The 72,089-nt window shown below is 40.3% G+C and overlaps 1 long non-coding RNA gene across 1 annotated transcript; it reads right to left on the reverse strand.

Annotated features, from left to right (window-relative positions):
• Positions 1-23,213: 23,213 nt before the first annotated feature.
• On the reverse strand, positions 23,214-37,521 carry LOC147173667 (uncharacterized). The gene is made up of 5 exons (XR_015094912.1): positions 37,457-37,521; positions 31,447-31,541; positions 23,892-23,973; positions 23,723-23,804; positions 23,214-23,349 (listed from the first exon to the last, which is right to left on the reverse strand). It is a non-coding gene; the product is annotated as an uncharacterized LOC147173667 (long non-coding RNA).
• Positions 37,522-72,089: the final 34,568 nt, after the last annotated feature.

Here is a 72,089-nt window from a genome sequence, read left to right on the forward strand (position 1 = left end):
GATAGAGTTTTACGATAGCTAGCGTTTTTGACCTTGGCCTCCATAGGGCATCTAAAATATGAAACTGGAGCTCGGCTGAATCGAATTTTACTACGGCTCAAGAGGGTTATGCAGTAGCCTATGTATCAGCGCTGTAAAAAAACAATATGCTGGATAGCTTATGGGACACTAAGTACAGTGTGTATGCCGGAGTGTACTCAGTGAGCGATGTGTGTTTGCAAGCTTTATATTGAGGATGGTGTATGAGGTGCAAAGCTGCCTATAATAACATTAAGCACAAGTTCCAATGACCCCTAAAAGCTTGTGTAAGGTCGTAATATTTGGACAGCCAAGTCCAATTTAGCCAGTCGGATCTCCATCTGCTTGGCCGGTGTATTTACCTCGAGCTGGAATTGAAAACCGAGACAGGCCAGCTGTATGCATTTAGAAGAACTCTCGCTCCCTCAGCATTGCCGCCATTCCAGTTTGTTGTATGCACCAAATAATGTGCCTCCAATGTCTTAAGTATCTACAAACATCTGTAAATCAACTCACTCATTCATTCTAAGCTGAATTTCCTATGAGATACATAGAATACTAGTTTGATTGACCAATATGTTTTTTTTAAAGGCCGATACCAATACCGATTATTAGTAGTCAAGCAGACCGATAACTGATATTTCAAGCTGATATTTATTTGCAGTAATAAAGATTTTTTTGCGTCAAAATTGTAAAACTATATTTTTTCTTTTAATTTTAAAGATATGAAGAATTGACAGCCTTGTTTAAAAATTCTAACAAAAATTGCACGGAGCTTCCAGGGTTATCAGCATGTGTTAAGCTAAATTAAAAAACTATGCACTATTCTCTATTATCAGTTTCCCCAGCACCTTGCAGAGTAGACATGAGTTGTTCTCTGGGTGACAAACAAGCCCTGTGAACAATGATGTACGACTTTTGTTACACAGGCACTTTGTTGGTCAGTTCCTCAAATTAAACATTTAAATTATGCGGCACAATAAAAGCAAGTTCAATCTGCTGCTGCTGCATTTTGCCGCGGGCAGCAATCACAGAGATGTACCTGTCATAGCCACAGCCAATAAAACCCAAATTATGTGCAAGACACACTGAAGTGGAGGGAGACATTAGTTTTTGGGGGGCAGGTAAACTGACCATTAAATATGTTTTTATGCTCCTTGCAGCAAGATTCTTCTCACCACGCTCATCAAGGCCCAACGCTATTTTCTCGCTATAATTGCTCGTTATTGACTCATCATACAACCAAAAACATGCTTTTAGTGGTAATTACTTGCAGGAGTTATGTTGTGAACGTCGCATATTTTCTGCACACGCTGTTTATTTTACTTAGTGTTTGTTTGGAGCTCGTTTTTTTTTTCGCATTCCATTCGGAGCGCAGAAGGTCAGCCACTCAAAATGATTACAGAACAAGTTGGCAGAGGTGGCATCAAATCCCCAGGAAAGGTGTGTTTACATAGTTGTGAAATACGTGACACATTTTGAGCTGCTGTGAGCACACAAGTGTCACACACAATATACAGCATGTTCGGAGTTACAACAACAGGGCAAGCCTGTTGACGCCAATGTTGCCGAATCGAGCATTTTACCCCAAAGCATAACAACATAAAAATAAATGTGCCTCTGCTCATGTCAGATTGTGTGTGCAAAAGAAGGAATAGAAACGGAGAACAGTACATGATGGAAGAAAAAAAAGTGAGTGCTGTGCCATTTTCCGGAGGCCGTGTGACATTTCTGCTGAGCGCTGGTCACAAATGGCGTTCGCACGTGTGACAGCCACGCTGACCCCGTCGGTCAATCTAAGCGCCGTCCCTGCTGACGCCTCACTTTCAAAGCAGGTTACCGTGCAAATTCAAGGCTGACATCACCACATACTCGATATCATCGTGTACGGCATATACTCCACCAGCCTAAAAGTCACGACTTCACCCGTTGCTTCTATATGCCATGAATTGCATTGCAATAACAAAAATGTAATATATATATATATATATATATATATATATATATATATATTTATATATATAATGCCCTCACATGTAGGCAAGGAGAGCCACACTTACCGATGCACTTTCAGCTGTTTTTTTAAACGGGACAATCAGTCAAACGTACAAAAACAAAGTGATCAAGGAGCTGCTGTCTCAGTCAACCCGACACCAGCTCCTAATGTCACTCGCAAGACCACACCCCTTAAAGACATATATTCGACACCTGAATACAGTAATTGCTGGATACTTTTCGAAAAGTTGATTTCATAGGACTGTCAAAAGTTAAGGCGCAAAATTTGGAGATGAATCTAAATTAAAGCATTTTAAAAATGTACTCACTTGACTCAGTTGTATTTGCTTATATTGAGTCACTGGTTGAACATGGAGAAAACACGAACAATAGGTAGTTTAACTTTCAATTTTACTTGCTTGACTCTTGTTGGAGAAATCTTAAGTGAACTTATAGCCAAACTAAAATACTTTACGTCTTTGCCGCATCTTTTCAAAGTAAAACCCCTTACTCAAATTAACAAGTCAAGATTAGTCAAAATTTGATTAATCACGATTAAATACATAGTATTGTGCAATAATAATTATTATTTTTTTAAATAATTGCTACAGTTTTTACACAATACAGTACTATTTGTCTTTATTAAAAACATATAAGAAAAAATGGTGGTGTTTTGTTTTTTGGGTGGGGGAGGGGTAGTACAGATTAATGGCATTTCAGTTCATTTTAATGGGAGAATTGATTTAATGTACAAGTAAATTGAGTTACGAGCTTGGTCACAGAACAAATTAAAATCGTGCATCAAACGTTAATATACTAGAAACGATTCCAAAACAATAGAAATCAATAATAGATGGATGATTTAAAAAAAAAAAAAACTGCAACGGAAGTGTGTGTACAGTATATGTCGCCTTTGCAACACATAAAAAGAAGAAATGTCAAGCCATAACGGGACCCGCTTTGTGTGCTCGCTTGAACTTTTTTTTAATAGCCACTTAGCAGTACAAAAACAAATGCATGCTGTGAAGTCTCTCCGTAACTTCCTATTGTCATGAATAGCCGAATTAATGATTATCAAACTGCAGTAGGGGTTCACAGTACATCAAATTATCGTTATGCACAGATTTTCATAGCACGATAAAGCAGATTTGACACGGTGCATGACTAAACAGTCGGAAAGAACAGATTAAAAATGAGAATATCACAATGTCTAAAATATTGGCATGAATGAATTCTTTTGGCAAAAGGTGCACATTTCTCCTTGAACATAATATGAAAAATATTTGAGAAATATTACTTCTATTTTGTTGTTGACTAGACAAAAACAAACTATTGCACATTTACTGTATATAAAGCAGCTTTGAGCTTGTGTTTGCAAAGTCAAGCAGAGGGGAGAATGTAAATTCTTGCGTACCCTCCACCCGGTGCTGAATATGAATCAGTCGATGTTCCCAGTAACAACCTGGCATCCAAGCCAAACAGATGATGGATGAAGGACCAACTGGCTATTGCTCTCCTCTCATCCCTCCTTTTCACCAATGTATTTGATTTAACGATTCCTCCTGCTATAGCCAAACCTTCGCTCTATCAACGCCTCTTCTTTCTATAGACAGTAGAATTTGATTCATTTAATTTGCTACCTGTTTTCTATTAAATGTCTGAATGAAAACTCATCTTTCTCATCATAAGAGGCCTTTCTGTTTTTTCATGTCCCGACTCTCTGAAGTTGTACTTGATTAAAAATGGCATCCTAACTGAAGAGGAAAGACCGCTTCATCCAAAAACTCTACCACTAAAGAATTGGAACTGCTGTTCATTAATAACTGCATTCCGCTCTGAATGGGATCACTCGTCACCCGCATCGCCATCGGACCTCAGTTGCTAATTGAAAGACTTGAAAACGTTTCATTGTGAGGACTTGGAGGCCACGTTGTTACGTTCATGCCTCAAGATCCCCAAAAGCAGCATTACACGTGTATTTTTTAAGACGTTTCCACTATGTTTCAACCGCCTCGCCCTGGCCTGGGCCACAGAGTCACTGTGCCAAAGACGGAATTAAATCCCTTAAATCTATTCTCCCCCTTGAGTACTTCTGCTAGAAATAACACTCTTTGCCGTAATCCAATTTTAGTACAGTCATATGTCATTTTCTTACTCACACAGACAATCAAGAAGTAGGAGGATTCCTTCGGGGTAAACGTAAGGTAAAGAAATTAAAGTCACGAAGGCAAAAGTTATTCACATGGACCATATGAACTCGCAATGTGCACCTGAAGCAATTATTTCACAACTGTTGGCTTTCAATTAACATGTCATATTTAAAGTAAGCTTATCGCCCCTGGCAAACATTAGAAATTGGCAGAAGAGATATCAGATCTTTTTCTTTCAAAGATGAGATGAAAAAGAAAATTAGCTCAGGTGTCAGATGCTATTTGTTTTCCTTTTATCCATCCCTGAATTGCTCCACCAAACGTGATTATTTTCCCAAGCTTTGATAAGTGACCGCTGGGCAAAAGAGTGGGAGAAAACAAAGAATAAAAAGGGAGAAAATGATACCCATCAGAGTCGTTTATGGCTCTGACCTTCCATTGCACAGCTCGCACACTTTATTATCCCTCTTTGCGAGTGAGAACTCATTAGGATGAGAGTTTACTGTGGCATGTAGAATTCTTCATACGCATCCTTGTGAGCCCGGACGCACATTTCAGGCTTGGTGGCCGTCGTTAGTTTGGATACCGGGAGCGGGGTATGACATCATGAGTCGGGCAGCGGTAAACACCCTTGATTGGTGGACAGTTGACACTGCCAAGTGTGTGGGTGTCAGTGTTGGTGGTCCACAATGTCCTGCTTAGTCCCTGCCCGATAGCAAGCCAACGGAACAAGTACACCTCAGTCTCTGCTTAAGTCTAACAAGCTTGTTTTAGAGTGCTGGACTGATTAGGGCATTTGGGGATGTTGTGTTTGTTTGAACTGAGGCCACTCACATCCTCCTGCTATGGCCACCCTGGTTTTAGGCTGAAGATGACGTTGCAGCTGGTTAAAAAAGATTCACTCTGCGAGCAAGCTTGTACTCAATTTCCTCGTATAAATAAAGTTGAGTTGTGTGTATCAGGTCAATTTTCCCCAATAAAACGAACTGAAATATAATGAACTCGTACCAGCCCCCCAAAAACATCAAAGAAATAAAATGTTCACCAAATTGAAATCACATACCTATCTCAGTTTTCTCAGCCGTGAAAGATTTCAACATAAGTCGCCACTACAACACCAATCTTGAAGACGAAGTCAACCATAAACATGTTTTGGCAATAATATGTTATATTTGACCTCACTAGTCCATCCATCCATCCATCCATTTTCTTAACCGCTTGTCCTCACAAGGGTCGCGGGGGTGCTGGAGCCTATCCCAGCTGGCTTCGGGCAGTAGGCGGGGCACACCCTGAACTGGTTGCCAGCCAATCGCAGGGCGACCTCACTAGTCTAAACATGATATTCTGATTAATATTACATTTGTGAAATATAAGTTATGCAGCAAAAAATCCAGAGGGCGGCCATTTTGCCACTTGCTGTCGACTGAAGATGACATCACAATTGCTCGGGGCTCGGGCAACGACCAATCACAGCTCACCTGTTTACTCAAGCTGAGCTGTGATTGGTTGTTACCTGAAACCTGAGCAACTGTGATGTCATTATCACTGGCCCTCGATCAGCAGGTAGGTGAGCCAGCCTATTCATTTGGGGATTCTGAACGCTAACCAACACCGCCATTCCTCCAATTACCAAAAATCTATTTTAGTCCATAGCTTGCCAAACAAGTGTAGAGTATCTGCATTGACTTTGTCTTAAGGCCCCAGCCAGGTTAGTTCAGCAGTTGCCTGCTTGTGTTGCTGTGTGTTGTGTTATACTTGCATTTACATGGGCGTGTAATTGTTGAATTTAGCAGTGTGTTCATTCATTACTGACTGCTTACCTCTATGGTCTCTCTCCTCATCTCTCTACATTAGCTCTGACAGTAATGACTTGCCAGGCCTAACCTCTTAACTGGCCTGATGCATGCCTGTGGCAAACCCACTCAGGCCACGCGGCTAAAATGGAAACATGCTACTTAACTCTTTTTCCCCTCCGGCTCCCTTGTGACCTTCTCCCTCGGACATTTCTGGCGGTCGGAATAGTCAGAATTTCAACAGGATATTGAAATGCGATTTGCATAACGCAAAAATTACCCATGAGGCAAAATCTTTCATAATGTGGAAAGTTTAAAAAAAAATAGCCTGTTTATCTGTAGAAGTATTGGCAAGTGTTACATACCGGTATCTATTCAGTGGTGCATTCTTGTCCATTTATTTGTACATAAACACAGTCCTTGACCTAAACAAATAAGAGTACAGTCACAATTCCAATCAACACACTCAAAAACAAGATATGCAGCATGTTATTAGTTCTATTCCCAATAAACAAATCTGTTTAAACAGAAACAATGTTGTATATTTGTGTCCAAAGCACAGTGGATTATATTTTTACGTTATCACACATACGCTGCAGATTTGTGGGACATATTCACAAAGGACTTTTTTCGCCTCTCGAGCCCCTTTACCCTCAGTCTGTCCAGAGGGTGGAAAAGATACACAAGTACAGCTATGTGATTCCTGACTGGACTGCAGAGATAAGCGAGCCCAAATAAATCTGCGCCCCTCCAAATGGGTTCCAGTGACAGTCCAAATAAAGAGGTTTTGGTTGGCCAGCCAGATGACTGACGTCTTGGTGCGGCTCCCGCCTCACTGAGCAGCGGATAAACCCCGGCTTAGACGACGCTATAATGGACTCTGGTGTGTGTACATACTGCTTGCATGCTCACAATAAACATGCATAAAGCCACACTACAAGCATCTATACAAATACAGCGTTATATAAATTAGGGATGGACAACTGGCAGCCCGCGGACCGCATGTGGCCACACTCTGAGTGGCACCTTGATTAATTAAAAAAATATATATATACATTTTTATATGTATGTTATTACATTTTAGGGGAATTTCCTCTACTGCAGTGGACCCCTTCAGACTCGAGGTTTGGCACCCGCAGATACTAATGCATGTTAAATGGCCATCAATTATATGTATATGCAAATTTTTGCTTTTTCGCGGGCTGATCCGGTCTCTTTCCCACGCAAATAGTGGGGTTCCACAGTATAGTTTTAATTGTAATATCAACATTCTCCACTAGATGGCAGACATGGCATAGCAGTGCTTGCTATAGCGTGTGTAGGCCTAATCATTTTTAAGTGGTTTTAGAATGACATGCAGGACAAACATAGTACCTGAATAATATAAAAATTTTGAGTGAGTTGATTTTTGTGAGTGAAAAAAAATGCACAAATTGAGTTTAATGGTGGTTTGTTGTTCATCAGATTTTTGCCGTCCTTGAATGGAATATGGTTATTTTTTGAATGTTCCAATGCTTTGTTATCGAAGGATTCATAAATGTTTTGAGAAATCAATCAAATGAAAATGAAATGAAAAATAAGACTACTATCTATTAGGACACTATGATGTAAGCCTACATTGGTTCAATAAAAAACTGACACGAACATACAGTATTTTGTCCATATGTAAAATGGTGTTTATCATTCATCTGTTCGGAAGTGTGTGGTCCTACGTGGATATAACGTTGTTTGAAATTTATTTTGAAAACCGGAGCAGTCTCAAAAGGAAGTAAAATGTATTCATAATTTGTTACCAAATTTAAAATTATTTTTTAATAAATTACAGTGGAACCCCCTCCCCCCCAAAACTCAGAGAATTAACTGAACAGATAACAAAAGGAAACATACAGTAACATGACTAGAGTTACTGGACACACGACAACAACATCAAGACTGAGAGAAAGGGAACTAAATGCAGTACAAGTAACAAGGTACACCTGGAAAAGACACATGTGGCTGGAGGGAGCTGATTGGTCGACACAAGGGAACAGGGCTGACGTGAACAGGACATGAAACAAAACTAAATCTAATCCAAACAAAGTCAACAAACATCATGAGAGACTAATCAACTAGTCTATACAAGCCCTACCTGCCAATAAGAGACACCAGGCCCAGTGACACGACCGTGATCCCCGACTACCCTCCCATCTGCTGGCCTGGCCAATCTTATACACTGGAAACCACAAGCAAACTGACATTGGCACTGTCTATCTGTGATTGAACCTCATTCACTGCGGTAGCTGGCAACCACTCTGCCCCCTTGACCACCTGTTCACCCCTGACAACATTATTCATCACAATCTGCTAAAACGCACGGGTAAGGCCGGAGCAAAAGGAGTGAAAGGAACAAGAAAGGGAAAGATGAAGGAATTTGCTATGGGTTGAGAGTGGAGCGATGTTATCGGATATCAAAGATTCCATCTGAGCTTGCAGACCTCTGTGCCTTGTAAAATCCGAGCACCCCGACTTGAAATCATTCCAATCCATCACTGGCCGCAAAGAAAAGGCATCCAAAAAGGCGCCAAAGTCATTAAACGACCTCGGAAGGTTTGCCATGTGCGAAAGTGGCACACAAGTTGTGTGGATGGTGTTAAATGCGACAAGAGACTGGGCAGTGCGACGTTTGGCGTAAGACATATCGGGGAAAGGCACGGGGAAAATTAAACTCCTGTTTCAATGTCAGAGTTGTATTGAGCAGAATAATGCTCCTCCGAGGAGTTGCCATTGCGTGGATGTAGCTTATAACTCCCCATAGTTAACGAGTTGTCGTCCTTAAAAAGCAAACTAGCTTAGAATGAATCAACAGTGTCTGGCAAAAGTAGTAAACACCATATTTGGGCTCTGACACAATTTAACAATTGTATAACACTTGATGATACAATTAAACAAGTAATATGGCCATCCTTAGTAGAATCATAGCTAAATACAGGAAAAATATGTGTTAAAAACACAGAATAAAATGTTTGTATAAATTATCTCAAGTTTACTAATCTCTGCGGGAAAGGCATCAGCAAGAAAACGAGTGCGGTCAATCACTGGCTGAGAACTTTTAAACTCTACTTGCAATGCCCTCCTTAAATGCCATCATTTTGACAGACTCGGCCATCGAAGCAGTCTTAACTGAAGGCACGCCATTAGAGCAGCAGACATCAAACATTTAAACGGCTCCTATTTCCTCCAAATGAGAGGCTTGCTGAAGGACCTATGGGGTGGCTGCGCACGCAAACTACACGTGTAACGTAAACACGTGCGCCCGAGAGGTCCGCTCTTCATTAATGTGGTTGTTCTAATCAAATTAGCCGTGCACACTGCTGAGCTAGTGGCTGCTCGGGTCATTCCCCTTGTTACTTTTCTACTTCTTGTGCACGTTTATGACTAATTGGTCATGGTCTGCAAGCGTGGGACGTTCCGTTAGAGTCGCTGAAACTGCAGTGCTGCCTCTCGAGCAGTTGTGTAACGTGTTTAGCATTTTAAAAAATACTGCATGATGGTTGACATCTGCACTTCCGAGATTATGCACAGATAGATAGATAGCTAGATAACTAGATAGCTAGATAGATAGATAGACAGATAGATAGATAGACAGATAGCTAGATAGCTAGATAGCTAGATAGCTAGATAGCTAGATAGCTAGATAGCTAGATAGCTAGATAGATAGATAGATAGATAGATAGATAGATAGATAGATAGATAGATAGATAGATAGATAGATAGCAGCTTGATGTTCTTTTGACGGACACAAAATGGGCATATGATCTTTCTTTTTTTAAATAAATCTACAGCAGAAATAGATGAAAACTAGAAGGAGATGTCCAACTATACTGCACGTCAACCATTGGGTTAAAACACAAGCGAGAGAATTTCAAATTGTCGTCACTGACTCAACAGAAAGCTCTTTCGTTACTCTTGCAAATATTGTCGTATTCCAGCAGACTGTTAATTACCTCTTGAGTATAATGTGGTCTGCACCCCAAAAACAACCCTAATCCAGCTGTTTGGTAATTGCTCACAAGGGTGCCTCGCAGCAGCGTTTGTTTTTGTTTAGGTTTTGTTTTTGGTGAGGAGAGGCAGTAATGTGTGGCGCGTGCTGCGGAACTCTGAGAGGCAACCCTGGTCAATAGAAGCAATACTTGCTCCTCCGGGGAGAGGGGAGGCTTTCATTTGTTTTCATCACCCAAAAGGATTTTGTGGGCGGTTGAGAGCAGCATTCATTTGTTTGCTCTGATTTCTGCCCATCAAGCAGCCGGGCCATTCTGCGATACTTTGGAAGTAGATTGCCTGGGAGCACAACAAGGGAGTCATGTTGGGAAATGAATGAGCTATCTAATGCCTTTTGGCACACATAATTAGTGGCTAAAGTGTGTATATATATATTTATTATATTATATATACTTTATATACTATCAAAGTATAGTAGTAGGCAGGAATTAAAAGTTGAAAATTAGTCTGGGGAAAAAAGTGGAATCGGTTATCAAACATCCCTAATGTATGGTAACATAGCATGATAGGTTTACACAATTAACATGAAATAATTTATAAGTTTGTGTATACAGTAAAGTTTATATATATATATATATATATATATATATATATATATATATATATATATATATATATATATATATATATATATATATATATATATATATATATATATATATATATATATATATTAGGCTGAGTCTAATTTCAATTCAAGAATACTCTACATAGTCTTACACCATGAAATCGCTGCTGGCATTTGTCTTATAAAACTTTGTTCCTATTATTTTTAATTTAACAATAATTACTTGTGGTCAAAGACTTTAGCCGTTTTTTGCATAATTTCCAGCCAGAAAACGCAGATTCTCCAAATAAAAATTCACTTCAACAAATATTTTCAGGGGCTGAATAATTGCTGGCTTTCAAGCCGTAGTAGTCTACTGCACCGTGCTCTGTGTATTCTGCCTAAACACATAACCATACAGTATGTAATACGTTAAAATCACCTTGCATCATGTGCCCGTGGCTCAGTTTTCAAACAGGATTTGCAAAACCATTCATTCTTGAGGTGTTTCTGCAATGAAATGTATTATTCTAGACTGGCCGTCTAATCGCAAGGTGTGCGTCCTTAAACACTAAACAGTCTTGGGAGGGAAGCACAGTTTTGATGGATGATATTGTGGCTTTGTGGCTGAAATAAGCGGCCACGTCTCCATTTTCTACCTGCTTTTGTGAAGGATTGTCCATCCGGTCGACTTGAAGGCGCTGATCCATCCTTGTCCGGAAACCGTGTTCCACATCAAACCTAAATGTCACTTTAACTTTGAGCCGGCACATGTCACTTATGGGCGAGCCTTTGCAAGCTTGCAAGCGGCCTCCATTGCACATTAAGAGGCTGTTCTCATGTTACAACTTACTCCTGTGGTCAGGTGTGTGCGTGCGTGCGTGCGTGCGAGACTGTGTGTGCGTGTCCTCTCAAGAAATGCTCACAATGAATCACTACTGTGGTCAGGTGCATCCACCAACACACACTGGTAGGTAAGGCTGTGCTACTCTATGTGGCTCTCCTCCCTTCCCTATTGTACTTTTGCGTGGTCCTGTCTGTGAAATGACTAAAGACTAGGGGTGTGCCAAAAACGCTTCTCATAAGAACCGCGATTCTCATTTAGTACTATTCAGACTCAATTTTAAATGTCCCAAAATCCATTATTTTTAAATTATTTTATACTGTCTTGCCCTTGTTTGTATGTGCCTTTATTGGGAGCGCTGTTCATGTTGTACACGATTCGGCCACTTAGGGGAAGTGTGGTTCCGCGCGTTCTGATACACTGTTAAGTTGTATTTACATTAGAGAGTAGAATTAAGGAAAAAATCACAATCAATTTCCAATAAAGGTTGTTTTTTTGCAGCGTAGGAAGAGCATATGCCGGTGAGTAATGTTAAGATGCTTCTCTGTATACATTCCTGAAGCGTTTTGTATGAATAGCCGCTCTTTTGAGTGATAAAAGTGCCGCGAGTAGCGTGCCAATTAGCATTAGCGAATCAGACTGGAATAGATCATGACGATTCTTTGCACAGCTAATAAATTAAAGCAGAAATCATTGTCAATCAAATCATTTTGAAACAAAAATGGTTCTGAATCGAAAATTGATTGTGAATTGAATCGCAGACCCAAAAATTTAAATTGAATCGACTCGTGAGACAGTCAAAGATTCCCATCCCTACTGAAGACCCAAAAAAAAGGGGAAAAAAAGAAAAGGCTTGAAATGGCCATTTGCTGACTGAAATGGCGATCGCGTCTCTGATCATAGTGATGAATGGCTGCCACTTTTCAAAGCAGACAGGAATCCTAGAATGTAGAGGATTATTCATATTAGTAAAGAACGACATCCATCATTTCATTTTCGCTAAGGACTTTCAATGAGCCAAGGTACATATTTACATCATAAAAATCTCACAAGTGCACCACTTGACAAAAATGTCACATCGCAAACTCTTAAGTACACCGAAATAATGATGATCTTGTCTCACTGATAAATGCACTTACTCGTGTGAAATCTTTTTGTTGAACACAAAAGTATTATTCTGTAGATGAACAAAGACATAATTTGGTTTTATTAATAAATACGGTAGTCAAATAAGTTCACCAAAGTTCGAGCATAATATTAAACACATTGTTAATTCAATACCTCTCTAACAGTTTTCTAAGGGCTGAATTGTTGCTATAGCTCTTCTAGTGACTCTCATAAGATTGTGCTGGAATGCAGACAGCATAATTTGGCAACAGTCCATTCCACAATAAATAAATACGTAGATGTACATACATAATACACTTTCAGCACAAGAGAAGTTTCTCCTTTACGCTAAAAAATGCCTTTGGCAGCTTTATGAGCATTCTTATGAGTTAATAAAATAAAGTAGAGAAGATATGACACAAACATATTCTCTGACCCTCGATGGATGTTCCCACTTCCCACTCAGTGCCCTTAAACACACACTTTGAGCCTGGCGGTCCCCACCTCAATCTGTGCGGCATATTGCAACATATGGCCGTTTTTTACGACGACTGTCCAGTTGCTGCCACTAGCCAATATCGGCCAGTTTAGAAGCGAGTATGCGCCATCTGTCAAAAAAAAAAAAAAAAAGGATTGTGGCTGTACTTCAATGTGATTTGGGGACATATCGGAGGAAAAGCACTGCTCATAAAACTAGATAAAAGCTGGTAAATCATGCAGGCTTGGATAAATAGATCAAAAAGAAAAGTTTTCACTGAGGAAATCTGTTTAGGATAAACATGTGTGCTTGTTGAGTTAGATGAAAAAAGAGAATAAAATGGAACCTCTTAAGTGGAATGCCACTGTGATTGTACAATTGGCAATTGAATCAGAAAATATTATTCTAAAGTTGCAAACATCCCCACAAAACCAGTAGCCAAAACTTGGCCATGCACTCGTGAAATCTTGTGGAAGAACCCCCGCACATCCGTAAGTCAAATTTTGGCTGACTCACAAAATTGTCAATTTTCATAGTAGCTTCAGAATTCCAGTCATCCTAATTCAAGCGCCAATGCGTGTTTCAACATCATTTTCTTCCGTTGAGTCGACAGCAATGAGGCCAAGCGTGAAAACGCCCAGAAGCTCAGAGCTGTGAAAACCACCAAAATGAGGCTGAGCAGCTAACTTTATGGACAAGAATGATTCCTCCATCTGTGCTGGTATTTATAATTATTTGTAAACCGGTGAGAGAGGGGGAGGGATATAGCTAATCCAACAAAGGCTGCATTAAATGGAGTAAATTGGCCAAGCATGGTGAGAGGAGGTGTAGGGGGGTTAAACAATGGGAAAATATTCACACTGTCTATGATAATTATCTTATTCTTTGGAGAACATGCTGAATTGTTGACACAAGCATAAACAATGAGAGTAAATCATGTTAAATCAACGTAAGACATTGTTTTGATGATAGTTGCACAGCGCTAATGGGTATTATCACAAAGCGCTCTGATTGCGACACCATCTTGTCAAGATGATGCTGTAGCCTCCGCTGGTTCAATTCGATTGGTAATATTTGGTTGGTAGAGAAAGAGTAGTAGTAGTGAGAAAGAAGACAGAATGCGACAGGAGATTTGAACCATTCATTCCATTGATCATTATGGGGAATACGAGATTACTCGCCAACATAAAGTCTGTTATAAAACTGTAGTTTATTTACATTCAACCATCAACTGCTGCAGGTTGATGATGTCTTGTGTGCATTGATCACGAGAATACAATTTCATCCGGCGCACTTATACTGATCAGCGGAGACTTCATGTTCCTCTCTCCGGTCTATTAGAACTTCATACAAAGTGGACCGTGCAACGAGAGAGAATACAACTGTGAAACTCCGTCCTCTCAGGAAATTTGACCACAACTTCTTAAGATCACCAACAGGTCGCTGGCGGACAGTTTGAAACAACTAAAGTTTGAAAGACCTAAAGATGTCACCAACTGTCACCACTTTTTTCCAAGAATTGATTTATTTTCTTTATTTTAATGGATATTTCACTTTATTGATCATCATTTTATTATCTTTATATATATATATATATATATATATATATATATTAATTTTTTTATTTTGCAATATTTTTTTTATTTTTGGAGCCAATCCTCATTTTCACCATCGTTTTTATGCTTATTGGAAGTTTATCCTCGTTTTTTTTTCTTCAATAATTTTTGGGGGATTGAAAAAAATAATAATTCTCAATGCTTTTATAATATATATATATATATATATATATATATATATATATATATATATATATATATATATATTTACACATACTTTATTCATGTAGGCTACAGCATTTAGTTTCAGAAGCATTTTTTATTTATTTTTTAAACTTTTTTGGCTCTATAAATACAGTTGAATTGAGGAAGTGAAGGTCTTGTGGGGTGGCTTGGCAGACATAGAGCTCTACAGTGATCCAGTTTAACAAGTATCTTGAGGGTTTCCGAACACTTGCAAAACTTTTAGTGGCTGGCGGTTTTATTGCTGACACTTGAAAGTCTCAAAATGAAAGACGTTAAAAAAGTTTTTATCTGTTTGTTTGTTGACGGAATGAAATGACTGATGCGGACAAACATTTAGCACAGAGCTTTCATGATTATTTAGACCATTTTCAAGCTCCAATTCAAATACTTTCAAGATCCATAAATTTAAGCTTGTACACATAGCCTGGAATATGTGTTCATAAATATTTGTTTATCCATATAGGTGGCACGGTTACGCCTGTCTCACATTTTGAGGTTTAGGGTTAAAATTTGGAGTTCACTTGTTTGCCCAGTGTTTGCATGGGTTTTCTTCAGCCACTCAGGCTTCTTCCCACATTCCCAATCCAAAATATGCATATTAGGTTCATCAGACTCTAGTCCATAGTCCATAGGTGTGAAAAATTGTCTTTGCTGTATGTACAACGCCTCTTGATTGAAGTCAATGGGGACAAGTAATATGTTTCTCCATCTATGTATCAATATTTTTTCCTTTTTTTTTGCATTTATTGTGCTCATTTTTTAAATTCCTTTCTGTTTTTGTTATTGCCGGTCTGTGGTTAAAATGATTGGAATTGTTTCATAGTTTCAAAGAATTATCACACAGCTGGTCAATTTACATTTTCATTGTTCATGATAACCACAGACTATGCTAAACCGCTAATGACTTAAAGGCCCACCCAACATTCGAGGTGGTCCTCTGACTGAATATAATAAATGAATCAAGTTCAAAAGACACCATTGTTAAAGTGAGTGACATTTAACCAAGCCACAACAATGCTCTATCTGCTTCATTGTAAAGGAAATGTGGAGGAGACATGCTGCTTGATGACTAGCATTAGCTTTGCATGCTAATATTTGTTTATATTAATATTATTCTATATGTGTTCATTAGTTTGTTAGCTTTATTGTTATGTGTTTCCGCATTTCCAAAAGACACAATTGTAACAATAAGTAACACTCAGCTATCCGCTTAACCAAACATTTTGGGGTTAACATTGCATAAGTTTAGCTAACATTAAATGCAGGGAAGGGAGGGAGGATGGTCTTAAGAATGGATGAACGGACAGACAGACCAAGTTGTATTATTTTTATTTTATTATCAAACACCGACAGTGCTAAACCAAAAATGGCTCCCGGGCCCCACAAGAAACCCCCAATGGCACTCCTCAGAATGCCTGACTGAATATAATAAAAATCAAATTACAAAATGTAAAACTGTAACTAGAAAACTTCCGTATGCTTGAAACTGAAAAGTAGGCAAACAGGCTTTTAACCCCCAGCTCCGTTTTCTTTTAATCTAGGAGAAAGGAACTTCGTTTATTTAATATACAGTACGTGAATAAGTTCTGCCACACAGTGCTCCACATAAACTCGTATTTCTTCTCCGAGAATCCCAATGATGCTGTGACCTGACCTACATGAGTTAAAGCTATTCTTGGAGTTCTATTTGTATGCATGATGCTGCACCTACAGGGAGGCCAGGTAGTTGTTCTCTACGAAGACAGGACCTCACCGACAGAAAAATCCTAATTACCATGAACAGAGTCAGGTCATATGTGTCCTGCCAGGGTGAATAGTTAGTCTCGCAGTTTGCATTACGCAGCATGTCCGTCGGCACCTCATTACGCACGCATCGTTCATTGTCAAAGCAGAGGAAGTCGTGCAATAGGCACAGCTAATCTCGCGTAAACTTGATATGCTCTGTGCACACAAATGACCGGGACCAGGAAACCCCCCCACCCAGCTCTCCCGCATCATCTGCATACATGTGGTCAACCCACAGTGGTTCACCTTTACATATCTGGCATTTAAAAATACATAAAGTTAATAGCTGAAAATGCTCTATCGCAAAAAGACTGCAAAATATGTTGTTTCCTGAAACTGGTTGTGTTCTACCACATAATCAAACCTGTTGGACTGCGTTCAACCTCAAGTTGAACCCAAAATGTTGAAAAAAATGAATCATTCCGCCGCAAAAAAATATATATATACAGTCCATAACAAAAAAGGTTTCCTCTAAGGAAAAACACAGCAGTAATGAAGACACAGAGCAACTGGTGTTTTCTTCAGCTTGCATGGTATTAAATCAATCGGCAATAGAACATAACATTCCTCTGTGCATCCATGTCCGTTCCAAGTACAAATTGTCCAAAAAAAATCCATAAATCCAAGCAAAACATTATGCATTTCTCCCACTCAAGGGTACATTCAACATTTCCTATTCCAAGTAACAATAAAGTACACAATAGAAACCTAACAACCAAAGTTACAATTGGACAAATCATTTCAATGTGCACACTAAATACTTTATTTATAAACCAGTTTCCCAACCTTTATTGTGCCAAGGCACATATTTCACATGAGAAAAATCTCACAGCAGACCACCAGACAGACATATTTTTTAAAACTGAAGTAATTATAATCTAGTCTCAAATTGCTCAGAAAATCTACTTAGAGTGTGTGCTTCCTGACCCATTATTATGAATGGCAACAGGTAGTTACACAGGTTAATTGTACCTCCTGCCATCCGGCAAATGAGAATGTTAATTGTTCTACCTGTCATTATACATTGATGGCACATTATTTGACATACATAGTCATTTTTAGACCAATTGAATGAAATTGAATAATTTGTTGTTGGGAATCGGTGATACATACAACAACCGTATATTAACACTACATTTAACTTAAAGATGTACTGTCTTGAAAACAATAAAACATACAGGGAACATACATACACATGGGATCAAACATTTCTACATTTCTCTAACGTTTGGGGTAAAATAAACACGTAACGTAGCCAAGCCTCATTTGTCTCTTCAAGATAATATTGAGGTATGACTAAACTCTTTCAATAGCTAATACAATCCTAGCTTGGTCAGCGTATACTGTATGCCTGCTAGTAATGTGATTGCCATGGATCCCAAGCAAGTTTTCAAAATTGTCCCCCCCCCCAAAAATTGGAAGCCCTGAACCTCACCAGGGTCCCGTGCATGCTGTAGCCTATCCCAGCTTTTGGGTAAGAGGCAGGATACACCCATTGAAATGACATGAATCCATTCTAGAGCCAAAAGCCATGCATCATTTGTGAAAAAATTATCACAGCTTTGAGTTAAAAAAAAATAAAAATACATCCCATGCAATGCCTTTGTTATTATTGACTTTCTATTTTGAATTGCAGCCAGATTCATAAAAACGAATGGGTTGCAGATGTAGTAAAATCCATTGCAACCCGGCATTCTCTTCCTTATGAGATGGTTTAATTGATCCACTGTGATCAAACGGGTCATTAAACAGTTAGATAAATAATATGTTTTGTTTGATTGCAATCGCTGTATCTGCGTATGCGTTTGCGTGTTACCACTTTATTGCTTTTGTACATAAAGGAATGCAAGAATTGGCCTTTTTTTCCCCCCTGCTAAGAAATAGGAGCATATGAGACATTTTTCTTCCACATCATCAATGATGAGTAGCTCTGTTAATAATTCACAGGGAATTTTACATGCTGAAAAGTGAGTTATTGTGTTTTTGTAGACCCATTCATCTTCATATTGAATAATGGCCCCTGTAGCATAATGGCACCGTGTTTTGTGGGTGGAATGGGACATTTTCCTCAGATTTAAATCTACCCCAATGTCATACACCACTGATCCCCTTCAAATGTTCAATTTCTCTCAAATTTGGATCCAATAGAAGCTGCCTGTAAGAGTGAGTTAACACAGGTGCTCTGAGTGGGCAACCCTCCCCCTCCCACTATTTATCTGCTGTAAGTAAGCTACAAGTAAGCTGTTATTTATGATGAGACTCGAGAGAATTATGCGATCTAAGTAGCTTTTTGCTCATTATTGCCATAATGCGCATTAAAGTGATAAAGCCAGCTGCGCAAAGGCCCCCGGTGGGTTCGCTCATCCATATTCACGAGGATGAGAGAGTCAGAACTGCTTGGCTGTCAGTACATTAATACCTGATATGTCTCACTCTGTGTCTCCTGTGAGAGATTAGAGCGCTCATATGTGAGGTGGGCTATTAAACCTAGCTATATACTGTACTTTGCTGTACTGTATGGCTAATCTCTCTGGAAACAATTACACCAGATACTAACTTGTCTGATCATGTACAAGTACTTTTCCTTGTGCGCAAGTTACATTACACTGTTGAAATCGAGCAGCAACACTTAAAGGGGGGGATTGCCGTGTTAAAGCTGCTTGCATTTGAATGTAGCCTCAGCTAGCGTTAGCACTATAAAAAAGCCGATATTAGACACTACATTGGGGTGTTAGAAAAAATCGATTCGGCAATATATCGCCATATTACAGCGCGCAATTCTCGAATCGATTCAATATGCGGCCGAATCGATTTTTTAACAAAACGTCTTACTTAGGGTTAGGATTCACACATTAAGTATGGAAGAATGTTATATTAATGGAACATTGAGCCTTAATATTTTATTTCAGTGCTGTTCAAACATGAAACAGACTGCAACCTGTTTGTTAAATGCTTGTAACTGAGCCACAGTTACAAGCCTGAATTTTCAGATAAATAAATAAATTTTCATACAAATCTTACAGTGTACATGTACAAGTTTACTGATTAGTATTTTCTAAATTCACAAATAATCCATTTATAGATTCGTATCGAGGTTAATCTGTAACGAATCGAATCGTGACCTATGAATCGTGATACGAATCGAATCGCTAGGCAATTCACACCCCTAGTTGATAGTAAGAGTAATTCATAATAGAGTGTTACAATACCACAAAATGTTATTGGTTTTTGGATGTGCATTCGATCAAAAACTAAAAAGATGGTCTGTCAAACTGAAATATTGCTAAGAAATGTCACTTTTGAAACCGCTGAGCTGCCTGAAGTTCTTTCGCTCTTCTTCTGTTTTGCTATACTCATGCTCAGCTATTGGCAAAAAAGGGATGGGTATTTTATTCATTTATTTTCCAGATGTGGAAATTCCGCCATGTTTCAAGGAAAGCTCCTGAAGCCCAAGGTAACAGGTCAGCGCGAGTGTGCCAGCAAGTGCCTTTTGCATTATATTCAAACTTTAGTCTCGTAATGTTATGACTTCAATCATTTTCTCATAAAATTATGAATGAAAATCATGACTTGAAGGTCCAGGACGTAAATCTGTGCCTGTTTAGGATAGATGTTAAGCCCAACAAAGCCTCAGTGTAGATTTGGCAAACGGTGCATGAAGTACTTAAAAGCAAACGAGTTTGATATATAAGTGTGTCAACGAGAACTGTAATAGTTTGTTGCAGATCAATGAAGCACACAGTTATGAGGAACAAGCAGACCATAATTGGACAATGACAAACAAAGCCTCGACTCCCATCATTAACAGTGTTACTGAATTAGAACTGAAACTGAAATGTGGGACGTTATTAAGCAGATGTGGGCTTAAGGAATAGCCACAATGGTCTGGGGTAAAAAATAAGGAAGACTATTAATTGTATGATGCATATAAAAGCACTATTTATACACAGAAAAACTAGACTTTTGCATGAAGTAATGTCTCACCTGCCGCCATCTAATTTTCCTCTTCCTTCCCATCTGTCCTCCTGCTGACGTAAATACAATAAAGTGTGACTTCTCCACATCTCACTCTGAAGTTCCTCCCTCAGCAGATGCTGTCTCAAATACTTTATTGAGTTATCAAACAGAGACTATTTATGACGAAGGCGTCGGTCTCCATCCTTACCCAACACAGTGTTTACATTCAGTGTATAAATCTGTTAGCAGCACCTAATGTATGTGGAGAGCAGTAACTTGCTTTTGATGACTTCAGGTGTTCATCAACAAATTTGAGTAGTTGTGTGCAAAAATATATATATATATACAACACCTCCCATCCTTTTTCTGTGACTCACAATGTATGCAGCTTTAGTCTTTGCACACCAAAAGGGTGAACACATCTGTCGGAGTCATTAAGTGCCTCAGCCTCCCTCAAGGCTATGTGTCAGCACTATTCAACTGGACCCCCCCCCCCCCCTCTGCCTATTCTTGGGGAGCAAAAGGAGGATAGTCGGGGGGTCTACAAAAAAAAGTCAAATATCTTCATGAGTGCTACTAAAGAGCAAAGAAATATTAAGTACAGGAACATATTTTGTTTTTTTGTGTTTTTGTACAAAGTCAACTCACTCAAAATTTATTTTTATATTACTGGAGGTACCATGTTTGTCCTGAATGTCCTTCCAAGCCCTCAGAAAATTATTAGGGTTTACTCATGCTGTAGTATAAGGGAGTATAAAGTCCAATGCGAACTTCGCCATGTCTGACATCTGGTGGTAAATGGTGGTATTATAACTTAAAACTATACATGCTATTTGTGGCGGCCTAGTCTGCGAATAGCGAAAATTAATGTATAATTGATTCCCTTTAAAATGAATTGGGTAAAAATGAATTACATTTCGTAAACCACAAAAAAAATCAACAAAGAACGCTGATCAACCTCCAATATATATTTTCCATTAAAAATGGGAGTTTGCCCACCCAGCTAAAAAATAAATAAATAGATTAATGAATCCCCCCCCCCCCCAAAAAAAAATAACAAATAAATATATAAATTGTTTGAAAAACAATCAAGGGGCCACTCAGTGTGACCTCCAGTTGCCCATTCCTAAAACCCGGCAAATAGCTAAAAACCACAAGCACTTGACACCAGCACTAAAATTGTTCCTAATTACCTATATCAATAATTTAAACCGTAAATAAACCACAAACTACCAGAACACTTATATGAAAGCAAATCAAACTCATTTTACATTACCCATAATTGTATGTAAACATCCGTTTGGAAAGTATGTCTAACTAACTGAATTGCTTATATTATTCTGAGCAGCCACACCCTTTTTCCTATGTCCAATCCCAGTTCCAATTCTGGAGTTCCAGAGCCCCCAAAAAGCAACACACACTTGTGTAGCTAATCTTCCAGAACAGGCGTGCTCAAGTCCGGTCCTTGACAGCCCCTTATCCAGCCTGTTTTCCCATGTTTCCAACCTGCAGCACAGCTGAATCTAATCATCAGCTAATCAGCAAGCTTTGCAGAAGCCTGATGACGATCCTGATCATGAATCAGGTGTGCTAGTGGAGAGAAACATGGAAAACAGGCCGGATAGGGGCTCTCAAGGACCGGACTTGAGCACCCCTGCTCTAGACACTCGGGTGACATCACAAATGATGATGGGTTTATCTGACTTTTGAAGCATACTTTCCCCAAAACTTTAGGTTTTTTAATCGACCCAGACAGTAAGAAAGTACTGTACTGTATTCTTGGCATATAGCCTACCTAAGTGTGTTTTATTCTATATATAAAAATGCCCCTGACTGTCCATGTCTCTCAGTTGTTCTGTGTTGTTCAGTGAAGTCACAAGCACTGAACCTTTTAGTCCCAGAGAGCCTCATTAGCTGTTGCCATTTCAGCTCTTCTCCTCTTGTTAATCACCTCAGTCGATCACCTCTGTCCAATCAGTAGCACGTTGGTGATTAAAAGCAAAAAGATGCATCTTCCGAGCACTTGCACGTGCAGGCATTTAGTCAGGTGTGTCAATGCAGGGCAGCAAGTGGGGCAAGAATGTTACGTTTGAGAAACTTACGGGAGTTTTGACTGAAATCTTAAGACACCTAAAAGTCTTGTTCGGGCTGTGAAAAGATGCAAATTGCACAATGTGTTGTTTTTTTGGGGAAAGTTTAGTGCACAAAGTTATGAGGATTATCTGAAAAATAGTTATAATGACCATAAGGTGAAAAGGTAGCATTAATTCCACCGTGACATTCCTTCTAAATATTTCAGACTCACTCCTACTGTAATAATAAAATACCACATACTGAAAAAAAATAAAAAATTAAAAATTAAAAAATACAGTATACTCTTCATGCTTGTTTTCTAGCCGTGCTGAAATACTTTTGAGTCAAATGAACTTGATCACCCCACACCCCCTCTAACACAGGGCTAAAGCAAAGTACATTGGTATAAAGTGGTATACCCACAAACAAACAACATAATCTAAAAAGCCTTTCCTTTAACCTTGTTTTCCATCTAAAAAGTGGATGATGGGCTCTGTTCCCGTATCTAAATTGAATTTGCTCTCTTAATCAAACATGTATGCTTCTTCTTTTTTTTTTATCTGCCCATGTAAACACCCCCACTTTGGAGTACCACCACCCAGTTAACGATTATGCATGGCCACATGGCGTCTCGGTCAAGGGCAGTTCACTCACCTTATCCTTGATCACGGAGCTTCCCCTTGGCGGGCGGCGCCGACCCTCAGTGAGAATGCAGACGAGCGTGCAGCCGATGCCAAGTCCAGATCACGACCTTTGCTCCCACTGGTTCAACAACGTAAGAGATTATTTTTGCCGTTCTTTTCTCATATCCTCTTCTTTCCTCAAGATACATTTATAAGAGGTTTTGAAACTCATACATCTTGTTTCGGCAACCTGTCCACTGGATACAACACTTCACATGTACTAATATCTTTGGTAATAGAAATAATCTGTTTTAAAGTCATCATAAAAAAATCTTATGGAAAGTACAGACTACAGACCATGATTTAAGTAACATTTCAATTGTCATAAAATGTATAATAAGTATCAAAGTTATTCTGTCTCATACAACGACTCCGCCAAGTGAGAGGACATATGTGTAAAAAGATTTTTTACAGCTAACAGCTGTATATTAAAACGTAACTTTTGTACTTACCAAGCAGCACGGTGGCGTGAAGGTAAAGAGATCCGGGATCAAATCTCTGTGTGAAGTTTACATGTTACTCCATCTTGCTCACCTATTTTTTTAAAACATGTATATAAAGTTCAGCGAAGAATGTAAATAGTCTGTATGAAAGTGAGTGTAAATGGTTGTCTGTCTATACCTGCGCTGTGATTGGCTGATCAGTCCAGGGTTTTTCCCGCCTCTCACAAAGTCAGCTGGAAGAGACTCCCCTTACCCCAACCCTAAAAGAGGACAAGGGGATTTAGGAGTGCAGCACAGTGACAACAGGTTCAGCATTTGGCCTTGTGTGTGTGGGGTTGTGTGTGGGGGGGGATAAATCACACATTTATTAAAAAAAATTCTTTCCTCCATGTGCTTGCCTTCCGTCCGCCCACTTGTACTCTGAAGTGATACGCACGTTCTCCTTTAATTTGGCAGAGACTAACCTTTCACAGTGCAATGTGATAATGATGAGTTTAATGTCATGGTGTTGTACACTGAGGGCCGATAAGGCAATCCGCTGGGAATCGGATACAAGATTAGGTGAAATAATTACGCCTTGTACAATTATGAGTAACACCCACATTGACGAAATCCATATCCATCTTATTTGAGAGCGTCACACGCTCGTGTTTGATTAAGGGCCTCAAGTGATGGGTGCGAGGAGTGTTTTGTACAAATACAGGATAAATACGTTGTCGCATGGGTCAGTTACCAACATAACGTTTTTTTGTTTTTTGTTTGGGGGGGTATTTGTTTTTTTTATTAATTGTTTTACGTATGTTTATGGTCTACGAGTGTTTTTCCTAAAAATATTTATTGTCATGATTATACGACAGCATATATTACAGTTTGGTTCATTCCGACTTCAGATTGGTGGTGGATGGTAGTGCTCCGTTGTAAACCGAGTACCCACTATACCAAGCAAAAGTGACTTTGTATTGAATGCTTGAAACCATTTTATTCCCAAAAATATTTAGATAACTATAGAAATCTAGATATCAGGAAATCAAACTTATTCCAACAGGACAGCGAAATGAGAGGATTTCTCCATCCTGAATGCTCAGTTCAATATGGAACAATATGTCTCCATCTATAATAACATTAGTAGAGAATTTTATTTGTGTTGTGATCATTTGTGAAGAGTTCAAAGGGAATTCAACCCAAAGATTTTCTTTATGTGCCCCCACTAGTGTAAACACAGCATTCTGATTAATATTGTGCTTGTAGAATATGAGTTGAGCCTAAAAATCCACCTGTTTTTCCCCCATCTCAGGGGGCGGCAATTTTGCTACATGCTGTTGACTGAAAATGCGACTATGAATAACTAATGACCAATTAGCAAGGCCTCTCGATTGTGAAGCATACATGCTAACCACTACTGTGACACGCTAATCACTATCTCAGCATTCTGTCTGTTTGACCGTTATTTTGTCATGTCGTTTAGTATTTGTAAAACTACTATTAGCTTAATACTTGTCAAATAAAATAATTAGAAGATTTTATGTGAGGTTCCTTCAAAAACCCAGCAAGTGATTCTGTGATAATGGTTGATGTCTCAAGCTTTAATCAATTTTAAGAATTAAGCAGTCATAGATTTAAGCTTTCGCTTCATTATAACAGCATGGAGAATGGAGAATGGATGGAGCAGATTGACTGACATGTCAGGTGATTTTGTGTGCTACACTTTTGCTCAGCCTACAGAAAACATTTAAGATTTGAAAAACAGAAACCAGAAGAAAAAAGGGCACGAGTGTGGTTCAGCAGTCCTAATCAGAATTTGCATTTGGGTCCATGGACGGTATACCTCTCTCTAGTTGTAGTCTAGATGTTCTGATTGTAAACTTTAAATTTGATTCTTTAACTGTATTGTTTGTGTATGCAGCAGTGGGTTGCTGTTGGAAAGTCCATCAAAGAGCACGAGAGTGTTCTTGAAAATTTTATGTTTTCTCTGCTGGCTCTTAGGAACGATAGAAAAGAGGGCTGAATAACTTAAGCCTGGCCTGCTATACACAAAAAGAAGAGTTGAATGAGGAGAAGACGTGTGGAAAATGTGTCTGCCAGAGCGTAAAATTAGCAATTACATTGGGTGTCATCAGTAATGACAATTTCAGCCCAGATAGAGCGGGTTAATGTCCAACGCTCAGACTGTAATTCGGCCGTTCCACCTGTGTTCAGTCAGTGAGGCAGTGTGCAGCGCAAGTTGACTGGAAAAATAACACCACACACAGATAAGCCAAGATGGCCGCCATCTGCTGGGAAAGCTTACAGGGGCAATTTATTTTTTAAGGCCCGTGTTGACCTTGATTGTGACACAACACATTTGTAGTCTTGTGACTGCGCCTCAGTATGTCTGAGGTATATTGTTTTGTTTTTTTCCTTTTGCACTTCTTTTTTTAACCTCTGTTTGAACACTAAAACACATGAGCTGGTTTTATTTAATTACTGGACAGAGTTGATCATTTTCAATTAGCAAAATGTTCATATTAGTAAAATGACATGGAAAAATGAATTGGTTAACATTACACATTGTACTGAAATACAGTCACAGCGAACCCTGCGCTAGTCGGTCAACTTCCGGATAGCGGCAGCGGCATAGATTAGCAATGGTACTGACAAATTCCATCACAGCGAACAATGTGTGAGCCAGTCAAATGCGGCTAACGTAAGGCGGCTTACATTAGCAATGGCACAAAAATATCACTCACAGCAAATGACATGCGAGTTAGTCACCCTGGGGCTGGCCTGAGTGGCTGACATTAGTAATGGCAAGAAATAGCAACGTAGTAAGCAGTCAACCAGAGCTAACATTAGCATTAGCACAGCATTTTTTTTTTCTACTCATAATCCCTCAAGGAGAAATTCAACTCATACTCTGCTGTATATTTGTATTGTGCCTAAAAACACAATCATGTATAAACATTGTTTTTAGTGTTGGGGGGAAACAATAATTTTACAGCAAGGAAAACCATAAAAGATTTAGTCAACTATGTAACATTTTCTCCGAATGTGATGATACATGTAGGAAAGAAACGATGACGCCAACTTTGCGGGAACTCATCTTTGCTACGTCTTTACAATTTACACGAGCAGCTTCTTGTCAACCAAAACAGCCCCATTCATTGGGTTTAATTATCCTGCAGCTCCCATAAAAAATAAAAATAACCATCTGTCCTTCCTTTCAGAAGAAGCTCTTTTTAAAATCCCCACGCCTTCATTCATCAGCACAATGTCACATCCATCCCCATGGCGACAAGAATGCAAATGAGGTGGATGCGCACTCAGTGGCCCGTTGTAAATAATTTACTGTTTTGTTTTATTGGAAAGTGAGACACAACATTATTTCCTGCGAGCGCTCCCCTTGGTCAAGGTCTGCAGACACATTCATTCTGGAAGCTCCCAGCAAACCCTTGACTTTTATTCCATGTTCCCGCTTAACCACTATGGAGGTCTCTCGCATGGCCCGGGCACTGGAGTGTTTTTTAGTGTGATGACATGATGCATTGCAACGCCTCAAAGCCATATGGCAAAAGCCTGTAAATATGATGTATTAGTTATGTTCTGCTGACCACATTTGGACTTGTTCTGATCCTCTTTTTCTTTTTCTTTTTTGTAGCAGTGACAAATTACACGTTACCCAGAAGGCACAGGAACATTGGCAAAAAAACACAACCCAAAGACAAAAGATCCATATGCTTATGTGCACCGAACTCCCTCACTGGCTCCATCATGCGCTCCTGCCACATAACGTAAGTCATTCTAGTTTTGTTCAAGGCTTTAATAAAAATAAAAATAAATTACCTTTAAACTTGACAGCCACTCATATCCATGTTGGAGGTTGCCGAATAAAAGTGGTATTCTTGTCAAGAAGATTCTAAATATGGATTATCTATATCAGTTGTACAAATGAATCAAACAGCTCAAAGTATGGGGTATTTCCAAATCATAAGCAGTCAGTGTTACTGTATTCCAGTGGACCCATCTAGTTATTTTACACTATTTATTTTACATGATCCAAATAAATGTGTGAATCTAGGTCCAAGTGCCCTTTGACTGGCCAGGGGGTATCCTACCCCTCGCCATGACCCTATTGAGGACAAGCGCCATAGAAAATGGATGAATGGAATAATAGAATAAAAATCATTTCAGAGCTGTGACGGGCACCTTGAAGTCAATCCATTTTATTTAAATAGCACTTTCCATGCAAAATATGCAACTTAAAGTGCTTTAAATGAGTTAAAAACAATATAACTTGGGCCATTATTTCAAAAGGGGGACGATATGAGAATTTGGTTTTGTCTCAGTTCAGCATTGAAAGCGCACAAGAGTAAAGTGTAAAGTGTTGCTTAAGACTAATCCTGGGCTGATGGAAAAGTACAGTTACAGGGTTTGGGGGCACATACCGGTATACTTGACTCTGTGCGAGGACAATAATAAATAAAGTAAAAATGAGAAGTAGCAGGAACATATGTTTTTGCATTTAACCCAATAAAGCCAAACGTATCATAATAAATACAAGACATTTTGAGCCCTCTATTTCATGAGTAGAATATTTTTCTCCCATTAAAACCCTGACGTGTATGATCTGACACATGCATTGCATGGAAAATCCATTAGAGGGCAGTATCACCCAGCTGATGGCTTTTCCAGCGACCTTGCAAGATCGCCCCAATTCAGAAAAGGAGAGACACCTATACTTATTAATAGTGGGAATTGTTCTTTCAGATTTTTTGAAACACTAATACGTTTGGTATGTCTGTTTATTGTTATATTTTTGACAGTTATAAATGTACACATTTAAAGCATTCTGACCGGATGTATCAAATATGACACAAATCAAAAGTCATATGTGGAAGTTGATTTTCACTTTTTTGTTTGTTTGTTTGTTTGTTTGTTCAAAAGGACAAATAAATACTCTATTTACAAAGAATCCGAATTTTCTCTCTTATATTTCATGGTTTAGGCTTTATAGAGTTAAAATGGCAATACATGACATTGGCTGTTTATTTTTTCCCGGTGACATTTAGTCTAATTGCATTGTACATAAAATGGATGATGATGACCATGATTGTTATTATTACCATTATCATTATGTGACATGTATATTTAATTGAAGTTTTGCTGAAAGGTATTCTAGTCTATTGCATTGCATGGATGATGTTTTTTTTTTTATTTTTTTTTTTTTATGACATTCATGACTTTTTTGTGGCCCATGAGTGCGTTTGTATCACATTCACAAAAACAGATTTTTAGAATCTTGGATTAATGTGTTACTTCATTGCTTCATCACTTCTGCAACTAACTCTTCTGTCATAGCTCTTTCGTTCATTTTCTAAAGGGTTAGCTGTACATCTCCTAGTTGTACCGCAGAACATGATGAATCACAAAATTGTTTATAATCCAGAGCCTGGAAAAACTATATTCACTGAGATGATGATGATGATGATGATGATGATGATGATGATGATGATGTGCCTGTGGGCGGCCAGCATTATTGCTAAGTGACATGTGGAGGACGATCAGATCTACGCTTGGTGTGTCTCTCTGAAGCCTCTTTATGACAGACGACATCCATTGTTGTTAATGATCATGACGAGCGTAATGGGAGAAAAGTAGAATCGGAATTCTCACAAGGACATTTTGGCTCAACTTGAATGTGCTCAGGCCGCTCAGCAATCAAGCAATGTGACACATCGTTTTGTGTGTGTGTGTGTGTTGCGTGTAGAAACATTGCGGCTAATGCCATTTTCCTGCAATAGAATATTGATGATAATTATAGAGATGTCATGGAGGGGACGTCTGATACGACATGCATCAACTACATGGAGACGATGGGCCGAATTAGTGTTTTCGCCGCGTGTGGTCGCGGATAATTCGGAGAAGGCATGCAGAATTATAGCTTTAAAAACTCCGATAATATCCGATTTGACAAATGGAGCGTGGCAGGCACAATGTGACATTGGCATCCGCGCCGTTAAGACGTCGTCTCACATCTTAAGCCGTGCTCTAAATATGAAGTCTTAACTAAATCTCTCATCTTATCTGATAGCAGACACTTTAGGGAAAGTGCCGCGACTATGAGTTTTCCATCCAGACGGTCGCCGATTCGCTAGGGCCACCTTCTCGCAACTTCTTATTCCCGCCATCTGCAGCTTCTCTCCATCCATATTACTATGGTCCACTGCCCCCCATCTCCTGTGGGGATTAGCTGGCTAAACGTAGGGAGGCGCTCAGTAGCATATGAGAGACGGTTCCTCCCCGGATCATAAATTCGCCCGTGATTGAGGAGAGCGACGCAGGGCCCCTACTGAGCAAACAGACGCGCCGAGGCGCCGCGGCGAGCTAAGTGACCTCAAAGTGACATTTAAGTGACCTTGAAAGGGGACTTAGTGTGACAGAGCTCTTGCTGGAACAAGATGATAAGGCTCCAGATTAACTGATGCGACAGCCGAGGATAACACCGTCTCCGTTGGAGATACGGGAAATAATCGAAGGCACGAGCTCTCATTCGCATTCATGTTGAATGTGTTGAAGAGGCAGGCCTGGTGGGGTGGCGTCTGACGTTGGTGAGTCTCTATGCGAGGCGCTGGGCGTGAGCTCTGGCCCGAAGCGGCTCCTCCATGAGTGTGCTCATTGTGTTTTGCTGTTTCAGAGTAAATCCAGACAGACAGATAAATATGTTAAAACTAAAACTAAAAAGTTATCAGAGGGACGCGCTACATTCTAGTCACCATTAATGGGCAGTTAAGGTGAAGGACGAAGGTAGAACTTAAGATGGCTTCATCATGCCTAATGGAGAAAGACTATGAAGGTTCTGTATTTATTTCACCTGATGCCGGAGATCGAAGTGTATATTTTTGGCTCAGTGGTAGAGTGGTCGTCTCCTATCTGTGAGGTTGTGGGTTCAATCCTCACCCCTGGTGACCATGTCCAAATTTCCTTGAGCAAGACACTAAACACCGATTTGCTCTCACTGGACCTGGCAGCGCCCTCTTGTATGAATGGATGAATGTGTAAAGCGCTTTTGGCACTATAGATTAAAAAAAAAAAAAAAAGTACTATATAAATAAATAGCAGTCCATTCCATTTCATTTTTATCATTAACAACACATGGAAGATCATCAAAACCAAGCCAAGGGTGGACAGTACTGCTTCACAGGGGAGGGAACTCAACTGGTAGAACCCTGACAAAATCATGACCTTTGACCACAGCTACCACAAGGTCTCGTTCAAGAAAAAGACAATCCATTGAGGAGTGTTGTAGATTGAATGGTGATATCCTGAACAAGCCCTGACCCTATCTGTGTACTACTTTGACCTTAACAATCTTGTCCTTTGAATCAATCAATTTAATCATTGCTTTGTCACAAAATAATCCTCACAACTTGAGGTTGGGGGAAAAAACGGTTGAAACTTGCACATTGCAGCCTATGCCAATGAACAAATACAAAGCGATCAACGCTATCAGCCATCAACAATTTCTTACAGTCAAAGACAAACATCTAACAGTAAAGTTTTATTCTAGACATGATGCTTTAATAATAAAAAATAATAAAAAAAACACACCGACTGTACACTAACAGCTTGGACCGATGCCAGACATTGTAACATCATCCAGGGAAGCCGCACAATTCTGTGGTTTCTCTCATGTCCTTTGTGCCTTTTCATCCTCTGCGACGCTCAATACACACGGAGACTTGGTCTCTTTAACTTACGTGGTTTGACTCGGCCCAGCGGCTGCAATCCGGTCTGTGAGATGTGACACCGATCGAACAGGACTTCAGAAGAACACAGATGCAGCACGTCTGGCCTTGAAAATAAAACAAGCAGACTGTTAAAAAATAAAAATAAATAAAAAGTTGTGCATCTTAATCAATAGCATGATTACACTTCATGGAAAACATGACGTCCTGTATGGCAATAATCTAACTGTGGTGCATTGTAATCACTGATAGAACAGCTCAATCTCATCTCTAAATTGGACCAGAGATTGAGTAAAGATTAAAAAAGTGGGTGGTGGGTGATCTCATATAGCAAACATATTGTTTACATTATTCTTTACGTGATCACAAGGCAAACATGACGATACTAATGTCACAACCTAACTGCTATGTTCCTCGATGACCGTAAATGCAATCCTAGCTAAGTACTTCATTGTACTGCCTTATTCCGCCGCAAACATAGGATGCCCGGACAAGTTAAGGTTTCAGGGCTCGTCTGTATTATGGCTGTGCACAAATTGGAGGAACCGGCGAATGATACTTTTAATCATGTAAAGCACATTGAGTTGCCTTGTATATGAAATGCGGTGTAAAAATAACCCTGCCTTGCGTTCTGTGTAAAAAGCAGAGGCAAATAAATACTGTATTTTCTACTCTTTTGGGACGATCATGTGATGACCTTCTCCTTAAAAAGGGGAAATCAACCCAAAATTCTTGAGCATAATATGTTCTATGCAGTCCCACTAGTCTAACTACGGTATTCTAGTTAATATCGTGTTAGTGGAATATGAGTTAAGCAGCAAAATCCAGCAGTTTTCATCAATATCAGAAGGCGGCCATTTTGCCGCACTGTTGAGTGAAAATGACATCACAGTTGCTCAGCTCAGCTCACAACTTAGCTTCAGAAAACAGATGAGCTGTGATTGGTTGGTGCCTGAGCCCTGAGCAACTGTGACGTCATCTTCAGTCGACAACAAGTGGCAAAATGGCCGCTCCCAGAGATGGATAGAAATTACTGGATTTTGATGTATAACTCTTATTCTACACATGTAATATTAACTCATTCGCTGCCATTGACGGCTATAGACGTCAAAAATTCATTTGAACTATTTAAAAAAAAAAAAATTTAAATCAATTTTTGTTAAGAGTATGAAAACCTAGGAAAAAAATTGGGGGTACATTTAGAGCAGATGGAAAATTTTTGATTAATCGTGAGTTAACTAGAGAAGTCATGCGATTAATTACGATTACAAATTTTAATCGCCTGATGCCCCTAATTTACGGGAAAAAAATTTATATATTTTTTTTTAAGATTTTTTTTTTTAAGATTTTTTTTTTTTCGTAAATCGTAATTTATCGCATGACTTCACTAGTTAACTCACGATTAAGCCCTATTTTTATATCTGTTCTAATACAATAAAAAAAATCTAGGTTTTCAAACTCTTGTTAACAAAAGTGGGAAAAAATGTTTTACTGATAAAAATTGTTCAAATGAATTTTTGACGTCTATGGCAGTGAGTTAATCAGAATGTCATGCTGAGCATAGTGAGGTCACATATAACATTATTTTCAAGAAATGTTTAAGGGTGACTTCCCTTTTACGCAACTCAAGGCCCACCTTATACCGTAACCCGGTCAAATGTTTTTTCTGCCTCCTTTCCTATCTGTTAACATCTTAGAAGATGCCAACAAATTGTCGTCCGCAAAAATTTTCAACTTCGTCATGATCAATTTCACAAGCATATCCGTCCTTCTCCGGACTGAGCAAGCAAGTTGCAGCTGTTGCCTCAACAAAATGATTGTCTCAGCCGGACCTGCTGACCAGATGCTAGTTCTTTTTTTTTTTTTTTTACGTCTGATGAAGATGAATAGCGCCCATTTTACAAGTGATGCAACAGATATGAGACTCAGCTACAAGCTGTCAGCAAGATGTGAGATGTTGCAGTGATTAGCAAACACGCAGGGAGAACAACAAGCCTTCTCCACACAGAGCCAATGGGATTTGAGCAAATGTAATTTTTTTTGTGCGCGCATAATGACTTAGGGGTATGGGAATGAAAAAGCAGCAATATAAAGTGCTCTGTGCAGCTTTAGCATCACCGCACATCAATAAACTACAGCGCTGGGAAACAAAGAGCAAAGTCCCCGGGCAAATCTATAAGCAAATGTACAATTACGTATTCAAAACACACTTGTATTTTTGAAATGCGGAAAGAATACTACATTCAGGCGAGGACGTCTTTTCCCGCATACAATGAGCACCATTTGTTTTCGTGTGACAGCGTTCACAAGCAGTAACACTGCCAGGCAACATTTACTAGTCCTCATTAAAGATTGTTCCTTTTACGTTGGGCTTTTATTGTCGCAGCCAAGCTAAAAAAGATGCCCAAGTGAGTTCTCATCGCTCCCTCGCTCGCTCGTTGTTGGCACCAACGGCGAGCGCCAATTCCTTCAAGGGTACTCGACAACAAAATATTTTTAAACCAAGTTTTCCTCACGAAATACAAAGAGGCGCCCTCTTCACCTGTCAGTGTGAATACGCGGCCCAGTGTTTTTCAAATGAATGCGGACTGGTGGTCCGACTTTCCCACATGATGCTGTGGGAAGTCTTAAGAAGACGGACAAAAGAGGCCTACAAATCCCGCATGGATTACCTCATGCCTTTGGTCTCTGAAGTGGCAGTTAGCCTCTCTTCAAAACAAGGAGGAAGTAAAAGGAAGAAGAAGAGGAAAGCATCCGAAAGACAAGAAGGGCAAAGTGTTGAGTGGATGCCACCATAAAAGGTGTGTCGAAGAAAATGCTGTTGCTCAATTGAGGCAAAAAAAAAAGAAGAAAAATAAGACTGACACTGTTTAGTATTCATTTGTGTTTTTAGCATTAAGATAAGTAGGGCAACTAATCCAGATGAATGATGGCGATTTAACAGGTCTTGAGTCAAAATCCTCCGCAGCTGATATATTCATGAAGCTGATCAACAACTATCGTGATGATTTTTTTTAAAGCAATTTTATAGATTTGTGCTGCGTTGAATTTATTAGCAAATCTGAATGATTCTCTTAACTGTCGTCCAAAAAGACAAAGAAAAGTACAGTGGCTCTTCAGAACTCAACCGCTCAGTGGTCAAAAAACCGATCAGTTGATATACGTCTCCTTCCAAAGTCTTTTTGCATGTATTGTATTTTATACACTTTTACAATGTTACGAGTGATGACAAAGATACAAGAGACACGCACACAAAAAACGGAACTCTTTGACTGTCACAGCAGTCTGTTCATTGGTAAGCGTATCTGCATGCAGACACTGGAGATCTCTGTTGAGTAAGGAAAGGCACCTGTCCATAGAAAACGGGTGTTGGGAACATGAGAAAAGTGAACTAGTAGGAAACTTGAACATTGGTAAAATGTTACTTATACCTACAATAATAGAGTTTAGTAGGGGGGGGGGTCATTTGTTGGTATGGTACTGGGAGCAGCACATAAGAGTTATTCCCTTCCATACATTATTTATGCCTTATTTCAATCTTGGTATCTTGAATCAACCTAAAAAAAAAAATTTATGTGGGAGCCGAGTCTGAGGTGGGTTGGGTGCCTTGCTCATGGGCACTTCTACATTGGTTAAAGAGCATTAGAGCAGGATGATGATGGAGAAAGAGTAGGGGTGTATCTGGGCTGCATCAAGTATTCCAAAAATAAAACTAAATCAATCTTCTCAATCTTTGTAAATAACATTTCAGAACACTAACAGTTTTTTTCAGAAGGTGACGGGTGACCTGGTCCACTCTCTCAGCATGTCTCGGTGAGAGATGACGTCAGATTTTTTTTAGCCCAACTTTCTCTGTGCATTCAAGACATGTTGAGGATACCCTTTGTTCAAATAAAAAAAAAAATCCGGTTTTTTTTGGGGAGGGGGGGGGGGGACTTTGCTGACTTTGGAATGTGGGGGAAATATTCATATTGTATTCGGCCCAATTAATGGTGTGCAATGCACTTTAGTACCCAGCTAAGAGCAACCTTGGGAATTGAGTATCTTTTTTTGCATGGCTGCGAAGCGGACATCGTGTGAATCTCACTGTGAATACACTTTTGTTTTACACTATTAATTAATACAAGCAAGGAGCAAAAACAGGTATTTTTCAAAAATGCATAACGTGTGTGTGTGGCATAATTTGTACTGTTAATAGCACTCTGCAATAATAAGAATTGAAAAATGTTTACCAACTGTTGCAGATAATTATTTCGTAATGGCTTCGTTCTGAAATAATTTATTTATTTTTGTATCACAGCATGCATGTTTACCATCTATAATTGTACCGTTACATTTTTAGACCTCCATTAGTGAATATACATCACACGCATCCATTACTTAGTTTACATACATGATAAAAGCAGAACAAATTGCATTTAGGAATGTGTCAATATTTCTGTGTTAGGACTGCAACATAACAGCTAATTAGACTTAATGAGATGGAAAAGTAAATATTGCTCATCTAGTAGTGCAAAAATTAATTCAGTCATACACTTTTGTTACAGAACAACATTTCTCTGCAAATGTATTACAAATGTGAATGCCCACCTATCCATGGTTCGCTATTCATGACTTTAGCTTCTTGCGTATTTTCTGTGGATCTTATATTCACTGGAAAAACTCGCCTATACGTAATTTTAATTTGTATTTATTATACTGTATACATATGATTTATTTGACCATTTAATGCTTAGCTTACTTTCTGTAAGGCCCTAAGATGCCACAAGATGGCGCCACAGCCCAAGTTAATGAGAAAATTAACTACCAATGATGTATCACAGCGAAGAGTCGGATTAATATACAATTTCAAGAAACACAAATCATCATGTTATTCATTGTCCATATTCACATAGAAGTCATTTATCACCTTGCAAGTTTTTCCATATGAAAATTATAGCTAGCTCTTTATGTCTTCTGAATAAACCAGGGACTTTTAAGCAGACAGTAAACCGTATGGTCTGGAAATGTAAACGTGTTGCAGACTTTTGACACCAGGTTGCATCCATATTATCCTTGATAATGGCACGAAAGATCCCAATAAACCAACAATTTGTAGACCAATTGCTTCAACAACAACAACAACTGTTACAGCAGCGTTTAGCAAGGTACAACCAGCGTGCGTGCGTGCGTGCGTGCGTGCGTGCGTGCGTGCGTGCGTGCGTGTGTGTGTGTGGACGTTACTCATCAGTTCAGTGAGGACCGTGAGGTCCATCCTCCGTGGCATCTGCCACCATGCATGACTGCGGAGAAAAATGACTCAATGTGCAGACCAGTGCACAAAAATGCCTCCCTCTCCTCCAAATTGATTCACATGCTCCTAACACTGTGACTGACGGAGCCAATCAGCCTATCGTGGCCCCCGCAGATGGACAGACGCTCATTTACAGGTGCGCTGTGGGAAGGCGGATGGATTTGATTGATTGACAAGCTGTCACCGAGCCACTGGGGCATTACAAAAACATCCCCTCGCATTACTGTAGGCCAGCAACATCCCGTTTGTGAGCATGCGTGCGTGTTTGCTGCGGCGTGTGTGCGCTATGTGAAGGCGGGCGGTCAGGCTCGTGCAGATTACACATCCGGTGGGGTGACAGCTCAAGAATCAGGCTGTCAGGTGGGCCTGCCTCCCTTGTTCAAAGGCAGACAGAATTAAACAGCCCATCGGGTGATGTCTGACAGGCCTGCATCATATGCTGCACTGATAGTACCGATGTACATTCATGTATCTCTAACTTGCTTCACTCAAGAACATACCACCCTCAAACTATCACAGCCATTACCCACGCATAAATTATCACAGCTGCATTCCAAAATATTGGCTGTTAGATGCACTATTTTTTTAATCATCACATTACAAACAGACTCATTGTTGGGAAAAAAAACAAAAGAAACAACATTAGAGAGAAAAACAAAACGCCTGCTCAGCACATCAGTTAAGTCAATTCCTAAACATTAAACAGCTTCATTCTCTCACATGACCCACCTGCTTAAAAGCGTCTGTCATTTTTGTCACGCTTCTTCTTTCTTCTTCTTCTTCATTGTTCTGACGGCACAGGTACTCCTCATGGCACTCGTGTTACTTGGCAGCTACTGTCCCCATGTGGCCAAGATGGGAACAACAAGAGCATAGAAAAGTCATTCGTAAAATCCCTCATTCTGTATTCACGGCATCAGCAACCTCATTAGCTTCAACAATGCAAGTCTTCTTGGCGTGTGAACAACAGCCGTAAAATATTGAATTTAACATTCATCAAGTATAACACGCAAGAAGCTATAAAAGGAGCCATAGGTGAAACATGTAACAAATTGAATGTCTAATAAGAGCAAAGGGGAATTGGCCTGCATTTCTTTTTGTTGAGAGACTGATGAGGGAACTCCAACGTTGCATCTCTTTTCTCATGTGGTCAAAGCGCTGATGAGTGCTCAAAGGGTGGCATAAAGATCACTTCCGGTTGCGGGGTTGTGTTGAACACTGAATTCAGACTCAACTATATTGTCGTAGAGTTTAATTTAACCCTTTGATGCCCACATTTACATAATGTCCTGAGACACATTAGTGACATTTATTGCCGCTTAAAGTTGTCTGTGGCATGCTTTGGTCAATATATTGCAAATCAAGGATCAAGAATTACAGCATACTTACCAACGTCTTATCTTTGAGTTTGAGATTAAGCAAAAGCTAGCGAAAGCATATTTTAAATTATTATTAATTTAGCTAATGTAAAAGTATGCGCAGAGTGAGCATTTATGGGACAGTGTGTAGGATCTAGTGGTTAATTAACTAGTAGATCTATGTAATATATTTAGAGATCACTAAATATAAAAAAAATATATATATATACATTGATGTGATAGAGTTTTTTCTTCATTTTATTGAAATTAATAGTGGGTTTTATAAATGAATTATTATTAGTTCACCACTAGATGGCACTAAATCATACACACATTAAGATAGCACTATAGAGGAACATTTAAAAAAAGATTAAATTCAAATGTATAGCACATAAAAAATAAAAATAAAAAGTCAAATAAAAATGTATCTAGATTAATTCAAAAATAAAAAATAAAGTTAAGTATAATTAAACTGAATTTAGTGTTCTTTCCACCCACCCAGACATTTTAGTGCAATCCTGTACATTCAAAACGCCCTTGACCACGGGGCTATGCTACCAATAAAATATGGCAACGGCAAACTTTACAGACAAGCATTTGCATGTTGCACACCTGAGTGCGCTCGGGCTGGGTGGCCTGGTTCAAGTTACATAAGGGAAAAGGAAGCATGAGGTATGACAGCTTCCTGCGTGCGGACCCGACAGCGTGGTGACGGAGTGCGTCTGTTACTGATGTGCTGTTAACATGTTTCCACAAGGGTGGTCACGGCCCGGTGCAACCTGCTGCTTCACACCTGTTGTTTCATGTCAAATAAATACGCCACACAACACAGGAAGCGTTCCAGGCTGTGTGGCTGATTACAATGTTCCTTTATAAAGTCAAGTACTGCTGACCAGAAGCTGGATGTCAAGCGGGGACACAATTGATTAGTTGTGAAAAGCAAAGGCCGGGCCAACGTCTGCACGGCGCAGAACACTGAGCCGCCATGTCTGCTGGCACACGCCGCCAGCACATATGTTCTCGCTCTTCTGTTATTTGTCATGTCCGACCCTTTTGCAGGCCCGTCTCATTTTGATTATTTTGGAAGGCAAGCTGTTTTATCACGTGTGCAACTCCCCAAATGAGTTTCCCACCTTTGCTTTGGCAGGCAGTGCTTTCCCCCTAAGATGCTAATGGCCTGACTGCCAGCACTTTGCTGTTTCAGCTAATAAATTGTCTGCCATACATGTGTGTGTGGGGGGGGGGGGGGGGGGGGGTAAAAAAAACAAAATAAATAAAATAAAGATAAAAGGTGGAAAATCGTTTCTGCAAAAGTTACACTGGGGATATATTGTATCTGTAACTTCTAATTTGTCCACTAGATGGTAGTAATGCAAATTTTAACTGAGTGTGATTTTTAAAAACAAACATTTTCTGTGTTTCGATTAGGAAAAAAAAGTAATCTATGAGATCAGCATTGAAACGGGGTTCACATAACTGATAAAAGAACTGGCGGCAAAGTATGACATCATAGGTTATGGCTTCTAAGAGGTTTTGGGTTGCTACAGCTCCTCTTTGATTCCGGGATGTTTTGCCTTTTGATATAACCTCCAGATGCCATAAGTGAACGAATCAGATCGTTGTAAGTTTTTCTAGCTGTACACATTTAGACTAGCAAGTAGTTACCAGTAGGTTTAGGTAGAGCACCCTTGCGACTCTTGAATCGTGTGCACAGTAGTACATTTAGATTGTACAATGGCGACTTTGTCACTAGAGGGAGACAAAGTCTAAATTGATACCCTTTTCAAAGCTGCACGGTGATTATTAGTCAGGGACACTTAAAATAGATCCGTGGGCTTCATTAGAGAGGGTATTTTCATTACTGTTAACTATATAATTGGCCATTTGCTGAAATTCACTAAATGACGAGGAGAAGAACAGGTAGAGACTGCTTTTCAACAAAATATTGTACTAATTGGGGGGGCTGCTTTACTCGAGAAGCCTTAGCCCCCGCTTAACTTCTGACCAATATTATTATAAGGGGAACTAGTAGGAGGAGGAGAAAAGAGATACTAATGTTGTTGTGTGTTAGAGAAGTAACCTTGTTAAAGTACCACTGATTGTTATGCCCATCTAAGTGGAGTGAAACTCATTCTCCACATTTGACCCATCCAGTGAGGGAGCGGTGCACAGCAGGGTAAACGGGTCCCAGGTTTATAGTCTTCGGTATGACCCAGCCAGGGATTGAACCCACAACCTCCCACACTCAGGGAAGACACTCTACCACTGAGCTGTAGTAGCAGTAGTGGTGGCGGGTGGTAGTTGTAATTGCATACGTGAGGGTCCTACAGCAATATCGAGCCATCATGTGCAAGAAACAATCCCTCTATTGAGTCAGCATTCTCATTTCTGCAATAAATGTACAATTCTTTCTTCTACAAATAAATGTAGGATTCCAATATTTCATGTAGTGGTTGTTACCTGCAGCTAGCAAGGGCTTACATATCGTGAGCATGAGCGCTACACTGCCCAATGCAATTAAATGTGCAGTATTAATTATTTAGTAAGCTTTTGATGTTACTTTACTGTACAGTATTCACCCTGGGGGAGTCATAAAGCATGTGTTTATCTGCATGGGATCATTTTCCTCAGGTGATACACTGTACATGTGCCTGTTACTTTCCAAGAAATATGACACCATACTAAGAATTTGTTTTAATCGTTATTTTAGCAAAGTTGTCACCTATGTCACAAACTCTTCTGATTTCAATGTGTGTGTTTTTTTCATGCTGCCTGTAATAAATCAAATACTGTAAACCTCTTGTTCAGTGTCAAGTTATTTTGTGTGATTTCGCCTTAAACAGATTAGTCAATTCTGCCACCCAAATGAAATTCATAATACATATATAGTAATAAAATCAGTACTGTATTTTGTTTAGCTTTTTTGTGTTTTTTTGAAAAAAATGGGGGGAGGGGGGAAAGTACTTGGGCCATTATTTTATGGTGACGATATGTTAGAATGACTCACATGAGATGCTGCATTGTATACTGATAGTTAATTGACTTTCCTACGTAGCCCCTTGCTAAGAAAAAAGCGAGCTGAAGAGTAGCGTTCAGGTCACTCAATCAAAATAATGATATCAAGAAGTCAATATATCTCGTTCAAAACGATCTTATAATTTTTTAAGCAGAATTTTGTATCCCTTATCTTTTTTTAAGTAGAATATTTTACACAGCTCGTTAATAATCAGATAGAGTTCATTGCGAGCACAATTAAGTAAACGAGAAGCCTTTTGCATTTCTCTGCAGCTTTACTTCTTAGCAAAGGCTTAGTCTCCTAATTAAATCTGCACTTCTCTGCAATATTGCAAGATGCAGGAAGTGTCAGCTGATGCACAGGAAAACCCATGCCTCGCCACGCCCACGGTTTTGGCAGCCGACCATAAATCGACACTTCATCTTTAAGGAAGGGTGGGGGGTTCTGGGAAAATGTGTGACAACGGCAAAGCATTTTGGATAATCGCCGGTGGTGTTTCTGTGGACATCTTTACTAGAATAGGCTGGTCCGATGTGTCCTGACCAATCACAGCGAGGCGCATAATCGCGCTGAATTCCTGGAAGCGTGCAGGGCAGCAGCACCATCTCTGGATGCGGAGGGATGCTCTGAGATCACTTTCCCATGAAATCAATCACTGCATCACTACGATGACATTCTATTTTTAGCAAAAGTGACTTGATTGTGCATTTTAAATACTCAGAATACAAATGTCAGAACTGCCGTCGTCTCCTTTTGCTGGCAATTATTATCTTCTAGTGTGTTTCAGTTGAATTCTAATCTAACAGGCTTTTAAACCTGCTCTTAGGGAAGCACTTACGCTTACTGGAAAATGGAATTGCCTGCAGCTGACTCACACGACACGTGAAGGAAAGAGAGAGTTGCTGTGCTTTGGCCAGCAGGGGGCCACAGAGGATAATAATAAATTACAAGTCGATTTTTCTGGAACATGACTCAACATCACGCCATTGAACTGACTCTTTACACTAGTGACCGTTTCTATTACGTCAGCATTTAGGTACAATCCAACGCGAATGTGATTGTTAGATAGATAGATAGATAGATAGATAGATAGATAGATAGATAGATAGATAGATAGATAGATAGATAGATAGATAGATAGATAGATAGATAGATAGATAGATAGATAGATAGATAGATAGATAGATAGATAGATAGAGAGAGAGAGAGAGAGAGAGAGAGAGAGAGAGAGAGAGAGAGAGAGAGAGAGAGAGAGGGGATGGACGGATGATATATATGATTAGGTTTAGATTAGGTTATGATTAGGTTTAGCCAACGTTGTTCACTGTTGATGTTTACCTTAATGTGAAATACAGTGAGTCATTCACCGATCAATAAATGATCTCATGTTGCACAAGTGGCCGCATGCCTTTTCGCAAAAATAAAAATGCTCTGCATAGCCAGGTCGGAGGTGAACACGAGGCCAGATGAATTTATCTTGTCACAAGCAGTCACATGCAAAAAAAGAACACAGGCTGCTGATGCACTGTGTTCTGTGGCCGCATACTTGAGAGCAGGAGGGGAGCCTTATGATGAGTGTCATGAGGTGTCGGCATGCAGTGGAACGCCGGCGCCCTCCAACCGTTTGCAGCGACGTCACCGCTGCGGGCTTGCGGCCCATGTTTGGAACTGATGGTGTTAGTTGCCTGTAAAAAGCCGCAAATGTCGCATCTCTCAGGATCTTCAGGGAAGTATCTACATGCAATATTAAAGAACAGTTGAAAGATGGGGTGGGGAAGGGGGGGGGGTGTTATTATGTAATAGGTTGTATCCAGTGACAGTACAATGTGTGAAGGGCTGGCTTGTCCACAATCTTCTTCTTCTTGTGAGCAAAACAAAACATTCTCCTCTTTGTGCATGTCCGCATGTACTGTGAGTGGGTGAGAATTACCCAACGCTTACTTGGTTTTACATAAGACAAATAGCTAACTAAAGCACTGTGAGTTATTTTTGGGCTTGACACATTTGGGATTCGGCATGAAAAATCCAATGCTGCTCAAAGAAAAGAGAAAGCTAACATTGTGAAATTGTGCTGGGAACAGCAGGCGTAGGGGTCAAAAAGGCCTTTTCAGCTCACGCGCACATTCAACGCTCGGGGAGGGGAGGTTGCACGTTTTACACGCTTCACTCTCAATCCAAGTGTAACTTGTCAAATAGAGTTCGTTGATGTCTCCATGCTAAATTTGATGTGATGCTTGATGCTGCACAGAACAGAACAGTGATTTCCGTACATTGTGTCTGTGGCGCATTAGCGTGCTTGAGCCGCCCTAAAATAGGCCAAACGGCACCATTCAATAGCAATATGTAAGCTGATCATACGAGAGGACCATGTTCACAAATTGGACGTTGTCGCTAAAGTGGATGGAACTTCATTTTGTTCCTGAAACTGAATTGCATTTATTCTCCACAGAAAACATATCAATATTTTAATTTATTTTGTCTTTGCATAGTTAGAATAGTTTGTTGTTAGTTAGTAGTCCGAGTCCCCATTACTCATGTTCCCCCACATTTTTGACAGCTACATTCCAATTATGCCCCCCCCCCCCCCCCCACACACACACACTTTTATTTTTAATCTCAAAAGTAAATTTTTGTACAAACCATGGGCTAATAAAAAATAGATGGCAGGCCGCAAATGGCCCCATTGACTTAATTTAATTATTTATACTTTTATTTATTTATCTATAGATATCTTTGTCTCATCTATCTATGCCAGCGACATTTAGTGACAGGCAGAACAATGACGTAAATAGTCTTAGTCCAGTCTACTGCCGGTTGACATTATTTCAGTGTAGAGTGTACTTTGGTGACATTTATGTATGTACTGTATGTAAAACATACAGTGGGTAAACACTGCGTTTTAATAACAAATATCTGACAGCTCTCTTTTCTTCAACAGGTACAAGATGTGCTCCACAGTTTGCCAATTTTCATTCATGGTACAGTCCAGCAGTCGTATTAAGTGTAGCATGATTGATTTTGACAAGGCCAAAAGCACACAGTGCGGGTCAAAGATTGAGAAGATTTGTGCGTAAATCAATTATACAATTGCGTCATACAAAAATATTAAATGATAGTTGGTGGCTTCTAGGGAAAATCACATGCTCTCGTTTCGTAAGCAAATGTTCCAATCTCTCATTCCTGGGAAGGATTATTTATCATTATTTGCCGCAACTTCGCGCTTACTTTTGCCTGCAGAAATACTCGTTTGGATTTGCGTGCGATGCCCTCCCACTCTTTTCACCTCAGTTGCACCGTCTTGCGCTGGTGACGCACGACTTCTGAGGCAAAAGCAATCGCCAAGGCTAGCGAGAAAAATACTCAGTCAGCTTCTGAAATGATCTTATTTGGTAGCCCTGAGTTGGCCTCTGAGGACTTGACTCGGGACCAAAATCCTGTTCTCCACCCTCAATCGGCCAAAATAGAGTTAACCATTGTCTGTTGCGTACAACTGGGGTTTGTATATCTGACAGCCTTTTGAGTTTTAATCTCAGCTCCAGCCTTCTTGTATCTAATTTGTCTGTCCATGTGTTTTTCTGCAGGTACTCCGTCTTCCTCCCACATTGCAAAAACATGCACATGCACAACGGCCAGGCCTGGACTGAGTAATCTGGAGGATTCTCGCTAGGCTGTACTGCACTACTCCAGCCGACCCGTTCATTCTTTTTGTTATCACTAAATAAAGAGAGTCCATAACATTCAAATCTGAGTATCTCAATATCATACAGATTTAATGCAAGTGCATCCTATATTGGCCATTATATAATATATATAATATATATATATATATATATATATATATATATATATATATATATATATATACATATATATCACTGACTGTCTACCTTTAGATTCATATGATATGCCCATTAAAAGCTAATTTAACTGTTAACTTATTTTCCATTTTACTTTCAAATTCACATTTGAGTTCTCATTCGCATCCGCATATAATCGGTAGCAGCCCTTAACCAGAAGTAGAACTACTTCCTGCTTTCAAATCTAAGAATCTTGGGTCGCCACTCGCAGGTCAGACGATACAAGTTGAGCTTACTAGCGGTGTATTTTCAATGCTATAATGCGGGACCGGCACAAGATAAACGGCACAGTCAGCTTCCATTAGCTGTTTGGACAGAGCAAAAAAAGGTTGCATAATGGTGAGCGCCTCTCAATTTAGCAATGTTGAACAGTCAACCAAGATAGCATTTAGTAATGTTGTTCCAATACCATTTTTTTGTTCCCCGATACCAATTCTGATACTCAGTTTTGCAGTTTCAGTCGATGCTGCTACCGTACCGATACCTAGTTGTTTTGGGGGGTTTTAACATGAAAAAGCTGCCCTGTCAAGGACCCAATAGGTATCTTGGCTCGGCATGCAGTGAACACGTCACACATCAGTGAAAGATGCTGCATCCAAAGACCTATATCAGCGTCGGAAATAATGGTATCGGCATGTTACTTGTTAGTGCTTGCCGATACCACTGTTTTAATGTAGCATCGAGTCCTCTCCCGATACCCGTATCTGAACAACACTAGCATTTAAGCACGAGCAATTACCCTCCGTCAGCGCATGTCGGCCATCTTTTATATTCATGACCTTCAGCAGAATGGTTTTTCCATACAAATATTTATAACATACGTTAGTGTAGGCTTGTGACAGACTACCGTGCGTAAAAGCCTCCAGCAAGTAGCAACAGCGTGCCATCACCTCCCCCTGCATACAGTATGTCTTGCTTGTTACCCTTCAGGAACACCATGAGTTGTTCTTCAACTTAAGAAATACACGCTTTTCTGAGATTGCCCTCACACCTCAATGTCCCTTTCCGTGAAAACAAACTGTGCACCGTGTCAGTGTGACTCCAATGTACAACAAGCCCCTCCACCCCCCCCCCCCCCCCCAACGTCTTTTCACCTCCTCTTCAAAGACAGTGGGAGGTATTTACCGACAAAGGGTTGACATTAGCGGACCTTTTCCCCTCGCAGCGATGTTGATTTACAAACACGCATGTGGCAATATGTACTGCCAAGTCAGTGCCTTACTAAGTTTTGATATTGGACACAGACGCACTTGTGCATGAGGAGCAAAGAGTACTGAGCGTGGGGGGGGGGAGTACGTAGCTGCAAGGAGGGGAGCAGGTAAATAAATGGAACAAAGAATGGTGCAGGACATTCTGACCCAGTATGGAGAGAATGGAACAAACACTAAACGAGCACGTGTGTGTGTGTGTGTGTCTTGTTTTTGTTACGTATTGGGGCCAATATATCGGGATTTCACAGAGTTGTGGGGTCCCACAAGTTTAGACCTCTTTTTGGGGGTCAGGACTTGGTTTTAGAGTTTAGACTTGAATTGGGTTATGGTTGAGGTTAGGGATAAGGAATAGGGGTAGGCATCATTTTTGATGGTTCTGGTTAGAGGGAGGGGCTAGGAAATGCATTATGTCAATGAGATGGCCCCACAAAGATAGTAAAACAAACCTGTGTGTGTGTCTAAGCTTTTTGGCCAACGTCATCTCCCCTGCACTGCCAGGGCTGTCAAAAGTTCACCGGGACGAGGGTGGATGCACAGCGACTTGAAATTGTGACTCTGCACATACTGGACAGTCAAGGCACTTGCGCATTCACACGCATGCTCTTAAGAGAGAAGATCAATAGCTATTAGAATGCACTACGGGGTCGTGTTACTCTTCCCTCTAATGTGCACACGCTAAGATTTGTGTCAGTAAATGCTCGCGGCCGTTTCTTTTTAGATGGACACACTCTATATTACTGTAACAAGTATTACCAGCAGCGCAGCTTCGAAAATATCGTTGCAGTGCAATGAATATGCAGCATTGGGAAAATCATACACATATTAGCCAGTATAGAAGAGTTGAGTACAGTGAAATGCCAAACTTGGGAACAAATACAGCTGACAAGTTTCACACAACGTCAAATGAGCTTTCAGTTCAGACGGTGTCAAAGGATTAGCAAGGAGCTGTCAACAAAAGAACATAGACAGCAGCCAAACTTCCATTTGATCAAGTGTTAGGTTGATTGTACATTTTTTACACTTGTGTGACTAATGCGAATCTGGAACATGAATCAGTCATTGCCCTATTAAGTGATGAGGGTATTTTGCTAGACTAGCGCAAACACAAGAAGGGACATGCACCATAATGAGCGGGAACACAGTCGACTCCCGAGCCAATCGAAGCGGCTCCCCCGATTAACCATTTAAATTCAGTCGAGAGAGGCGCGCGTTGTAAAGAGAGGACTCGCTGGAGTCCATGCATGAGATCGCCGTGTACAAAGTGCATTTAGAGTTGAAGGAACTGCATTTCCACTTGCAGATGATGATGTAGTCGGCCACGCATGTGACGTGGGCAATTGGAGACCACCACGCCTGATTGGGAGTCTCAACCACCACCACTGTGTGGCGCGTGGTCAGGGAATTGGGATTAAAACAAATTTGAACATGATAATTGTAATAATTCATTCAATGAATTGGTTTCTAGATTGTCAATGAGCCTATGTTTAGCAAAATCACAAACACGCTAAATTAGACGTGCCCCGTCACGAAAAATAAGTTTGCCCGTTTTTGGGTGTTTTTATTTATCTTTTCAAACATAGCATTAAAAAGCGATCCAAATATGTTTACACTCGTGTTATTTTAAATGTGGCGTTAAGAGCTGTATATTTAAGTTAATAAAAGTGAGTCTCGTGCAACCCTGGTTTGAGCCCCAAACAGATTTATTATATTTTTCTTCCTTTACCATGGGAAAGTTGTCTTGCCTTGTTTCTCATTAGATTGTGCAAGTGGTCGTAATGCTGTGGCTGGTCAGTACATAGAGTAGCATTTGTAAGTAAAGGAGCACAATGATCTTTTGGTTGAAGAGACTCCAGAAACACATGACTTACTTTTATAATTGATTTACAAATAGTGTGGGGGGGGGGGGGGGGCACTCAAACAAGTCCCCCACCTAGAACAGGACGTCTCGGTTGTAAGGCACATGCTTGCAAATAAGTGTGAATAAGAAACATGCTGAGTCAGATTTGTAATATCGGGACAATGTTTGGTAGACTGACCGCAAGATGATGACCTTTGGCAGCCCTACTTGGCACCATTCTTAAAACTCGGCGGAGTTTGTCCCATTGTTGCTTAACACACTTGGAACAGCAGTGAACAGAGTGTGCATAAAGCCCCGGGGTCACACATTCTACCCCCCCCGCCCTCCCTCCCATTGTAAAGACACACGCTGGACTGTCAGTAAGAGGTGAAAGGTTAACCAGTAGTCAGGCAGAAGTCAGAAGGTCAGCGTTTGGGGTCTGTGTTGTAATTATGCCATCCCCTGGGTTGTGTAAAAAGGGGCTAGGCAGCTGTCCCCCCCCCCCCCCCCCGCCTCCGTAAAGTTACATTAACCCTGGCTAAGTGCAAACTGGACCTGTGGATGACTCCTAACGGTTGGAACAGAAAAGGGGTGATGATGATAGAAACAAGGGATGAAAAGGGGTATTTATTTACACTTGAATACATTAAAAGTTACAAAATTTTGCACACATATGCTTCTAGCTCTTGTCATAAACAGACTTACAGTAGACTAGAGCAGGCTAAAAAAAAGAAAAGGTGTGCCAGTGTGGCAGCCATGTTGGCAGGGGCAACTTTCCCATTGAGAGCAATGTATATATATATATATATATATATATATACGCATGACGGCCATGTTAGGAAGGGCGACTGTCTCATCAAATGCAGTTGAAGTCATCAAATTTGGAGTTTCAAAATTCCTACTTAAAGACGCATTCCTAGTTGTAAGTTTCACCTAGAACTACGAAAATTTGGACACAAATGTAACAGCCTACGACGTACAAAAAAAGTATCTTGGTGCCCTATGCTAAACCTAACAGGAAGTCCGCCATTTTGATTTACTTTGGAGCTTGTTATTTTTTTGGTCATTTTATAGGGGTCTTACTTTAACGAACTCCTCCTACAGGATTTATCCGATCGTCTTCAAACTTGATGTGTTTCATCTTAAGATGTTGAAGATGAAGAGGTATTGAAAGCTTTTTATTTCGTCGCACGCGGTTGCCACGACATGAACTGTTTGCAAAAGAAACGAAGTACCTCGAGGCACGGAAATTTGGAGGCATATGTAACAGCTGACAATGTACAAAAATGTCTCTTGGAGCCATGTGCTAAACCAAACAGGAAGTCCGCCATTTTGATTTACTTTGGGATTTGTAGTCATTTTTTGTGGTCTTTTATAGGGGTCATATTTTAACAAACTCCTCCTACAAAATGTATCCGATCGTCTTCAAACTTGGTGTGTTTCATCTTAAGATGTTTAAGATGAAAAGTTATTGAAAGCTTTTTATTTTGTCGCCTGCCGTTGCAATGCATTGTTGAAAAATGCTGTTTTTTTTTTGTCTAAACGTGCAAAAAGTAACTTATGAAACTTTGCACACACATTACATGACATCAACATGAATATATATATATATATATTGCCCTGCGATTGGCTGGCAACCAGTACAGGGTGTACCCCGCCTACTGCCCGAAGCCAGCTGGGATAGGCTCCAGCAACCCCCGCGACCCTTGTGAGGACAAGCGGTACAGAAAATGGATGGATGGATGGATGGATATATATATATATATATATATATATATATATATATATATATATATATATATATATATATATATATAATATGTTTGAGAGATTTCATGTGCAATTTGCAATAAATGGCTCAATAGCGCCCCCTAGACATCTTTATGAAGCATTTCCGATTGTATGATTCAGCTAGATTTGTGACCTACAAAAAAGTATTTTGTAGCCATATGCTAAACCTAACAGGAAGTCCGCCATTTTTATTTTTATTTTGGGAATTGCGCATCATTTTGGGCCTTTTAATTTGCACACACAAGGCATGGCAAAAACGTTTACATTTCAGACGGTCCTTGTCCTGTGCAACAGTACCCCAACGTGGCCCGGGTGGCGAGGGCCCTTTAAAGCTGCTTGCAGCTCTCGTTTAACTTTGTTGTTGTGCATTAACATGTCTCATTCTTACTCATGCATTCAATGCAAGTTGATTATTGCAGTACTATTGCGAAGTGGAAAACCGGCCCCCTCAAACTAAAGCAAGGAGGGCCAAGACAGTAATATTATGTAGCGATATCATGAGCTGGGAGACAATCAAATGGCTGAGCCATGCAGCTCCTACTGTGTGTTAGCATATCGCTCGTCCGCTGGAACCGTAACTCCAAGAGACCAAAAATCCTTTTGGATGTAAGCAAACAGTAGGAGTGGCATATCTTAAGTGGTAGAGTCTCCCAAGAGGAAGGTTGTGAATTTGTTGCTCAACCATTGTGTAACTTTCTCTTCTTTTTTTTTATGTATATATAAACTAGTAACATTTCTTCAAAATCTCTCCTTGCAAAATTTACTTATTTAATAGTTTTTTTCATGGGATAGGCAAACTCCCTCATACACACACAAAAATACTTTGAATAAAATTCACTTTGAATAGTTTACTCTCTTCCAGGTGTAAATTTTACTCTGTTTAGAGTGGGACCAAATAGACTCTTTTTGGAGTATAATATACTCGACAGAATTTACTATTATTTGTACAGCACTTTCCACAGACACAGGTCATAAAATGCTTTATAGGGTTTAAAAACATGACGTAAAACATAAAAAAAACACAAGAGGGGAGAACAAAGTCAGCACATTTATGGAACTAGAATGCGTTCGTAACAAATACGTTTTTAATTGTTTTTTGAAAATACCCAGAGTCAAAATGAAAAAAAAAAAAAAATACAATTTTTTTTTTTTTTACTAGCTCTTGTATCACAGGTGTACCTAATGAAGTGGCCGATGACTGTAAAACATGATTAAATAGTCCCTTTGCTCTTTTGCAAAGAGACATATGCTTAATGTCATGCTTTGAGTGTGTGCTAAATGGGCTTCCTTTCTGGTACAGCTGTCATAGTCCCCCAAGGGCAAGAAAAGGAGAGGGGGCATCTGAGCCGTATCATGCTGCCCCCCCCCCCCCCCCCCCCCTCCTCAGTTTTCATAGCCCACACGCCTGAATCACATCAGTACCCATTTAAAAAAAAAAAAAAAAGCACACGCACGCATCCCCGCGATGATTCATCCTTAACCCCTCATTTCTCCCCGGGGAGCAAGAGTGACTCAAGGTGAGAGGAGGAGGAGAAGGAGCGGGCTAGAACATAATGGCGGCAAGAACATGGTGCACCGGCAGTGCCGTCGAGTGGCGGAGCCATGAGCAGTTTGGCCTTCAGTGCTCAGAGGGGGCCGTGCAAAAGCAGGCAGCTCGAGAGCGGCGCCTTAGTCACCACGACAACTGTTGTGTGGCACTTCACTGAGACACTTTGTGTCTCTGCTTTCTGCAAGTGCCGTTTGTCAGCATTCGTGGTTGGTGATAAGGACTAGACCAGCTTTGCATTCTCTGCTGGACTAAAAACCATCAGAAGCACTGACATACAACCCAAATTTTGATATTTGTTCCACGAAATTGTTTCTGTTTTTCCCAACAGTCTATTTCTCTTATCTCATATCTATACTGTATGTGGATGATTTTTGTCCAATCAGATTTCAGCTCATGTCTTGTCTAATCTACCCAGAATCTGTAGTGCTGGACCATGTAATGTAAATGATTAACAATGGAACTTTTTCTTTACCCAATCAGATTTCAAAATCACCCTTACAGGGCCAAAGCGCTGCCCTCGATGGCGGCAGCAATTTTCTGGCCTCTGATTGGTTGATCAGATCAGAACGTTTACAGCCAGCTTTAATAACTGGCAAAACTAATTAGCACTGTAGCGATGTGACATGATGAGTAAGTATGATGTTATTGATTTTTATTTTTTTAAATATTTTTGTCAATTTACTCGATAAATATTGAACTGCTCCAGATAATATGTGGGCACCATTGTGTGCTATATTGTATATGGTATTTTTGTATAGAACCTATATTGATGGTTTCTATTAGAGGTGGATGAGTACTGCTTCTTTAAAATGATCAATTATCAAAAGTACTAGCATTATCAGTACTGAGTATCGGTGACTACTCAAGAATTGAGTATGGTACTGGTACTAGAGTACTGGTATCGGTCTGAAAAAAAAATCCTTAGTTTCTATAGTGATAAGTAAAAGTGGTGGTATTGAGACCCCCAGACCACCCAGGTACTAAATGCACAATCTGCCACTGGTACTTCTACACCGTGAAGCATAAAGTCAAGGAAGGTGCAAGAGAACCCACTTTGCAAAAGCTATGATCCTAATTGGTGCTCTTATGAACTGCCACTGTGACCTTTTTCAAACCAAAGTGGAATGAGTCAGAGCACCTTAAAACATGGCCCGGCCGACCGCATGCTGGGGGAGAAAGAAGAGGGAGAGTTATCTCACAGCTAAGAAAATGACTCAGCACTCGAGGGTGGTAGGTTGGTGCGCGTGTGTGGGCCCAGTGGGTGTGTGGCAGCGTTTGGTGAGCCGTCGGTGTGAAACGCAGCCCCGCATTGTCTAATGTCGCAAACACGATCGCGGCCCATGAGAAATCGGGCGAACTGTGCGACAGTGATCGAGGAAGTTTCCTTTAATGCGTATGCAAATGATGAATCAGCTGCAGCACCCATGATGCCCTTAGCAGAGTGGAGTTTCCCCTGAGTGGAGGATTCCCCCACCTGCTCGCACCCACGCACACCAGCCACAACATTAGTTACACTTTCAGATTGTGATGAGATCAATGCAAGAGTTGTATAAACAATTCAATGCATCTTTTTTCTATTGCGCTTATCTGCTTATCCTCATTAGATTTTATATATATATATATTTTTTTTTAATTTTGAGTTAATTTAAAGTAAATTTTTTTACGCATCATTTACACCCCTTACTTGGGAGGCCTGTCCTGGGGGAATTCCAATCGCATGTCCACGTCAAAATTGAGCATTAATAAATGTAATAATAATGCATATATTTGTGGAGACTGGGGTCAAGTTGTATTTTACAATGTTAAAAATGTGCAGAATTTCACAAGTTACTTCATGTTAAAGAAAAATGCACTGAGCTGTCACCATCTTACAAATGCAATTATGCCATCTAGTGGCAGAAAAATGACCTCAACACAAATCAACATTGTACAGTACATTTTTTTAATTTGAACTCAATTGTATGAATTATGAAATTACTGTATCAATGATAAAAGATGCAGCCATATTTCTATTAGTTTAACGTTTTTTCCGTTTTTATTTTAACAGGAGTATAAAAACTAATATTTTATTGTACATTTTGAACAGGTATGAAATATGAGATTAATCATGAGTTAACTATGTCATGGGATTAATTACGATTACGATCGGCTGACACCCCTAATATAACGCTTTAAACTGGAAAACCATGAGACTTTCTATTACATCATCCTTGTGTCTCACTCTCCAGGCATGATTAATTGATTTATGCTCAATCCAAACAAATGGATTAAGCATGGATTGACTGCAACTGGCTGGTGACAAGTCCATAGTGCGCCCGGCCTCTCACCCAAAGTCAGCTGGGATACAAGCTACAGCAAATCCACAAGTCATATTGTGAAGACAAGCGGTAAAGAGAATGGATGGATGAACGTGTCCATTTTGGTCTTTTTGCTGCACAAATGTTATTACTTTGTTGGTACCTCAAAAAATTTATTGCGGTCAAAGAATTCCATGCAGCTGTTGAATCTGGCTGTAATTCACTGTTTCTACCAACGAAATGAAGATGTTTGCTTTAAATCCCAACCAATCCGTTCTTCAGTTGCACACCATGTTGTGTATTAAGTGGCTCAACTAACATCCTTTTCCCCCTCGACTGCAGCGTCCACGTGGTGGCAGAGGGCCATAAAAACAAGAGGTCATTATCGGATTGACCTTTCTAATGGACTACGATGACCTCTGACCCCCACATCGGACCGGAGTCCGTATTGACTGAGAGTCAGCACCCTGACTGAAGAAGAGGAAGCTGGACCCGGATCGTGTCCGTGTCCGTGTCGGCGCTGCGATGGGCGTGGCATCCGCTGCCAGAGGAAGTGAGCGCGGTGTCTGATTGTTATCTGGCTGGCAGGAAGTTCTTTTGTCTGCGGGGTTATCTGGCTGCGTGCAGAGGGGATGACGTGAGTGCAATGTTGGCAGTGAACAGCTGGAGCTGGTCGTAACATACTTTACAATCAAATAAGGCCTCATGGTCATCAAGACAAATCAAGCAAATTTCCATCCCTCCATTTTCTAATACTTTTTGTTCTGAATTGGGTTGTCAATGGATGTGGGATGTGGGAGGCAGCTGAAGCAGAGATTCAAACCCAAAGCTCAGAACTGTGAGGCAGACATGCGTACCATTAAACACAGTGCTGCCCTAAGAAAATTTATTTTTCAAAAATAGTCTTCTTGTATTAACTCATTCATTGCCATTGACGGCTATAGACGTCAAAAATTCATTTAAACTATTTCTATTCGTTTCCCCCACACACATTTTTAACAAGCGTATGAAAACCTAGAAAAAAATGTATTGTACATTTAGAACAGAGTTAACTAGTGAAGTCATGTAATTAATTACAATTAAAAATTGTAATCGCCTGCTGCCCCTAATAAAAAAAGAAGAAAAGATTATTAAAAATTAGGGGCGTCAGACGATTTTTTTTTTTTATTGTAATTAATCGATGCATCACAAATTTTATATCTGTTCTAAATGTACAATAAAACAAATCTAGGTTTTCATATTTTTGTTAACAAAAGTGGAGAAAAAATCTAATAGAAATAGTTCAAATGAATTTTTGACGTCTATAAGCGTCAATGAGTTAATAATTACATGTGCAAAGTGTGTGTTCAGAACACATGGTTAAGGAACTCAGTGCGGTTCTCCACTGGTTAGCACTTCCGCCTCATAGCTCGACATTTTATGGTTCGAATCTCGGCTTACGGCCGCCCCGTGTGGAGTTTGCACGTACACCCTCGACTGGTTGCCAGCAGGACACAATATTAACAATGAACCATCTCCAATGAACCTAACATGTTTTTAGAATGTGGGAGGAGAAGAATCCACAAATTCAAGAAGAGCATGCAAACAGACCTGAGCCAAAATTGAACCCAGGACCTCTTTGATCGACAGCGAGGCCGACACCCTAACCACAAGACCAAAAGGTTTACCATACCAAACTGTATTGTGGTGGTCTGAACTGAAATGCTCTGCTTGATTGTAACGTAATTGTGATTCTGTGCGTCTGATTAGCACATAGCTGAGTGTTAAATTCCATTCCTGTCAGTCCTCATTGCAATGCTTGCCCCTGCTGAGTCTTCTTTTTTTGGTGCACTTTAAATTTCACAGGAATTCTGAGTTTATGGGGACCCCACAGTGTGAGCGGGCACCTCCATGGTGGTCTCGCGTGAGCTCTTGCGCTCTCTGTTTACCTTTCGCATGTGTGCCTGTCACTGACAAAACGCACACACACACGCGAGCACATTGTTGAGCACCACACAGAATGTCAGGTCAATACAGTAATTCATTAAATATAAACTGACTGGACATTTCATTAGGTACACCTGCACAATATGAGTTGCGTCATCAAGTAGTTAGGCGATAGGGACGTTCAATAACACTTTTTTTTCAGACCGATACCAGAACCAACACTCAACTCTTAAGTAGTCACAGATACTGATACCAAGTACTGATACCACTCGTACGTTTGATAAATAAGATTTCCTAAAAAAAAAATAATAATTAAAGAAAGACCAATATATCATGTTTTCTTATAATTGGCATGAAATTAATGGCAACTTTCTATTCTTTCTTATTCCCTAATGACCACAGAAGTATCGGCCATCATTGCAAGTGGCGATACCTTGAAATAGAGCTGGGTATCGACCCAAACCGATACCTGGCATCGGTACTCGTCCATCCCCTTTCCCCCCTATTTAAAACGAATCGGGTTCTTGCTTTCGGGGTGGGCTTGTGACTAAATATCATTGATTAACAAAGGGGTATATGAACTCAATGATATGAGAGAATGCACAACATTATGGTCTAGTGGTTAACACATTTGCCTCACAGTTCTAAAGTTCTTGGTTTGAAACAAGGTTCTGATCTACCTGTCTGGATTTGGCGTGTTATCCTTCCGGGTACTCGGACTTCCTCCCACATTCCCAATTTGTCTACATGTGCGCTGTGATTGGCTGTTGTTCAAACACCCTAACGCGAAAATAAATAAATAAAACATCATTCCCACAATCAACCATAATTCTTAACAAACCACCGATTCGTCGCAGTTAAATGTTTATTATTTCCAATCGTGTTTGGCATACGCAAATAATTCTTTGAAGGCGAACTTTGTGTGACTTCTCATTTTTGTTGGCGAGGATCAGGCTGTAGTTGCGCCCCAGCAAACGAGCTACGGTCAGAAAGAGAAGAGGAGCCGCTTGTTTGTGCAGGTGTCTCTTTGCTGGTGGTGAGAGTTTACGATGCTCTCTCGCACCCATCATTTGACACCTTTCAAGTGGCCGCTGCGGCTCATCTGTTTGCATGCAGTACAGGACAATGAGCCTCGCCAAGCCAATCTAAATGTATGCATTTGCGGCCCCCCGGGAGGAGGGAGAGGCCCTTCTGGATCTGTATGTCGGGTACGAGTCGGGATTATAGCCTTCGTCTGGCATTGGTTTTTACAAGGCTGTCTTTCGCCATACTCGTTTGCGGGCCTGATGTTGACCACAGACATGTAACATGCACATAAGCAGAACTTTCTTAGCCACATCATCTTTTTGAACAGCAGGGCGGCTTGCTTCTCAGTGGGATCACACTCTTGATTAAGGTTTTTTGTTTTTTTGCCAAGTCCAAACCTACTCTGTTTTTCTATATGCTGCTGGAAAATATCTTGCAACGTATTAAGATCCTCTAAAGTCATTCCAGGACTCTGGTACAGTCTTTTTTTCTTTTTTTTCTTCTATTACCATATCGTATTGGGCAGTTTTTTTGTACAAAGTTCCAACTTCGTCGTTCCATTGCGCTAATTCTGATCTTCTTCCTCCATGTTTACATTTCTTACATTCGGCAGACTTCCAGAGAGGCCTCTCGGTCTCTTGTACACAAGGATTGTGTAAAAGCTCTTTGAGTCTATTAAAAGGCTTGCCGATTGCAGGACATCACCTTGAGATTAAAAAGGCCTTGGCTGTGTGGCGAACTCAGGATTGCCGTTCTTAGCTTTAGATCTCCTCAGCCAGCCTACGCGGAGAGCTCTCATCTTGTTTGCGTGCAGGGGTTGGGGTTTAGAAACTCCACATGAAACCAGCTTGTTTGAGACTTTTTGCATGCTGCAGCTGAGCTTTGCACCGCTGACATGTGGCATTCGTGCTTGCATGTTGTGTGTGGGTTGTTGTTTTTTTATGCCAACAAAGGCTTTTTTCTTTTCTTTTCTTTTTTTTTTGCTTTGCATGTCAAAACGATAGTAGAATACAGGAGAGGACTTGTCAAGCCAACCACTTAAATCAGAGGTTGTAAACCTTCAAAAGACGTGCAGTACATGCAATGCGTTTTCTTTATTTTCATGACTATTTGCATTGTAGATTCTCACTGAAGGCATCACAACTATAATTGAACACATGTGGAGTTATGTACTGAAATAATTGAAAATTATGTTCTAGCTTCTTCAAATTAGTCACTCTTCGCTCTGATGATTTTTCTGCACACTCTTGGCATTGCCTCGATGAGCTTCAAGAGAAGTCACCCGAAATGGTTTTCCAGCCGTATTGAAGGAGTTCCCAGAGGTGAAAATGCCAAGGGTGTACAAAGCAGTAATCAGAGCAAAGGGTGGCTATTTTGAAGAAAGTAGAATCTAAAGCATGTTTTCACTTGTATTTCCCTTTTATTTTTTTAAGTACATAACTCCACGTGTTCATTCTTTGTTTTGATGCATTCAGTGAGAATCTACAATGTCAATAGCAATGAAAATAAAGCAAACACATTGAATGAGATGTGTGTATCCAAACTTTTACCTCTAACACATGCCTGAATTTGGTCATTAACATCTATATATATTATTACCAAGGATATGCACGTTTATTGTTGTCCACACAACATGGCTTCTTCCATGATCCATGCAAGTCAAACACATTCATACATAATTTTTTGTTTTACTTATTGTATTTTATTGACAGTTAAAAAAAAAAAATAGTCCATTTACTAGATTTTATGTGTATGATAGTGTGCGAACCTCAATGTGCAGCACTTTGGAAACACTCGTTTATAAAATGTGCTATAGAAATAAAGTGGATTGGATTAAATAATCATTTATAACATCAGCACTCCTCACTGGACCGCCTTTGTTTTGCTTTTATCCTTGGCTTTTGGTGACATTCTTTGCCACAAAAGGGAGCTGAAAGGCTCCAGCATTTGAAGTTTGAATAGTTGTTGGTCTACAGACTCTATGTGTACGCCTCCTGCCCAAAGTCAGCTGGGAAAGACTCCAGCCAAGCCATGACTCTAATGAAGACAAACGCTACAGAAAATGGATGGATGTGCATACGAGGTCGACTTTGGGGGATCCGCTGTATTTGGATTCCATGATTATGATTCAATAACTTGTGGAGAGGAGCAATGTCTGGCACACAGTGTCCCGCCCTTGAAACTGACTATTAATGCTTCACACACACACACCCCGCAAACAGACTGTTCACAAATACAAGTCGGGGGGGACACAGACACAAACCCACACCCTCAGACAGATGGTTCTCACACTCACACACGCGTTTGTTTTACTATCTTTGTGGGGCCATCTCATTGACATAATGCATTTCCTAGCCCCTTCCCCTAACCCCAACCATGAAAAATGATTGCTTATCCCCATTCCTTACCCTAACCTCAACCATAACCCAATTCAAACCTAAACTCTAAAATCAAGTCTTGACCCTCAAAAAAAGGTCTAAACAGCAAAATGGCCCCAGATGGACTGGTGGGCCCCACAACTCTTTGAAATCCCGAAATGTTGGCGCCACTATGTAACAAAAACAAGACACCCCCCCCCCACACACACACACATTTGTTTTACTATCTTTGTGAGGCCATCTCATTGACATAATGCATTTCCTAGCCCGTTCTCCTAACCCCAACCATCAAAAATGATTGCCTATCCCTATTCCTTACCCTAACCTCAACCATAACCCAATTCAAACCTAAACTCTAAAATCAAGTCTTGACCCTCATAAAGATGTCTAAACTTGTGGGGCACAGCAAAATGGCCCCACATGGAAGGGTGGGCCCCACAACTCTGTGAAATCTTGAAATGTTGGCGCCACTATGTAACAAAAACAAGACCACACACACACACACACACACACACACAAAACCACGTTTCCATTCACATGCAGCAAGTAGCCGCGCTGCAGCCAGACAGCATGTTGAACAGATAACTTCTCTTGATGTCGTTGCCGCAAAGTCGCGAAGGAGATGATTCATTGAAGACTTTTCCCGCCAAAATTCTCATGTTTTTCCTTAGGCTGATATTTCAACGGCTGGAGCGTTAACAGAGTTTTTGGTCTTTCCGCTTTCTCTCAAACCGGTCTCCTCCCTGCGGGGGCTTCCGCGCAAAAGCAGACACTGGGAATCATTAAATGACACGCGGAACGGGGAGAGCCCCCGCTAGACATAACTAAAACTGGAAATAGGAAGAGCTTCAGACGCACACTCATGCAGCCAAGTAGGTGATAGCGACCCGATGGGAAGCCTGTTATTTGGCAAACGGCATTGGGGGTGTTTACCCAACAATTAAGAGCCTGACTAACAGTCTGCTGCCGTGACAGACGGTTTCTATTACCGTCTGCAGAGCAAGCAGATCTGACGGAGGACAGATATTATTCAACGTCGGTCAATGTTTGTGGCACGGTGTCACCCGTGCCTCGCTGCACGACACAGACGCATGACCTTATTCCAGATGGGAGTCGCTTTTGCCCTGACAAGTTTAGATGCCCGATTAGGAAACACTGACAGACAAAGACGGAAACCACGTGATGCCGTCTGCTGGAAATAGACGGGAAACATTATTTTTAAAGTAACCACAAGACCCAAAATAGACGTTTCCAGGGTTCTTGTGAGGGAAGGTGTGCGGAGGGCAGGGGAGGGCCATCTTAAGGGCGAGTATTTACAGCTCCCATCCACTAAAAGAAGCACGGATTCCCTCTCAGGCTGCCCTACTTTCAAGATCCCTATCTCGGGCTAGCTTTGTAGAGCAGACAGATTACCCACAGTATCCAGGTGAGAGGTGGACCAAATAGGATCTGGGTTTCTAAGCTTGGCACTTGTTGATGTTGAGAGCATCAAACTGTGCAAACGCGTTTTCAGCCGTGAATACGCACAGGACATATTTTCAACATCAGACACCTCGTTACGCACACGTGCAAACTCGAATGAGATCCAATGCAAAAGCTGTATCGAATAAGGCTCACTTTTGAATGACAGTCGGAGAATTATACATGTAGCTAAATCAAAATGCGGAATGTTGTAGGAAATAATGGACATAGCTTGTTCCTGAACTAACTGTACAGGAAATATTTTAAATAGCATTCCTAGTCGGTTGATTGAAAACTCTAAATTGACTTCGTGAGTAGCCAACGGGCCTTTTCTATAAAAAAATAATAATAATAAAATAAAGCTCACCAGTGAAGTGATCATTTGTAGAAATTTATAGAAATGGAGCGCTGCATCTGTTTCCTAAATCATTGTTCATAATTATTGGCAAAAAATCATGAACATGCTCAGTCTTCTCATATTCATTCTTAGTAGATGCCCATTTGATAAAAAAAAAATTCAGACTGATACCAGTACTAATACTCACTGATACCTACCTATACTTTTGATATATACTGTACAATTTCATTTCATGATTTGCTCTATGTCAGTCTTTTTTACCTAAGTGTTTGTGGCTTGTATCGGCAGCCTCCACAAGTACCTGAAACCTAAAAATAAGGCTGGTACTGGCCCAATAACTATACCAGATATCGGTACTTGCCCATCCTTAATTATTACCGCATAATTCAAAGATAAGTGGCATTAATTAGTCCTCACTTTCCTTTTTTTTTTCCTTTTTTCTTTTTAAAGAGCTCAGTATTGTTCATTCGGTAATGTCATCATCATTGCTCTTTTTTTTTTTGTATGTGGGTATGTTAATGTGTATGTGTGTGTGTGTGTGTGCGTGCGTGCGTGCGTGCGTGCGTGTATTCGTTAGTTCACCAAAAACCTATTTAAAAAAAATCCCATATCGTTCACCTAAACCGAACACCGCCGTCAGGAGACCCGAGGAAGGACCAAAGAAAACAAAGGAAGGTGAAATCCAGCACCGACCAGACACCACCCACCGGGCCACCAACCAGAGTTCTTCACCAACCCCAGAAACATCTAAATTCCAACAAATCCAAAAAATCAGGGAGACCTCAAGAGACCAAAGGAGAGACTGAGGAAAGGAAGGAAGGACAAACGAAGCAGAGTGAGTACTTACTTTCCAAAAAGTTGGTAACCTCTGCTTTCAAAATTCCAAATATATCTAAGTATGAACGCAACTGCAGTGCAAATTACAACCTCAATACTAAATATATCGGCAAATTAAGACCAAAGCGTTACTATCTTAGTCACTAGCAGTGTAGTGGTTTATTTGCCTGACTTTCTCCCAGGCAGTGTGAATTCAGTTCCTACTCAATGATGTCATTTAATTATGCAGGTTGTGGCTTGCAAGTGTCAGTATATTCGAGATGAAGCGGACCCTTTGTTTACATATGATGCGCTATCATTAAATGTTGGCTGCAGGCGACTGTCATGTCCAGAAAATTGTTTTCCTAACTGCGTCCCGTCTAAACAACAATTTGTAACATCGCTGTTAAATTCAGCTCATGCAAAAGCTTCACGGATCAGAAAATGGATTTTGCGATGGGAGGGAGGGTCGCTTCCTTCCTTCCTCTGTTTCTTTTTCTGCATCGGCCTCTCACTGCCAGGCTTGTGTGTTGTCCGGCCTCGGTCAGGCGTGTTCGGAGCGTCTCTGCCACATCCTGCTGCTAAATCCACTCCTTCCTCTCTGTCCATATACGTGTGCATCGAGTGCTGCCAGTGCAACGATCAGACTCTTCGTCTTTCCCCGCTCATTTCCTCCTACCTCGTCAGCAAATGCTTGATGACTAATAACACAACCTCCCGGTATGAATAACATCTCACAATCTGCTCTCTCGGTGCTTTCGATGCTCGCGCGCCGCGGATGTAAACAAACTTCCATCTTTCAAGGCGCTCGTTCCCTGGCGTCCTTTTTCGGTGACACACATTGCACACCTTTGTATTGGTCGGATGTGGGTCAAATCGTGAGCCTGTATCAAATGTAGACCTCGGAAGCAGGTCAGATGAACCGTTATGCATTGGCCCAGATATCGTAACCTATATTCGCTCCATTGTGTCAAGGGTGGCAAAATGTTACAAAAGGTTTGGTCCCGCTCTTTTGAGACCCGTAGGTGTTACAGCCAGAATGCACCGTGCAGGAATATTGAGTGTCAGGATGGATTGGACTGTGATTTTCCACTTGAAAATCGTTCTGCAACAACGTTTCCAGAGTCTCGTTAATGTTTGTTTTTAGTCAGCATTAAGACAGTAAACTAAGCTTGTGGCATTGACATATTTGATCTGCTCTGTCTCTCCAGTTGAGACTTTTTAGCGAGAGTTGCGGCAATTACATCATCCTCAAGTGGAGATCTTTTTGCGTATTCTTTTAAATGTACTTTGCATGTGCCGATTTTCTGCTTGGAGTCTGTTATGCTTCCGCCATTTAGCCTACGTGTGCCTCTCCTGCATTGAATTTAAAGCGAATGAGTGGAGCCGCTTCCATTGGTCGGAAAACTTGGCTGTGTTCACTCCCATCACGGCGCATCTATTAAATAGTTAGACTTACGTTGGAGACAACATTAGGTGTATATGATGAGTGCGCTTCTTGGCCTGCTCATTGTGTAACGTGCCCTGAAATCATTTCTGTTGGGAATTTGCACCAAATAAATTTGCGCAAATAATTAAAAATGAGTTGACTGTACAAATGGAACTTTGTTGTGAACTGTAATCTGTTGCACACACTTTTCAGACATTTTAAGGATTATTTTTCCTCCATCCTGTCAGAACAGGAATCCTGTTGATTTTGAATAAACTCTGAAGCAGCCAAACTAACCACTGACACACTTTGATGCCCTAAACAGGTATTAACTAAAGATTAATATCCATCAGTTATAATCCAAATGTTTTTACTGACATTGAAATAATACTTTTTGTAAAATGTTGATATTGCCTATTTAATCTTATAAGAGGAGCAGTCACAAAGAAATATTAGTTTTCTTCCAGCACAGCTAAGCCTTCAAGTCTTTTGCACGTAGCTGCAGTCTGATAGCTCCGCTCTCATTTAATTTGCATAAAAGAGCGTCGGATAGCCGCTTTAGGGGGGGAGCTCCCGTTTCAAGTCGTCTTTGATGCATGCATGTACAAAGGCCTGGCGGAGTAGAACAGTAGGAGTCCCGTGACTGCCCTGTAATATTAGGAAACTGTAATTAGAGAGAACAGGAACGCTTTGAGACGTCGAATTGTCTCTCGAGGAAGTTCAAAGACGATCGGCTGCAAGACGCGCCGAGCGTCAGAATGATGTTTGCAGCATCTGGACAATAGAGGGAGGCCTCGAGGAAACTGCTGATTAAATCCTCAGTTCCGCATAAAACCATGCGTCGTTCAATTTCAGTGAAACTCACGCTTGACAGTAAAACTTGTATCACAGTTTCCTGTTGCAGACCATAATACTCAAGAAATGAAGATAGCTGCTGCAACTACATTCTCCCATTAATTCCCTGTGTTGCAAGACTCTTGACTCATTTACTCCTTTGCATCAAGCTCTCCTCCCGGACCAACTGCAACATCGCACAGTGTTCTGAGGAATAATCAATATGATGATGGACTTAATGGCAAATAAGCAAGAGCATGTGGGAAATGTGATCATTTTTGATGTGATGATTACTTTTTGCTTTATTTGCTTGCTAGACATTTCCACAAGGAAAAGATGCAATTAGAATTTTTTTGTTCATGATACATGTGTATACACAAAAAAAAAAAAACGTGGGCAGGCAGGACAAAAATGAGATGTGTCATTGTGGAACTTGTGCGCATTTCTAAATGAGTCAAGTTCCTCTCTTGGAGTTTCGAGGTTAAAGTTAACGGTAAACTAGGCTGCATGCATGATTCAAAATGGCGAGTGAACTGAAGCATATCCCAGCTGACATTTGGATGAGAGGCGGAGTACACCCAGGATTGGTCACCAAAAGACAAGTGACCATTCACATTCAGACTTAGAGATATTTTAAGGGTCTTCCAAAATGGTTTTGTAATGTAATGCCAAACTATGAAAAAGGTGTGACTTACAGTCAGAAAAATCCTGTTTACAGTACAGTGTATAGTTTCAACTAATTGAGGAATTAAAGCAGGGGCCTGCAACCTGTGGTTCTGGGGCCACAATTGGCTCCATGTCGAGTAGAAATTAAATCATTTTTTACATATGTATTTGTGTTTTTTAGATATTTTTCAAATGAATTAATGATTTAGATTTACAAATGATTAATTAAATATTTTAAAAAAATGTCAAGAGTTCCAATTTTTAAGTTGTTGGAAAAAGAGAGATGAAAGATGAGATGATTTTTAAAATTACCTAGAAATGTCCAAAGAGTGACCATAGCATGTCCAAAAAGGAAAGGAAAAAGCAGACATTTTGCATAAAATGTCCATGGAATTGTCAAAAATGTCAGAGAATTAAATTTAGAAAAAAAAGAAAGCGTTCAAAAAGTAACTTTAAAATGTCAAAAAACAAAAGAAGAAAGGCAGAAAATTACCATAAAAATATATATATATATATATATATTAAATAGCCATAAAATGTCCCAAAAATGAAAGAGAGGCTGAAAATGACCATAATATGTCCATAAAATTGCCAAAAATGTCAGAAATTTGACAGAAAGGCAGAAAAATGTATACATTTTTTTAATGAAGTATGAAAAGTTACAGGAAAAAAAAACAGAAGATGAAAGGTAGAAGAAAATAAATGTCAAAGTATGGGATGCTGCACATTTTTATGTTACAGTACAAATTGAATTAGCTATTGAGTCCTCAGTACATTAGACTAGCATGTTTCCTTCATCACAATGTAATTATTAATTTTTTTGCGACTACAGACGAGTTTGTTGTTGTTTTTTGCCTGAAATGGTTCTTTTGATAGTAAAGGATGTTGACCCGTGAATTTGAGTTAAATATATAATTGTTTTCATGTTAACAACATGTTGCACAAGGCTTTGGAGGATTCTTTGATGTATTTTTTTCCCCCCCAAAATAAGTCCGTCTGAATTCCTGGCCTGACAGAGATAGGGGTGGGGTGAGAAAAGGGGTGTGAATAGACATACTGTTGCTCAAAACTTCGACAGGTAGCCCTCCCTCACATAAACTTTGGGAAGGAGATAAACAAACAAGAGACAGCTTTCAGACAAGATTGCATCAGATTGCACGCGCGCGACATATTGCTGCACATTCACTGATGACTCACTCGTAGCAAGGGGATTACCCACCACAGCGGGCCACAACAGAAGGTACACCTGCACGTTGTAATGGGATCATCATCATCTGACACAAGCTGCATCAAACAGTCTGCTTCATTAAAGAACACAATGCTCAGTTGAATTTGACAATATGTTTGTTACTTGTTGTTTACAGAAGTGTAAAACTGCACCATATTGCCAGACAAAATTTTTTTTTAACAGAATAGAATTTAGGACTGGCCTAAAAGGGACATCCATCCATCCATCCAATTTCTTCAACCTGGACTGCTGGTCAGTCAGCCTTCGACAGCCACATTCAGATTCACACATTTATTTTCTTCAAATCACCTAGCATGCATATTTTTGCGTGGGAGGAATCGGGAATGCCCGAAGAAAGCGAAGGGAGAATTGGCAAACTAAACACGGAAAGGCCCCAGACGGGATTCCGGAACCTCTGACTGTGAGGTAGACGTGCAAACCACATGCTCCACTGCGCCTGGAACCTCAGACGTTCCACTATGTATTCCTTTAAGAGTGCTCCACTCATAACTTACAAGCCTTTAAAGTTTCCAGGAGTTCTATACGGGAGGTGGAAAGCTGTGGGCGAGTTGCTAAAAAAGAGTTGCCTGTAAGTAAAGGGCCCCCATGTTTGATTCCTCGAACTCCCACGTTTGCTTCCTGGACATGGAGAAACGACTCACTGCTCCTGTGTGTCATTACTAGCATGTGCTTCAGAGGTCAATTATACTTCAAGAAATTGTAAAATAGTCTTAAAAAGTCAATTGGTACCCTTCAGGCTCATAGAGATAGCAGTAAATGTATTCTGTTAATGTTTCTACAACCTGCAACAGATTTTTTTTCTTTGCTGATCAAACACGCTGTCATCTGCAACAGGTTTCCAGTTAAAGCTCGAAGCGAACATCTCACAACATGTTTCGTCCCTTTGTCCCTCTTTAAACAAAAAGCCTTTTAGTGCCGTGAGATTTAAAAAAAAAAATCACCGGATGACTGGATCCCACCCTCAGTTGGCTGCAAAACAAGTCTGCACTCTTACTCACAGCCACGTTACCGCACTGATGACATCACAGGCCTTGCCTGGCTAAAAATACAATACGGACTTTGTGATTCGCTCGCCGCGTTTGTGTCACGGCAGTCCAAAAAAAGACCCGCGGCTCTAAAAATAGACCACAAACAATAGGTTAGGACTGGCGTTATTAAGTAGCTCAGGCCTTGCTGGGATTATGGATCGCCAGGGGAGACACAGAGGCGTTGTTGTTGTTGCTGACGTGGCACTTGTGGTCACAATGACTGTGCACAAACTAACCCTGAGCCTGTTTTGCTTGTGCAAGGAAGTCCAGCAACAGGCGTAACAACACACATTTTTTGCCCTGCTTTAATCCGATCCCACACCAAAGTTCTTGCTATTTATAGATTGAGGGGATTTTGAAAAAAAAAAAAAGGTGAACCTCCACCCCCACCCCCATCTGTTTTTAAGCTTTCATATGCGCCCTTATGGCCCTGAGTTATTGCTTTCGGAAGAATTTCCCCTTTCTTCTTTTACAAACGTTCTGGATGTGTTCCAGACGCTCCTTCCGCTTGAATTCGGTGTCGTGCTCCCAAATCTTTGTGTTTCCTGCTCCCGGCTTGATCCCCTCTGCCCACCCCCCACCCCACCCCCACCCCCCTGACCTTTACACAAACAGGAAGAGGCGTTAAATGAATATGTTTTAACGCACTCACTTGCATAATCCTGCTCAATCCCTCATTTTATTTGTTTTTCTCCAACCCTCTCCACAATCCAATCCTTGATTAATGCCTTAAAAAGGCATATGGGTAGCCTATCAGATAAGGGTGTGCACACACGAACGCACACAGACCAGGATTAAAGGTGAAACCGCGGTGGCTTTATTACTCATTAAGTATAAATCTGATGATGGGGTAGATGGTATTTGCAGATGTGATATACACATAGATTAGCGCTACCCAGATGTTCCTTCTAATGTATTTTCTGTTGCAAAACAATCGCTTATTATACGGTTGGCATGCAAATTAAGCACGTTGGACTACTACCAAATTAGAATTTACGACTAATTGTTGGTACTTTGTATAATTGTCACTAATTATTTACGTTTGCATAACAGGCTGATGGTTGGTGTTGAAATGCTGCTTGAACTCACTTGACATCTGAGGCGAAGAAGATTTGAGCTTTACGGTTTACTTTAAAGTGATGTTTTTTTATTATTACACTATTTATTTATTTGATCAGGGGCAAGGCGAGACCGAGGAGGTGTCAATCATTCACTGTGCACTCAGAAAACACACTCTTGTATCCCACAGGGATGAACGTTTGCGACACTAGCGAATGTTGATTTCTCATCAGGGTTCATTCAAGTTCGCAACATTCGCTAAATGTTTGCCAGACGTTTTGAATATGTTTAACATTTCCTTGCGACTAGAACAACCATAACTCTGAACGTCTGGCGAACGTTTAGCGAATATTTGTGAATCTTGAATGAACACAGCACCGCATTACACTGACCTGCTAGTTTGGTCTTTGAAATATTGAATTTTTTATTGGAAAAAAAATGCCATCTCTCACTGCCAAAGATTAGCAGAAAGGAGTAGAGCGAAGGGACTTCAGGCACCTGACAGGATTCATTAACCACACAGAATTGGCAACATTATCACCAATTTTTTATTTTTAATGGATTATACATCAGAAAAAAATGCTTCATACTGATAAATGTAATGTCATAGACACTCTATTACAAATAAGTTATTGTAGCAGCTGTGGCTAACATTGTTTACAGTGCTAATGCTAGCTTAGTATTGTTACATTTTTTTCAAGTTTTTTGGGGAAGGGGGATTAGAGACAGAAGGTGGGACTGTTGAAGTGCCATTCGTCAGCACGGCATCATGCTGACCTTGAGCTTCATTAGCAACAAATAATCAGCAACATTTCTCCTCAACAGGTTAGTTTATCAAAAAATAAAATACAACTTCAAACTGATAAGTGTGATGTTGTAGTAACGCTCTATTACAAATTAGTCATGCTACCAGTGTAGCATCTGTGGCTAACATTGGTTTGTTTACAGTGCTAATGCTAGCTTAGTATTGCTATCGCTACTTGTAATGTAAGCTCGAAATTGTCAATTATTGAGCATTATCGTGTGGACGAAAATAAATAAAGGCAAAAAGATGTTCACAAGATGCTAGCTAGTCTGCTTTATGACTATAAAGTTACCCTTGAGCAACGCAATGGCACCTTTCAAGAGTTTAAATCTAAACTTTCTTGATGCCAGCATTGACTTTTTGCTCCCTTCCAGCAGTTGTGCATTCGTATCAGTGGATTCGCGATAACATTTCCCGTGATGAGCCTGCGTCCTAAACATGTCTCCAGCCCTTGCCAGTTCACTGGGTGCAGTGAACAGAGCGCCCCACCGTTCCGACCACATCAGACACGTCCTCGTTTCTCTCTTTTCATCTTTGTCCACATTAAGCGTTTCCTCTCCCGCCCTTTATTTCCCTCTGTAGATTTGTCCCATCTAAAATACCTGCGGCACATTTATGGATCTCCTTTCATTGCCGGCCTGCGCCTCAGAGCCAAGCTTGCCCGAGGCCAAGAGCATGTCTGCACTGCCAGCACAGAATGGGGAGAGAAGAGAATTGAGTGAGGTGCACCAGAGGAACAAAGGTTGTCTTTGGCAGCTTTGTAACGGAGAACCTTAGCAGCTGTGCTGCAGCAAGCTATTTGCAGTTGAGATGAGTGATCGTTTAATACACAGCAACTAAGACGTAATTTTTCCGCACGGGTCAGTCGCGCCTAACTGGTAGTCAAAGCTAACGACCGAACTGTATACTGCAGATAGTAGATGCACTGATATGAAATAACATGAGTGTATTTATTTGTAATGATTTGTTTCTATTTGTCGAAATACTCTATATTGCAAACCTCCTCCAAAGGCCAATGAGTCTTCATATATCATGTATCGCACGCTTCGTGCAACACAGCCACTCAAGATGATTGTGGTCACACTGAAAGGCCTGCTTTCAACCGGCAGCCCGGTGACATCTCACGTCTCATTAACTCCCAGCCGACAGGTGAGAGCGCAGCTGCAAGAATCTGCATACATCCGTCAAGAGGGTGAGTGGTCTGTGGCAACTGGCTTCATAAACACACATCAGCTGTAAGATGCATGAGACTTGAAACAAATGTACGTACAGCCCCGCGGGCTCAGTCAACATTCGTGACCTCCAAATTCTTAGCTCTGTTACACTGTGTATTGCCAATTGAAATATGAGTAAGTGGAAGGTTTTTTTTTTAATTTCTCAAATAACAAACTGGATTATACAATGGTGTGCAAAAGTTTTGGGGCATCACTAACTTTGTTTTAATAACACTTTTCACAGTTGTCATATTGATATAGCAAATAGTTGGACAGACAGGAATATGCAAAAAAATCTTTGCAAAACCAATTTCTACACATATGACCATCTTTCTTCTTCCTTCTCAGAGAAATTAAAATACTGGGTAAGCATCAGGAAATGTTACTCACTTGTGTTCTAGTAGTCACTAGATACTCTGTAAACAGATACAGTGCAGCTCAGCCTTTGGCTAGTGGACGTCATCAATATGCTTTTTTTTTTTTTTTTTTTTCAAAAATGTCCTCTTAAAAATACATCCAAAGTATGTTATATTTTTAATTTCTATTAACTATGCTGCAAATTTGTAACAATAGGAAGTTGCAGGGCTCAGCGTTGTTTACCTTCTTTTTTGGGGGGTTACTTGAAAAACAGAATTTCAAAAGGATAAGCTTAAGCTATGGTATTCAAAGTCTGGGTCAGGGGCTATTTCTGGCCCCTAGCTGATTTGTGTTGCAAACTCGAAAAATATATGACCCACGTCAGAACGTTACAAACAAGGTTTAAGACTACACTGACAAAGGGGAAAAAAAAATTGAGAGTAAAAATGTTGATATCATAAAAGCAAAAGTGTTCTGTCACCTTCAACACAAAACTGCGATGTAGGAAGTTGTTTCTTTAAAGACCCTAAAGTGAGATCATAGATTTGTTTCAATATACACATTTAATAATATGTAACTGCTGAAAAATGTGCAAAGACCGATATAGTAATGAAGATAATGCATTGAACTGTTTTTCTCCATTTTTTTTTTCCAGGTGTGGCTAAAATGGTGGCCAGCACTTCGCTGTCCAGCATAACTTGCCCCTCCCCCCACCCTATAACTACTTGAGCAGCTTCATTTAAGTCACTGGTTATTTGGCGCAATGGTGAGTTAGCTAGTGTAGCTAGCTATGCATCTTCACCGAATGCGATAATTTACAGAACAGCTCGATGCTGTTATTTAAATTCCCAAGCGAGGAAGTGATACCACGTACGAGGATTTGCCAATTCTTTGGAGCGTGTTTCTTACAATTGCACTAATGTGAACGACACTGAGAAATATCCCAGCTCACGTGATAAAATGCTTGTTTTTTTTTGTTCTGCGTTTGGTTCCTTGTCTGGTAACCGATACACCTCATGGTTACTTCTCTTTTATTCCAACCGACTGTTTTCCTCCAGTGTCCACCATGGCCCGGCTGATAAATGAGATTTAGTCATACCACTTCCTCCTTGACCTTGACAAATGGCGTCCTATCGGGCCTCGGTCCAACCACAGCTGGGCGAATGGGTCATGGGTCAGAATGAGCGAGATAACCACCTGCTAGAGCAGTCTGGAGGTCCTGATATATTCTGTGCTTTGCATAGTGGGGGTGAAGACGTTGGCGGGGGATGCTTACGTCTGCGTGAGCGTGTGGACGTTTGGGAGGTACGCTCAAAGAATATCAGTGAAGGTCGCCTTTGTCCTGCAGCTGTAAAACAAGCCGACAGATGTTTGACTTCAGCATGATTATCAGTAGGTGCCTGAAAACAATCATGAGAAAGACCTCTGACAACTGACAAGAGGTGAACTATGTCAAGCGCTCGGAAGAACGCAGACTTCCGCCTAGAGCCGAACAGTTAACGAAATTAGATAATAAATAGCCTTTTTTTTTGGTCTCTGTCAGTAATCAGGCTAATTTATGGTACCTGGTGACCTAAAGCCACATTTCCAACAATTTATCCCTGAGTCAGTTGTTTGGTGAATGCTAAGGAGGGTTGCATTTTCACCGATGGCATGATGGCTGGAACTGATGTACAGTAAATTCACAAAAAAAGACTTTACAGAAAGTGTAATCTTGTTCACTTCTGGGACGTTCTATGCTGCCATTGTTAACTCATTAACTGCCATTGACGACTATAGAAGTCAAAAATTCATGTAAACTATTTCTATTAGTTAAAAAAAAAAATTCAATTCATTACAT

This window comes from Leptonotus elevatus, chromosome 5, assembly GCF_054856555.1.
Source record: "Leptonotus elevatus isolate MCC_2025b chromosome 5, RoL_Lele_1.0, whole genome shotgun sequence".
Classification (NCBI taxonomy): Eukaryota; Metazoa; Chordata; class Actinopteri; order Syngnathiformes; family Syngnathidae; genus Leptonotus; species Leptonotus elevatus.